A 72089-nucleotide genomic window follows, 5' to 3' on the forward strand; every position below is an offset into this window, starting at 1 on the left:
AAAATTCCAATCTTGGTGATGATGCACGTGAAAGAGTTTATGTTTGACATTATAAAGAAGTGGTATACTATCAGGTTAAATTGACTTACAATAATATGTAAACCTAATATGGTAACCCAGAGAATAGAGTATAATAACTTGCTATAACCAATTAAATTTCATTATAATGTTAAATTCCTAACTTGCTATAACCAGATATATCTCACTAAAGTCTCAAATTTTCTTACACTATATATTAGTGTACCTAACTGTTTACCTCGAAAAATGTGAGTAACAATTAAAGATAATTTGTGATTTTAAAGATATGTGATTTATTCTAATACCAGTGAATATACAAGTAATATTAAGTTTAAGTAAGAAGAATTGATGAACCAAACCAGTGTTGTTAGAGCAATAAGGACCTCGAGCTCGACTATCTCAGGGACCTCGAGGTGAGCTAAGAGTAATAAAGTATGAACAATAAAGTAAAGACAGTAAAGCTGAACAACAATTGTTGAGCACGATAAATAAGGAAAGCAGAGTAGAATGTTCTATTGCAGTGAATGGGATCCCCTTACAAATGATTGTGGTCCCTTTTATATAGGAGGGGAAAACCCTAATATGGTACATTTCCAATTATGATAAAGAATTCTATTGGTACAACTGTATAACAACCTAGTACGGAGTTGTACCATTTTGTACAAATCTTATCCTATAATTTATGCCCTGACCCACGTGTCGTTGAGAAATTTCCGCTTTTTCTTGAGTGCCCTTGAAATTGTACTGCCCTCGAGGCAGATCATGATGGGCCCCCGATTTGCTTCTCGAGGTTCGCTCATCCGGGCTTGGCTTGATTCTTACTTCGAGCTTCCAGAACTCGGACTCGGAGTGTAATCCAGTCTTCGAAATCGAGCTCTCCGATTTCTACCGTATATAGATAGTCCCCGCATTTCTTAGAATAAGATGGTAAGAAACGATTTGAACATCGATTTCCCCGAACCTCTCGTGATGACGTCATGCCCGTGACGTAGGTGCTTAAAGTGACCGGAAACGTCATGTCAGCATGCTTCCCCAAAACATCAAATACGTTTCAGCTTTTGTCCGCCGCCGGTCGCGTCGTCAGCTTTCTATAAATAAGAGGCTACTTGGCTGAACAAAAACTATACTTATTCCTTCTTCATCTACTTTTAGTCCTTTCCCTTCTTTACCTCTTCCTTTCATCACCTATTTCTATGGTTCAAATCTGTGACCATAAGGTCACATGGAAACAACTTTACCAATTACGCTAAGGCTTTCTGTTTTAATGCTTCGGCTCGAGACAACGAGAGAAGGGCTCCGAATCTTTCCCGTATCAGAAGATATGCGAACTTTACACTGCTGCTCGTCTCTCTTAACTCCAACCTGGTGTGGCGCTTCAGTCCTTTTACTTTCCATGGAATGAGGTGGCACTATCATATACTAACTTTTGCATCCCTCACCTGAACAGAGTTCTGAGGATGAACACTCTTGGGTTGTTGCTTGCATCTTGCAACCCCTGTTGGTTTTTTCCTTTTGCTTGTTCTTTCTTAATGTATTGTGGCCCAAAACTTTAACGAAATGCTCAATCCCGACGGCTGGAGATATAATTACATTTATTGGGGGCCTTCTGCCTTATACAAACGTTTCCAAGGTTCTTTGGCTTTTGTTTTTTGCTTCTCTGTTCCTGTGTAAGTATCCTTCGTGGGTTCCGTATTTATATTTTGTAATCATTTCTTAGAAGTATAAAAGGATCTCTTTGTCTTACTTTTTGGCTGGTGTTGAATATTATTCTATCTTTATTCGTAAAAGACTCGATTAGATGGTTTCAATAGCTAGCCCAAATATCGAGCTCAGGACATAATAAAACCCTTCGGTTTTAATTGATCAATATAATACTCCTCGAGGTTCTCGTTAATCCTCGAGCTAAGCTTAAACGTGAACTCGGAACATCGTGATTCCCAAGCCTGAGCTAGGTGAGATCAAGATCTCATAATGAAGTTAATCATTAGATCTTTTTTCCGTCCCCGAGTGAGAAATTTCTCCAACTCGGGTAGCCCTTGGGATTTGTGGTCGAGCGGGCATTTGCTCGAACTTGTAATAAGGATAGCCCTTAGGATCTTTCACAGTTCTCAAGCGAGAAATTCCTCGAACTCGGATAGCCCTTGGGCTTAGCAATCGAATGGATACTCTGTTCGAACTCAACTTATAGGCTGCCCTTCATGATTTTTGACGAATTAATCCTTGATGCCTTGGTCCTGATTCCAATATCGTGACATAAGCGGCTGAAGCGACTGAAAATTTGGTTTTTGTGCGATTCCCAAAATCATTAATTGGAGGCGGCTGACGGTCGGCCTTTTGTCTTCCCTAGCACGCTTAAATGACCTTAATAAATAGACAAATTTCACAACCTTACAAACTTTATTCTCATATTGCTCTCAAAGTCTCATTAGCTTTTTTCAATTTCCTTGAACTCTCCCTTCTATCCACTATCAACACTCTTCATTTTCTTGGATCTTCCGCATTGCAATGGCTAAAACCTCTAAATCGGTTTCCCAAAAAGAAAAAGCTTCTTCATCTTCCTGATCGACCAAGAGTAAATCGGTAGTGCCCCCTCGTATTGAGAAGTGCATCCCTCCGCCATGTCAAATAACATCCGATTTCAAAATCGAGAAACGTGTATCAACACCAGGCCGATGTGAGCCCATGTCTCGATATGTTTTTTTGGTGACCAAGGCCGAGCTCGGGCAAGTAAAGGAGGATTGCAACTAGGATAATAAAGAAATAGTGATTTCTTCCTCCGAGGAGGACATCACTTCATATAAAGCGGGGTACTTGAGTGTGTATACCTACCATTTACGTTGGGTCCTGCAATCCCGGCTCAGGACCCCATAGATCCAGTTATTCTTGACTTTTACCTACGATACCGAGTGACGCTTGGCCAGATCTACCCCTCCTTTTGGCAAATCGTTTACTTAATCAGGTTTTTTTGAGCCAAGTTGAGGGGATGTCTTTTACCCTCGATCATCTGATCAGACTGTACAGTCACCGACTTTATCGTGGTGGCTTGATAAAATTGCAACGCTGATCCCCAAAATATCTCTTCTGCAGTATCGACGAGGACATAAACCGGGGGTGGATGAGCCGGTTTGTTCGAATCAAGACCTCCGACCTGATTCATGTTGATTGGATGCCGTTCCCCGAGGAGTGGAACACGAAACGTAAGTACATAGCAGGTTTACATCCTGCTCTCTTTTCTTTTTCTCAGCTTCATCCTTTTTCTCGGTCTAACCCCTTTCCGATGGCGCAGCCAGTGCTTGTTTTCCTGGTGGGGTCCCGGACCTCGAAGGTTGGGTCTGAAAGCTGGCTTCCGCTTCCTCTTACTCGGAGCGTTGCTGGCGAGATTTGGCCAAAGGTCGATGGGAGGCCAAAAATCATGGTGAGCTCCCTTGTTTATTTTCTTGCACTTCTCTTTGTAGTTTATTTATTTTGGTTTTGTATAGGTCTTGGAGACGTCGTTGCCATGCGGCCGGCTTCGGATGATGACGAAGAAGTTCTGAAGTCTTATAAAGAAAGAGAAAAACAGATTCGTCCGCAAATCCCCCGAAGCCTAAGAAAAGCGTGGCTCGAAGATCCAAGGTCGATACAGCGGTCTTATCTCCGGAAATGGCACAACGCGTACGAGACCAGGAGGAAGAAAAAGAAGATGACGACTGCCTATTAGTAGCCCGTGAAAGAAGAAATGTCGGTGCTTCGATGTCCGTCGAGCCGGTGAATGTCGATGCGGCGCATTCTATAATCGAAGAAATCTCCGAGGGGAGTTCAAATAAAGCCCCCGAGCTATTGTGCAGAAAAAAGGCACCTCGCCTAGGAGGCCATCTGGAGGGTGAGGCCGAACGGACCAGTTCCGAGCCTCTTCAAAATAAAAAGAACGCCCAAAGTGTATCATTTGGGGTAATCAATGTAGAAGACTCACCTCTTGGCCCCGAGTTCTCCGATGGGTAAATCCGAGATGCTCAGAATATGAGGTCTTCTGAAGTGGAAGCAAGCCATGAAGGACATGACATATTTCGAGAATGCCTTGCAGGGCTTGAAGATGGTACCGGCCCAGATGCTTCTTTCATTTTCGATAAGGCTCGTATACTCTTCAAACAAGTGAGTTTCCCATTTGTTATGCATGCGCCTGCACTTTTGCTATTTCTGAATCCATTTTCCTCCTTTTTTATGAAGGCCGTGGTGCTCCACAAAAAGGCATTTTCCAAGTCTCGAACCAATCTTGCTCGATGTGAGGCTTAGCTTAAAAAGATCTCGAAAGAGAGGGACGATCTTAAAACCCTCTATGTTAAGAAAGAGGTGGAGATCAGCGATCTTCGAGTTGAATTGACACAGGCTTGCCAAGGACGGGTCGAGTACGTTGAGAAGGTTATATAGCCTTGAGGACCTGTTATGAACTTTCTTGTCTTGATGTCTAATACCTTTAATTTTGCACTTTAATCAAAAGGACGACTTGGTGGTGCAGCTTCAAGAGGAGCTTAAAATGAAAGAGACCGAGACCCTGGGGTGTAGACAAAGCATGGACAATCTCGCCTGTGAGAAAGAAACTCTTCGAGAAGAGCTGGTTTCCTTTGAACGTCAGTTCCAAAGTGTGAAAGAGGAGAGCCTAGCTCGAGGACGCGACATCGAGGATCTTAAGCTAAATTCGATGCTGAGTTGGCTAAGGCCAGATCTGACGCTGAGGCAATTATGTCTTTGTACCGCACCGATGCCGAAGCAGCTAATGCTCGGGCAAAGGATATCTCTACTGCAGCAGAAGTCAAGTTATCGAGTGCACTTGACCATGCTAGGGGTGCCGCGGCTCGCGGCTTCGATCTCTCAGCCGATATCGAAAAGGCGAAGACTTTGGAAGAAGAGGCTGCCGCCCTACTTTTAATGAGGATGATTCAGCCAGTGGCTCCGAGAGTGGAGGAGACGAGGGTGAAGTCTCCGAGGATGAGTCTTTCGAAGATGCGGCTCCCGAGGATGCAACTACCGAAGATGTGACTCCGAAGTAGTTTTAGGTTTCTTTATTTTGTTTTTCTGCACGTATCCCTTGTGAAAATATCCCCTTTATTATCTTTTGGAAATAGGAACTTTTTATCTCATTTTCGGCTTGTTCTGGATTTCATATTATTTTGATTTATGGAATACCTCTCTCGCATAACTTGAATGATTGGTCCTGGAATTGGCTTGGGTTTGGGATATAGTAAGCCCTTAGATGCTTATAGTAATCCTTGAGGCAAGTTTAAATCGATCCGACTCAAGCTCAGGATACCGTGACTCTTGAGTCCGGGTCGAGTGAGAACGGAATCTAGTATAATACATTTTTGTCCCTTAAGCCTTTCGATGTTGGCCCTTAGGATCTTATATATCGGCCCTTAGGCTCTTAAAGTTGGCCCCTGGGCTCTTATACATCGGCCCTTAGGCTCTTTAAGTTGGCCCTTGGGCTCTTAGAATGGCTATATAATTTTTCCCTCATTTCGTCTTAAAAGACTTAGTGAAAATTTAATTATGCCTTAGCATGTGTTTTTTGCACCCTTAGGTTTTTCGAAGGTTCGACATATCGGAACCTGTTGGCCCAAGAACAGGTGAAGTTTTGAAGATTGACAAAAGAACTCAGTCATGGACCAGGTCCATCTTGTGAAGCACAGTCATGATCAATCTATGCATGTGAGATGCACGTGAAGGAGATAAGTCCTACTGAACAAGCAGCAATATCTCCTGATCTGATTGAAAAGGTTGCATATTAGATAAGGGGAGAAATTCTCCCTATATGAAGAGGACACAATCTAGGATGAAGATAGTGTTAAAGTGTGAGATCATCATGAACTCTTCTACGATAGAAGAACATCATTTAATAGGTTCTTCTAACCTATTAAATGTCAGTGTTATTCTCTTTTACAGGTAATGCACATAAGCAGAAGTTAAACTAAATTGAGAGCAAAAGATCAAGGCGATTTCTCAAGCAAGTTATGTGTGATTTGAGTGTGCACTCCTGAAGCTACTTGAACAAGATAGAAGAACCAGTTACATTGTGTCTATCTTTTATTCTAGTTCAATTGTAGTAGGTGGTTTAAAGTTGTACCTTTCAGCTTCCATAGAAGCAATTGTATTAGGTACCTAGAGTGTTCAAGTTAGAGTTAACTTGAAGTTATCGCAACAGTTGAGGCTGTGTGCCACAACGGGATTAGAGTTAATCCTTAGGTTTACAAAGAGTTTTTGTAAATGCTGTTTTGGCTCAGTGATTTTAGTGGAAGTTTGGGAAAACCATACTGAGTAGTAGGTCGTGGTTTTTTTCACCTTTTTAGCCAGGTGTTTTCCACGTAAAAATATCTGTGTTCTTTACTTTCAGTATTTATTATTCCGCAAACAGTAGTAGTTGGAGCACCTAGAAGAACCAGGTTCTTCTATAGTTCAGTTAAGCGAAAATTGGGTACCACACAAATCACCACCCTCTTGTGTGGTATTGACGCTTAAAATATCAATTGCTATCAGAGCAGGTTATCCTTGAAGAGGCTAACACCTTAGGAAAAGATCAAAATGAGTGCACCACCTGGAAACTGGGAAGGGCAATCCACTGCTAGGCCTCCCTCTTTAATAGTCAGTACTATTCTTGGTGGAAGAACATGATGAGAGATCATATCATAGGAGAAGACTATGAACTCTGGGACATAGTGACTGATGGTCCCCTGGCAACTACAAAGAAGAATGATGAAGGAGTGGATGTGCCAAAGACAAGAGCTGACTGCACTGCTGAAGATTTGAAGAAATGGGAGAAGAATGCCAAGGCCAAGAAATGGCTTGTGTGTGGACTGGGTCCAGACGAGTACAGCAGGATTCAAAGCTGTACTACTGCAAAGGAAATATGGGACACTTTACAAATGGATCATGAAGGAACTCCTCAAGTAAAGAGATCAAGAGGAACACTGCTATATTCTCAATATGAGAATTTCAGTATGAAGGAAGAAGAATCTATTCAGGAGATGTACACAAGGTTCACAACACTAACAAATGAACTTAAATCTCTTGGGAGAATTATCCTTGAAGAAGACAAGGTTGAGAAGATTTTGACAAGGGTTCTGCCAGTCTCTTGGGAAAGTAAAATTATTGCTATCCAGGAATCAAAGAACATTGCCACTCTTAAGTTGGATGAGCTGATTGGAAATCTCACTGCCTATGAACTGAGAAGGCAAACCATGAAAATGGATGCACCCAAGAAGGAAAGAAGTCTGGCTCTCAGAATAGCTGAAGGTTCAGATCTGGAGGATGATTAAATGGCCATGATCACAAGAGATTTCAAAAAGTACCTGATAAGAGGAAAGAGTTCTTCAAGAGGTACAACCTTCAACAAACCAAGGGTTCCTGAGAAACAGACCAACGAGGGTTGCTACAAATGTGGTAAGACTGATCACATGATCAAGAACTGTCCTCAATGGGAAATTGAGTGGAAGAAAGAAAGGGCTGAAGGAAGGAACAGGTTCAACCCAAAAGGAACAAAGGATCAACAAAGGCTATGGTTGCTGCTTGGGGAGAAAGATCAGATGAGGACTCAGAAGATGAAGCTGGAGATGAACAAGCACTTATGGCCATCGGAGATTCATACGATGAACAAGAGGTAAGTGTCCTTCATCTCAAAGACAAGATTAAATTCCTGTCTAAAGAAAGATTGTCTGAGCTATTGCTAGACTTCATGATGAGTTCGAGATAATTAACAATGAGAAGGGAGATCTGTCTAGGGAATGTGTGATCCTAAAAGCCAAGTGCAAAAATCTAGAATCTAGGGCTAATGAGAGTGATAGTAAAAATACTGAGTTGAAGAACCGGGTTCTTTAACTTGACACCAGTGTCCTAGAACTTAGGCCCGAGAACTTAAAACTAAAACTAGGAACAGGTAAGAAGAAAGCTGATAACACTTATCTCACCCTAGAAGAAAACTTAAGAAAAATGAAGGATGAGTTGTACAGGAAGGATGAGCAGATAAGAGTCTTAAAAGAAGATCTAGGGAAGGTAAAACATGAACTAGACATAACTTGCAAATGGAACAAGGCTTCTGATGCACTTTCCTGGCTACAAGAACATCATAGTAGCAATAAAAGAGGACTTGGCTATGGGACTCAAGCACCTAAGTGGGATCCTAAAAGAAAGTACCTCACTCTTCCTGAGAACAAAATCTGCACACACTGTGGGAAGACTGGCCATTACAAAAATGAATATAATGCAAAAGAAAAGGCTAGTCAAAAGAACAAAGCTTTGTTCAAAAGAAAATAGGCTGCCTGGGTGGCTAAAAGGAATTTGATTTACCCCTTTGCCTATAGAAAGGGACCCAAACTAGTTGGGTTCCTAAGAGTAACCCTTGATTTCTTTTTGCAGGTCCAAGTGAATGGAAGTAGCCAAATCTGGTACATGGATAGTGGCTTCTCAAAACATATGACTGGAACTAAGAATCAGTTCCTTTCACTTGAGGACTTAAAGGGAGGTAATGTCTCCTTTGGTAATGGGAAGAAAGGTGAGATTATTGGGGTTGGAAAGGTAGGTAAGACAGACTCACACTCCATTGAGAATGTCTACTTGATAGATGGCTTGAAATACAGCCTGATCAGTGTGTCACAACTGTGTGACAGAGGTAACCTTGTAGCATTCACCTCTACCAAATACTTTGTGATTAACCTTACCACTAACAAGATTGTTTTGCAGCAAAAAAGAGATAACAATATTTACATTGTAGATTTGTCTACTCTTTCAGAAAATGAACTCACCTTCCTAAGTGTGTTAGATAATGATCCCCTCCTGTGGCACAAAAGAATTGGTCATGCTAGTCTGAATCAGCTAAACAAATTTGTCTTCAAGGACTTGGTGATAGCGCTACCTAACATCAAGTTCAAGGAAGACAAAGTTTGTGAGGCCTATGCAAGGGGGAAGCAGGTAAGGTCATCCTTCAAAAGCAAGAAAATGGTAAGCACAACCAAGACGTTGGAACTGGTCCATATGGATCTCTGTGGTCCAATGAGAACCTTGAGTAGAGGTGGAAAGAAATATGTAATGGTACTTGTTGATGATTATTCTAGATTTACCTGGGTACCATTTTTAACATCTAAAGATGAAGCATTTGACATGTTTACTGCTTTTTTTAGAAAAACTCCGAAATAACTAGGTAATCAACTTACATCCATTAGGTCTAATCATGGAACTGAATTTGAAAATGCTAAGTTTGCTGAATTCTGTGATGAGCATGGTATAGATCATAACTTCTCTGCCCCTAGGACTCCTCAACAAAATGGAGTAGTCGAAAGAAAGAACAGGACTCTTGAAGACATGGCTAGGACTATGCTTCTTTCTAGTAAACTGCCCCACAGCTTCTGGGCAGAGGCTGTAAACACTGCATGTTACATTATCAAAAGATGCATGACTAGACCTCTTGTAGAGAAGACTCCCTATGAGTTACTTAAAGGGAGAAAACCAAATATATCCCATCTTAGGGCATTTTGATGCAAGTGCTTTGTGCACAATAATGGAAAAGACTCCCTAGGTAAGTTTGATCCCAGAAGTGATGAGGGAGTATTCTTCACATAGCAAAGCATATAAAGTGTTCAATAAAAGAACTTTGTGTGTAGAAGAAAGTGTGCATGTAGTGTTTGATGAAACTAACATTCTTTCTGAGAGACATGAACATGAAGATAAAGCCATTGGACTGGTAAAGGATTTGACTGAAGTCTCAGCACAAGTTAAAGTGGCACCAAAAGAAGAAATAGGTGATGGAACAGGTTCTTCCATCTAGGGCAACCCGACAGGGGGAACTGATCAAAGAGGAATTGAAACTAATCCCCCAAAAAAACCTATTCATGACCCTGTTCCTCAGCAACAGAACATGGGAGAAACATCTAGCAGAAATCAGTTGGTTGTGAAACCTCACAAGTATCAAAGTTCTCATCCTATTGAGAACATAATCATTGATCCAACATTTGGAGTGAAAACGAGATCACAATTAAAGAACCTGTGTGCTTTTGATGTTTTCTTATGTCTTATTGAACCTAAAACTGTTGTTGAGGCTTTGCAGGATGCAGATTGGGTGAATGCAATGCAAGATAAACTCAATCAGTTTGAGAGAAGTCAAGTTTGGCATCTTGTTCCAAGACCCAAGGACAGATTAGTTATTGGCACAAAATGGGTCTTCAGAAACAAACTTGATGAAGATGGAACAGTTACAAGAAACAAGGCAAGACTGGTGGTCCAAGGTTACAGCCAAGAGGAGGGTATAGATTATGATGAGACTTTTGCTCCAGTTGCAAGACTAGAGGCAATAAGACTCCTCATAGCCTTTGCAGCACACATGGAATTCACTCTCCATCAAATGGATGTCAAAAGTGCCTTCCTGAATGGTTACCTGAAAGAAGAAGTGTTTGTGAAACAACCTCCAGGGTTTGAGAGCAAGGAATGTCCTGAGCATGTGTACAAATTAGACAAGGCTCTCTATGGACTCAAGCAGGCTCCTAGAGCATGGTATGAACGACTGTCCAAATTTCTGCTTGAACATGGCTACAAAAGAGGTAAATTGATAGTACACTATTCTTAAGGGAAAAAGGTAAGGATCTCCTTGTGGTACAAATATATGTTGATGACATAATCTTTGGGGCCACCACTGATAAACTAAGTAAGGATTTTGCAAAATTAATGGAGAGTGAGTTTGAAATGAGTATGACGGGTGAGCTTAACTTTTTCTTAGGCTTACAGATCAAACAAACCCCAAATGGAACCATGATCCATCAGCAGAAGTATGCAAAAGAGCTGATCAAAAAGTTTAAAATGGATGAATCAAAGGAAATAGACACCCCCATTGCAACTGCCACTAAATTAGACATTGATGAACCTGGTTCATCAGTTGATCAGAAGTTGTACAGGGGTATGATTGGTTCACTCTTGTATCTTACTGCAAGCAGACCTGACATCGTTTTCAGTGTAGGGCTTTGTGCTCGCTTTCAGGCTAATCCAAAGGAGTCTCACTTGACTGCTGTCAAGAGAATACTAAGATATCTGAAAGGCACCACTGATCTGTGTCTTTGGTATCCCAAAGGTAGTAATTTCAATCTAGTAGGATATGCTGATGCTGATTATGCAGGTTTCCTTGTGGATAGGAAAAGCACCTCAGGTATGGCTCACTTTCTTGGTTCATGTCTTATATCATGGGCCACTAAAAAGCAAAATTCAGTGGCCTTATCCACTGCTGAGGCTGAGTATGTTGCTGCTGCCTCTTGTTGTGCTCAATTGCTATGGATTAAACAGCAGCTGGTAGATTTTGGTATTGAAGTTGGTTGCGTTCCTATATTTTATGATAACACTAGTGCTATAAGTATGACAAAGAACCCTGTTCATCATAAGAGGACTAAGCACATAGATGTTAGACACCACTTCTTGAGAGATAACTATGAGAAAGGATTGATCTCCATATAATTATGTGCTACTGATAAACAAATTGCTGACATCTTCACTAAAGCACTGAGTAGAGAAAACTTTGAGAGGAACAGGTTGGAATTAGGAATGATTAAGATCACCTAATAGGTCCAGCTCAGAATGCACAATGAAAAAAAATATGAAAATGAAAAAAAAATTGGCTAGGAGTTCTGAACTTGTGTAAATATCTAGATTGATTCTTACTCAGCTTTATACTTTAATTAGTATACTCCTGTGACATGTGTTAATATGTCTAACTGATCTCTTAATAAATTTTCTCTATTATGGCATTTGAAGCATGTTCAAGAGAGTTCTAAATGAAGAACCTGGTTCATCAGTATGGATTCATATGAAAGCTAAGGTATGTTTTCTATACTCTGCACAATTAGAGAGATTAATATTTCAATCATGAGCAGAAGTCCTATAATTGTTCAATTCCTAGAAAATTCTATTCGTTAGCATTGAACTTGTTCCGTTTGCCTAGAACTCTAAACCGAAAATTTTGCCTAAAATCTAGGGAAGATAAACCGATCATTCCAAATCAGAAATTTCAGGTTGATTAGACCTCTAATTGACCATTGTTAAAAAGTTGTCGTTACCTATTAAATGTGTATTTCTCTTTAAATACACATCACCTCCCCTGCCATCTTAATAATTTCAAACCGTCAAAAATTCTTCTTCACCCTCACTTGCCTTCTTCTTCAGAACTCTATTTCCCAAATTCTCTCAAGAAACCAACGATCATGTCTAACCCACAAGACAATCCTGGAACTCTTCCACCACCATCTCCCTCAAATTCATCCTCAACTACTCCACCCAGTGCATCTCCAAAACCTAGACTACGAAGGGTGAAAATTCTTGCTCGAAAGACTGTAGCGTCTGTGCTCTGAGGAAGGCATTAAATGAGAGGTTGAAAGCAAGCCTAGCTCAAAACTCCGACTCCAGTTCTGATTCTGGATCCTATCAATCCGCTACTGAGGGGGATGGACATGGGTCTTCTGATTCTGAAAAGACTCAAGAATCCCCTTCTAAGGTAGGTTCATCTGTGACTGAAAACCTAGAGACTAGGTTTGTTCTGGTTGGACCCAATAGGGATGTTGAATTGCCTGAGAAACGAAGGAGTGGAGGTAAAAAGAATTTTGAAAAAGAAAAAGAGAGAGAGAGTGCATATGGTGAAGAGGGAGGAATCAGGAAAGGAGTAGTGCCTACTATCTGTGGGGTTGAACAAAAAGGGGTAGAAGAGAGTGGCATGAAGTCAGGGGGAAGTGGTTCTGGGGAAACTGCTGAGGGGTTGGTCCATCTGAGCACACAAAGAGATGAACCTGTTTCATCTGCTGAAGAAACCCTAGCAGTCCTGCTGAAAAAGGTTAGGGCAAGCTATGACCCAAAGAAACGCAGAACTCCCACAACAAAAGCCCCAAATGTTCCTAAGCCTTCCAAGAAAAGAAAGGCTTCATCCTCAACACCTACTGCCTCTTCATTGCCAAAGGGTAGAGTCACAAGAAGCAGGGTGAAACAGTGTGAAGCTGAGCTACAAAGGGCTTTAGCTGAAAGTAAGAAAAAGAAAATGGATAAAGGAAAGGGAAATATTGTAGAATCCTCAAGGACTGTTGAGGAAGAGGAGATGGAACCGGTCTATCAAGAAAGGGGTACATCAGTGGAGGTTCCTACACCCAAGCCCAAAAAGCCCAAGACTTCTTCCAAGAAGTCTTCCTCTGTGTCTGAGGTTGTTGAACCTACACTAGCCAAGAGGAAAAGATCTGCAGTGAAAAACAACCAATCAAAAATTTCTGAAGATGATGACTGGAGTGGAGAAGAAGAAGAAAATGAATCTGAGAAGGAACAGGACAAACTTGCCATGTTTGGCAAAAGAATGATTTTAAAGGGTAGACTGCTGAAAGACCTGGTGGAACCAGGAATGATGAGATTGATGGATGCTTTAGCTGCTCAGGGATGGAAGGACATGGTCCTTCAGATGGATAGTAAGCTAGCCAGAAATGAGCTAATTGAATTTATGGCAAATGTTGTGGTTAAGGAGGGCATTGTTAATAGCCCGGTGAAAGGAGTCCAAGTGTAGTTTGATGCAAAGAAACTGGGAGAGGTCCTGTACATACCCTCTGAAGGGTTTGATGACTATACAAGGCAAAGGTGACCATGCCTGGACTCCCTCCCTACTGCTCTTGAGATCACTAGGAGGTTTTGTGATTCATAAGATGTGAATGAAGGCAGGGTTGTGCAGAAAAGCGAAATGAGGCCTGAGCACAAGGTCTTGTTTGAATTTGTCAGCAAGTGCTTATTGCCCAGACAGGAGAGAAGGCACACTGCTAATTACATGGATCTAGTTCTTATAGAGTACCTGGAGAGAGGAAAGCAAATCAACTGGCCTGCCTTCATTATCAAGCTGCTAGACAGGGTCATAAATGGCTCCAAGGCTCATGCTACTCCATATGGCTTTATACTAACCACAGTTCTGGAGAGGCTAAATGTGCCTCTGAAGAAATGGGAAATGGAATCGAACAAGGAACACTTTGGCATCAATACTCTTCTTGCTTGTGACTATACAGTCAATGCCATCCCAAATGAACTTGGTTTATCCCGGAAGACACCCATCAACAGCAAAGTTAGGGCTCTGGTTCAGGAATGTGCAACCAAGGATGCTGAAATAGCTAGGCTCAACGCTCGTGTGGTTGAAGTGGAAACCGAGAGGGATGGTCTCAGAACTGAGCTTGCCAAAGAAAAGGAGAAGAATGATGGAATTCTTCAGAACATGCTGACTCTTCTCCATACTCAAACCCAACCCTCCAGTTCCTCCAAGCCTTAGGACTCCTAGCTTTTGTCTCCTAAACTTGTTTAGTACCCCAGTGACCTAGATTAGGGATTTTTCTATCTTTCTATTTTTGCTCATGATTTGAATGTTTTTCTTTCCTTTTGTGGATTGTAGGTGGCAACATATGTCTATCAATGATAACTACCATCTTGCTCTAGTTCAATGATTAATTTGTCCTTGATAGTTAAATATGTTTGCTTGATTACTGATGATTGCACCATGATTGCACTTGCAGTTGCCCCAGTGGCCATGAATACTTACTAAAATCTGGGAATCACACTAAGTATGCAACTTTTCGATGATGCCAAAAGGGGGAAGAGATGTGCTTTACACATTCTAAAAAATAAGTGATATTTATAACCTAACTAACCCGGTCCTTGATGATAAGTGAATTTTCTAAAGTTAGTATGGATGGTTAAGCTGAGTTCTTACAGGTTCCAAATAAGTAAAACGCATAGAAGTTTGTCATCATCAAAAAGGGGGAATTTGTTGGCCCAAGAACAGGTGAAGTTTTGAAGATTGACAAAAGAACTCAGTCATGGACCAGGTCCATCTTGTGAAGCACAGTCATGATGAATCTATACATATGAGAGGAACGTGAAGGAGATAAGTCCTACTGATCAAGCAGCAATATCTCATGTCTGATCGAAAAGGTTGCATATTAGATAAGGAGAGAAAGTCTCCTTATATGAAGAGAACACAATATAGGATGAAGATAGTGTTAGAGTTTGAGATCATCATGAACTCTTCTACGATAGAAGAGCAGCAATTGAGTCCCAATCGAACTCTGATCACTAACCTATTAAATGTCAGTGTTGTTCTCTTTTACAGGTAATTCACATACGCAGAAGTTAAACTAAATTGAGAGCAAAAGAGCAAGGCGATTTTGTAAGCAATTTATGTGTGATTTGAGTGTGCACTCCTGAAGCTACTTGAACGAGATAGAAGAACCAGTTACATTGTGTCTATCTTTTCTTCTAGTTCAATTATAGTAGGTGATTTAAAATTGTACCCCTTCAGCTTTCATAGAAGCAATTGTATTAGGTACCTAGAGTGTTCAAGTTATAGCTAACTTGAAGTTATCGCAACAGTTGAGGCTGTGTGCCACAACCGGATTAGAGTTAATCCTTAGGTTTACAAAGATTTTTGTAAATGTTGTTTTGGCTCAGTGATTGTAGTGGAAGTTTGGGAAAATCCTACTGAGTAGTAGGTCGTGGTTTTTTCACCTTTTGAGCCAGGTGTTTTCCACGTAAAATATCTGTGTTCTTTATTTTCAGTATTTATTATTCCGCAAACAGTAGTAGTTGGAGCATCTAGAAGAACCAGGTTCTTCTATAGTTCAGTTAAGAAAAATTGGTTACCACACAAATTAACCCCCCCCCCCCCTCTTGTGTGATATTGACGCTTAAAACATCACATTTGACTTTCCTTTTGCACTTCGCATCTTTTTAAACCACATAGTCCTTATTGACATCTAGTTACCAACATAGAACCACCGTAAAGTACCTCTCTAATTTTTTCAAGACTCCCCCCCCCCCCACACAACACACACACACACACACACATATATATATATATATATATATATATATATATATATATATATATATATATATATATATATATATATATATTTTCTTTTGGAGCTTGAGTATCTACATATAAACAACTTCGAGGTATTTGCTTCTACACACAATGTACAACCTTACCGATTTCTAAATTAATACCAACACCCCCAACTTAGGCTTTTAGCCTCATTCTCAATATTTACGGACGGACGGGTTCAAAAGAGGGAATTATTTCACAAAAGGGTAAAGGTTTGTAATGAGGTAGCCAAAGAAAAGGTCAAAGGCTCAAATGGGGTAAACTAGTGATAGTATTTATGCAATGGTAGGCTGGATAGGCTAAAGAGACTTTTTCATAGATCTCAAAGAATGCCTAAGGTCATCCCTCCAACCAAACATAATTAACGTTTGCATTAAAACACCAACCGAGCAAGTTCTAGATGATAAAAGTAAACATAAGAATTATTTTTAACAAAAACTACCACACATAACACATGAACTAATCAATATGGATCAATTTCACTTCTTAATAAGAGCAATTAGAACAATATCATGCCAACTAGTGGGCAAAGAGTCACCAAATGAGCCAAAAGGTTATCACAAAATTATTCTTCCCCATGCAACTTATTTTTTCAATTTATAGCCAAAATTCGGAGGGGTATTCTTAATTCAAACTTCACATACAAGAGACTAATTTTACTAGTACCAAACAATCCAAAAGTCTCCACATAACAAAATAAGACTAATTCCCTTAAGAAAGTCGTCACGCCATCCATCATAGAAAAAAGTCACCCGGTTCAACAAAAAAATATTTCTCGGGAAACAACCGTAGCATAAAGAAAACACAAAATTTTTTAAAAAGTATATTACTACTAAAGAGATAAAAATAATATAAATTAAAAACTACTAAAGAAAATAAAATAAACACTAAAGGAATGAAAATAAAATAACTAAAAACTACTAAAGAAAATAAATAAAAAAATAAAAAAAATAGAATAACTAAAGCGACTAATCCACAATTATATCACCAATCACAAACTACGCCCGGCAAAGGCACATGATAAACAATAGTAAAACAAGCCCGGCAAGGGCACACAATATCCGTACAAAAGCATAATTCCGGCAAGGGCACAAGTTAAGTATCAATGTACACATAAAGTATACTCCCTAATGCCACCCCCAAATAAAACATTGCAGTGTCCTCACTGCACAATATCAAAATAAAATAAGAGTAGGTTGAGGATCTCCTAGAGTTCTGCATCAGACTAGCAGACTGCGGGAAAAGTTTAATCACTGCCGTGTAGAGCTCTCGGCCTCATCATCATCGGTATCATCAGCATAATCACCAGCAGCATTCGACAAGAAGGAATACTCTTCAGTATCGTCTTTGTCCTCGACCAGTATCTTCCTGTTCGGCTGCCCCCATTTGAAGATGGCCTTGATGCCTCTCCACATCTTTATCATGAACTTGCCCTTCTTCTTATTTATCTCTTTCTCATTTTTGATGTCCGCCTGAAGATCTACATATGCTTTGGCCATATTGCCATAGGCTGCCTCGAGCATGCCAACAGAAGCTGCCAACTTCTCGTGAGACAATGCCTGCGTTTTCTAGACCTCCATGTAGGTCTTCATTTCTTCCCTGGTAAATTACTCGGGCATAGGCTGGGAGTGTGAGGGCCCACTAGGGAGCTATGACACTAAGTCACAAATGGATGCAAGCTGGGAATTTAGCATCCCAAATGGTCCCTCGGCTTGAGTAGCTTATGAGGAGGACCCCTCACCTACAGCAATCTCCATTTTCCTCTTCTCGTTCTTTAGCACACTGTCTTCTCCTGTCACTCTCAATGGATGAAAGGGCTTGTCTGCCGGTATCAACTGATCTCCATCCTATTCCTCAACCTGCGCACGCCGGGACAACTCTGTAATCAATGATGGAAATATCAATGTCGAGCCACCTTGAAGTACATACTCTTTCAGCTCCTGAACGATGTAATGACCAACATTTACTGGAATGTCATCAAGGATGCAAGAAGTTATCAGGGCCGTAGTATATGGGACATCTGACATGTTCCCACAAGGAGACACTCTACTCGCAATTATATACAACCACATTTTTGCTTCAGCAGTGAAATCACCACATTTGATACTTTTTTTCTTTTTAGCCCAAGTCATTGTTTGACCTGTAGGACAAAGCTTTGAGAATAGCCAATCACCATTGTCGCATGTATCTCTTTCTCGCATCGGCTCGAGCAGATAATGTTGAAGCCCATAGACCTCATTTATCTCATCAATTCCAAATTTCACAATCTTTCCCCTTATTGTAAGTTCATGGTTTTGGAAATGTGTACGCTTTAAGTTGGCTTAAAATTCCCTAACCCATTCCTCATTTGCCTTGCATGGAGTGGGGATGAAGCAGGTCCAGCCGCTTGAAACTAGCCGGCCATGGAAATCCATAAAGAGCTCCAGCACTTTGTCATCGGCAATTCCTTTCTTAAGTTTGACCTTCTTTGTGTGGAGATCATCATAATATCGATGTTGGCACTCGGAAGACAAGAATTTGTTGGTACCATAGTTCAAATCCTCAGCCACTTCTTCAATTTCGTGATCAAGCGCCGCATTTTCGTTCATGTTCGGCTCCATTTTACGCTCAAAGTACCTTGAAAATTAAACCAAGTTAGGCAAGCATTAGATTTATATTAAGCAATAAAATAATGCAATTAAGCCAAAGAATCAAGCCAAACAGTCCCAGCAAACAATAATTGCAGAGCCACTATTTTTTGCAAAAATGCCCAATCACCACACCTGCAGGAAAAGCCTCGCAGGTGTGGTTCTGCTTCTGCGGAAATTCTGTCGCTTCAGCGAACTTTCACAGCTTACCAGAAATCGTACCTGCGAAGAAGGCATCACAGCTGAGAAGCCGTATCTGCGTCAATTGTTGTTGCTTCAACAGTTTTCATCAGGGGTTTCACAAACCCAGCTACTGCCGACTCTTTTCAATTCCAAACATGATTTTGGCACATAATTTATACTAAAGAATTCTAAATTAGTGCACTACATGAACATACGACTTGACTCCACGTGATTTTAAGGCACATAGCAGCAAACATTATTTCAGACAATTTGTCGAACACATGACAGGCATAGAGTTATTTTTGATTTTTTTAAGCAATTGGGTACTCAGACTTCCCCAATTCTTTTCAAAAATAACAGCACACACAGCTACACTCAACCAATTTCTCTCACCCCTAAAGCTTACAATGATCGAGAAGGGAAAACAAGGGCCATGGGAAAATGGCCATGGAATCTCATAAATGAGAGATAGGCAGTTATGTGAGAGATAGGCCATGGAAACTCAGAGAAGAAGAAGAAGACGAAGAAGAAGAAGAAGAAGAAGAACAAGAAGAAGAAGAAGAACAAGAAGAACAAGAAGAACAAGAAGAAGAAGAAGAACAAGAAGAAGAAGAAGAAGAAGAAGAAGAAGAAGAAGAAGAAGAAGAAGAAAATAAAAGTAGAAGAAAGAAGTAGAAGAGAGACTGAAGATGGTACTGGGTATCTTGTGTGAGGGCAGTAAAAATCGAGAGCAATGGAAAGTTTGAGCAACAGTTATGTGAGAGATAGAGGAGTTAGAGTTTGGAGGAAAACAGTTAGAGTGTTACCTGTAAGAGAGGCCTTTTTCTTTAAACTTACCCAACAGGTCGCTTCTGCGGGACTTTTACCGCTTCCGCATAAACGCTTTTGCGCGTAGCTGCCGCTTCTGTGATAGTTTTTCATCTGCGGAAAAAACACACTTCTACATAGCCACTTCTGCGTGAATATTTCCGCAGACGCGGTTGCACCAGATTTCTCAATGACACAACTGGGCAGCTACTATTTTTGTGCACTCCAACACCTCAAGCTCCTCAATTCAACTCCAAAAAATTTAAAACATTGCAGATTAGTCTAAAATAATATAGCGAACTATTCTAAAAAGGAAAATTTGAAAAATGACTAAAATTTTTGAAAATGATGGGTTGCCTCCCACCAAGTGCTGCATTTAACGTCGTGGCACGACGCGAATCAACTTTACCACTTTTCTCTCCACTTAGAATATATGAACTGGTCACCTAACTTGGAATCAAGCTTGTGACCACGAGTGGTGGGGGGTGGTAAGTGGATGATCAAGCCAAATTCCATTTGCTTTATTTTGTATTTCTTGGCTTTCATGTGAGGAATGTTATTTTACCTTCTTGTACCTTCAAATTGTAAGATGTATAGCCCTTGCCTCTCCTCTTCTCAATCCCTCATTGACTCGTGCAGTTCAATTCTCATATCACCACACAATTCCAATTTTGAGAAATACTTGGAATGTGACATTGTAATTTTTTTCGGATTTTGACATTCTCTTGGTCCCCCGAACTAGAATCAACTTCAAAAATATTTTCAATTACACCGGTTGACTTTAATTCTATATTTTTCTTGGCATCACTAACAAGCATGGAGTCGGTTGAAGGATGTTCAATTCTTGATTCCTCAAAATAAAACTCACTTTCCTCGAAGTTCAAGTTGGTGGGCATAGTGAGCCTCAATCAGTATTTTTATTTGATCTTCCAAGGTGCGGATATTCTCATCAATTTGAGTAAGTACTTGTTTCAAGTCCTCGAGTTCCAAGTTGTGATTCTCCTCATTTTCAAGAATGGCCTCCAACATGAGCATCATCCTCTCATTTTGAGCATTTGAGAGTTCTTCTTGGTTTTGATCCACTTCCAAAGAAGGATTTTCGACTTCAACCTTTATGGAAGGTTCTTGGCTATCATTCACTTCCGAGGCTTTTTGGACCTCTAAAGCTTCAAGCATTTCTCCCCTTTTTAAGTTCAACCGTTCAAGCGCCAAATCATTTTGGAGACTATTTTTCAAAAACTCATCCAAGGCATTTTGCTTTTTGTTTCCTCCTTCAAGTAGGCATTCCACCATGAGCTTGAACTCTCCATTTTGACCATGCATAACTTCTTCCACTTCCATATCCCTATACTTGTCATCACAAAAAGTAGAATCATCATAGCAGGGGTTCGGGGAAGGGAAGGACAAATAAGTACAATTATCCCAATGGCCATTTTGACCACCACACTTATCACAAATACTCTATTTATGAGTTTGAGATTGTGTGCACAATCCACCCCCGGGAGAATTTAAACAATTTTGCCAAGAGAGTGGCCCTCCACAATAAGGATAAGGGTCATCAAAGTATGAACAACTACAATCCGACCAATTTTCATTATGCGATGCCATTTTTCAAAACTAAGAAAATAAACAAGAAACAAATAAGAAAATAAACTAAGATAAGAAAAATAACTACACAAATATTCACAAGTTTGGACTAAAGCACGTACACTTACTTCTCAAACAACCTAAATACGCCAAATTGTTCCCCGGCAACGGCGCCAATCTTGATGGCGTCCAAATCCACTTCTAAAAAGTAAATGGACACGGTCGCATGTAATATAATATTTCCAACTATGAGTCGGGGTCGAATCCCACAAAGAACAATATGTAGGTGATTAGAAGTGTAAGAAAATTATCGCTTATTATGCTAAGCCAAACACTTAGGATATTTTTGAGAAAATGTTTATAACTAATTGCGAAAATATAAACTAACCTAGAAAGCAAGTAAAATTATGGATGGCCACAAGCATGGATGCATTGGGAATAACACTCAAGTAACGATCCAATGTATTTGACGATTTTACAAATATGAGCAAGTTTATGTTAATTAGCCTCGGGTAATAATTCTTTATTAGCTTCTTCCGAAGGCTAATAAGACTTCCTTATTGAATTATCCCTAAAATAATTAAGAGATAAAGCACACCAGAATATGGCTACAAGTAGTTCAATCCTATCCGCAGGTAAAATCTATAAAGTGAGGGTTAACGCCTCGAGTTCTTGTTAACTAATCTTTTCCAACACCAAATTATCTTTTCCAAAATTAATTAGAAGTAAATGGGTGAGTCCCACAGTTAGTTAATCCCTTTGGAAACATTAAAGAACAAGAATAATTAAAGAAACAATAAGTTACTTCATAATAAATAAAAATCGTTCAATGCATAAGCACAACAAGATATTTAAGCCCCACTTTAAATATGAATATTCCCATAAACAAGATTCAAGTATTGAAAAAAATACTAAACACTTAGATATTCAATACAAAGTAAGAAATGAATAAATGAACTTAAATGGCCAAAAAAATCTCAACCAAAAGCTTCAAATCTTCAAGCCCCAAGTGTGTGTGCAAGAACCCTAGCTTCTAAACTTGTCTTCTCTAGTCAAGAGATGTCAAAGATAATTCCAAGATTGGTCAAAGATATCTTACAAATGAGCTAGGTCATATATTTGTGGGTTTGGAATGGAGAAAATCTGAATTGCCCAAGTTGCCCAGGTCTGATGCCTGTTGGACGCACCTGCGGAATAGATCATCGCAGGTGCAACTCCGCAAAAGAGGACTTTCATTCGTAGAAGCGGCCATTGGTGGAAATTACAATTCCGCAGAAGCGGACCACGAGGCGCAAAAACGCACACGCAGGTGCGGACCCTTTGGGCAGAAGCGCAGATGACCAAATCGCACATGCGATCCCAGCAAAGGTTGCCCAGTTTCGCAGATGCGGCCTTCTTCTCGCAGATGTGAGATCTCATAAGCGCACAGGGTTCCGCAGATGCGAAATCACTGAAGGAATTTGTATTTCTTTAACTCTTTTCTACTCAATTCCACTTCAATTGACTTCAACTCTCTTCATGATATCATTTACCTGATAATCTAGCAATACACACCATGAACAACCTCATATTATAATTAATGGATACAAAAACGAAGCAAAGAGACTAAAATAAATGGTAAAATCACCACTCATTAGGTACCCTAGTATACCTTTAAATATTAGGTGGCGACTCTCCTTCATCAACAACAGAGAAACTACAAATTGAATCTTGTCTTGACTAGTGTAAAATAGGGTGCAAAAATTGTTATTGGTGTACCTAACGGATTGGGTTAGGTGTCATCACGTCGTGTTGGATTTTGGATCGTAAAGAGACTCCAAAAGCCCTTAGATTTACACATGAGAGAGAGAGAGAATTCGATGTTGGAGATTTCACTTTGTGTTTTGACGTAGTGCGGTTAGGAAAAAAGGTTGTAGAGGGAAAGAAACCAAGTTCCTTTGAAAAGATTATGGAGGGCCTAGTTCTTTGGATATCGAGTTTTTGGATACTCATGAATGTGATAATCGAGAAGAGGAGACTAGTGAAACATTGAACCAGGAAAATAGGGTTGGTAGTGCTAGTTGTGGTAGGATGGGAATGAGGATGAAGTATGGGTTGAGAAAGACTGCAGCTTTGCCCTCAAGTGTTGGCAAAGTTGTTGATGCTGAGGAAAGGAAAAGTTTTTCTTTCTTAAACTTCATGTGGAGTCAATTATCGTCCCATAAAATTGAACGAAAGGAGTAATATTTAGTACTCCCTCCATTTTAACTTTATATAGCTTACTTTTTGTTTTAATTTGTACCAAAAAGAATGTCTCTTTCTTTATTTAGTAACTTTTAACTCCAACTTTCCATATGGTAAATTCCAGACTACAAGATTCAAGGACATTTGAAACATTATACATATCTTTACTTTAAGGTCACAAGATTTAAAAAATTTTCTCACTTTCTTACGCTTCATGTGTAGTCAAACTAAGACACTTAAATTGAAACGAAAAGAATATAATATAGTATTATATGACTTTACATGATACAAGAAATTTCGCCGCCTTTCAATAAATTAAGATCAAACAAGGTAAAGTACAGACAATTCCCCATTTTTCTCCTCTTGGTCATTCTTGCATCACTTTCCAACTTTTTTGCGTCTATAAATATTCACAAAGCTGTTCAAGCCAAATCCACCCAAGCTCTCCTTTCTTTTTGCTCATTTCTTCTGCAAAGCAATATATATCCCAGCCATGACGAGCTCTCCCCAGTCTTTGCATAGGGTGAATTATGCAGCGCCACGAAGCTTTGGGATATTACTAAAAGCAAACCTAAAAGAGACCCTTTTCCCAGATGATCCATTCCATGAAATCAAGAACGAGCCAATTTCACGCAGATTTTTAAAGGGGGCTCAATATTTTGTTCCAATATTTGAATGGCTGCCAAAGTACAGTTTCAAGCTCTTCAAGTATGATCTTCTTGCTGGAATAACTATTGCTAGCCTTGCCATTCCTCAAGGGATAAGCTATGCCAAACTCGCTAACATTCCTCCAATCATTGGACTCTGTAAGCTAGCTACTTATAAGAGTATTGTATTGTTTTTTCCTATATATATATATATATATATATATATATATATATATATATATATATATATATATATATATATATATTGACACTTCGTACCAAAAGATGTACGTGTTCATGGCTTTCTTGGCTTTTGATTCGAAGTAGGTACAACTAACAATATTTTGATTAAAAGATGTATGAGTTGCATGCATGCAGATTCGAGCTTTGTTCCTCCTCTTATTTATGCGGTTTTTGGAAGTTCAAAACACCTTGCTGTGGGGACGGTGGCTGCTTGCTCATTGCTTATTGCTGCAATTATTGAAGAAAAAGTGAACGCTAACGATAATATGCCGCTGTATCTTAGTTTGGTGTTCACGGCCACTCTTTTCTCTGGTTTGGTTCAGACTGCTCTGGGTTTGCTAAGGTATATCGACCGAAGTAGTTCTTTGATACATTAGAACTAGTTCTTTGATTAATTAGCACTAGTAGAAATATATAAGTAGAATTTATTTGGTTTGTGCAGACTTGGGATTTTGGTAGATTTTCTATCACATTCAACCATAACTGGATTTATGGGAGGTACAGCAATAATTATTTGCTTGCAGCAACTGAAGGGCATGCTTGGTTTGAAGCATTTCACTACCCATACTGATGTGGTTTCTGTCTTACGTGCTATCTTCCACAACAGAAAAGAGGTTGTATCTATTAGATTAATTAAGTGAATAGCCATGCATTGGCATACTTCAAATACCTTAGCTTGGACACTCACATATCATTTAGAAATATTATTTTATAGATCCATATATATAATTGGGCAATTTAATTTCTGTTATTGATTTTTTTGTGTACTCGAACAGTGGAAGTGGGAGAGTGCAGTTGTTGGAATAATCTTCCTTACTTTCCTGCAATTCACTAGATTTGTGGTGAGTGTTTCCTATTGGTATGTGAAAATAAGTGTTCTCGCAGATCATGTATACAAGAAAAAAAAAATATTTCTTTGCAGAAAAACAAGAAACCAAAGCTATTTTGGGTTTCAGCCATAGCTCCAATGGTCACTGTAATTGTCGGCTGCCTTTTTGCTTACTTCGCCCATGCTGAGAAACATGGCATCCAAATCGTAAGCCTTTAATTTCCTTCTCCCCCAACCCCAAAATGAATTTATATTAAGTGCTGTAGAACATATAGAAAAGCTGACAAATATGGGCCGACAAGGAAAGGAAGAATAGAAGAGAGAATCGCGGAGATATACAAAATTTGAGGAAGATTGAAGGTGATTTGAATTAGCTAGTGTGCCGTAAAATATTTTAGTAGAAATCGAGTTAAAAACTTCCTTTATGACACATGTATCTCACACAAATATATACAAAGATATACAGGGAATACCAATAAGTCTGGGCGGATGTAGTGTATACTCGATTGAACTCATAACTTTCTACGCGGAGTAAAAATTTATATGTAAAATTCATTAAAGTTTCAAAAATAGTAGATATGAACCCAATAACTTTATAAATATAATGGGTTTAAAATTAAAAAATTTATAAGTTGAACCCATAGGGTTTAAATCCTGGATCCGCTTTATAAGTATTTTTGCTTCGGTTTGTCAAACGAAATAGTTTGAGAACAGGAAGAGACGCATAAGGAGAGACAAAAATTAAAGAATTTGCAACTGTTAGAGTCAAGTTTGGAAAAGATTGCTTTTGAATTCTCTTTATGGGTTGTTGGAGAATTACTATTGAGGTGTGTATGGCAACGTTTCACTAATTTATCATTGAGACAAACCCTTTTTACAACACTTATCTAAGTGGACATCCACCTAACTAGCGAGGAAGAGCCAATTTTGACATTTCGAGAATTAGACTTAAAGTATGCAAGTTATGTCCACCGACGGATATGGACAAGATCACTAATAATCTTGTAGAAAACGCAACACTAACTTTTTCTTTTCTGTGGTCACAGCACTAAGTCCGTATTTTAATTTGTCTCGTCTAATGTAACAGTAGGTCTTTTTGTCTCATATTTTGGACTGAATATATACAGGTTGGACATTTGAGTAAAGGAATAAATCCTTCTTCCATTCATCTTTTAAATTTCGATCCCAAGTATATATCAGCACCTATAAAAGCAGGAGTCATCGCAGCAATGATATCTCTAGCTGTAAGTACACCCTTTATCCATACATACGAGCTTCGTTTATGACAAAGAATTTCAGATTTGTCAATCATAAAAAACGTACGTGTTTACTAAGTTCATATGGAATATTTTCTAGGAGGGAATAGCCATCGGACGGAGTTTCGCCATCATCAGAAATGAACAAATTGATGGCAACAAGGAAATGATTGCCATTGGCCTCATGAACATTTTTGGATCTTTCACTTCATGCTACTTGACCACTGGTAATTAGTAGTGGCAAAATGATTAATACAAAATAGTTAATTATTCATATTATTCACTAAAAATTGGCCTAGATAATGAACTTTTTAAAAACAGCTCAAATATAGATAAGAACCATATTATCCATTTAGAAAATGGATAACTATTGGGTTTAATTTTTACATTTATAAAACTTTAAATTTGGGGTTCCTCAAGTTTGTCACACTAAGAGCCCGTTTGGATATAAGAATTTTTCATTTTTTTAAATCGGTATTTGGCCATAAAATTTCAAATTTTCATTTGAAGATGAATTTTGGAACTTTTCGAATGTTTGAAAGACTCTTTATTTTTCAAAATTTTCACTCAAATCACTCACAAAAATTCAAAAATAACCCAAAATTTTATTTATGTCCAAACACAACTCTAATTTTCAAATACCATTTCCACTTGAAAAAAGTTTCACTTTTTTCTTTGGAATTTTATAATTCTTATGTCCAAACGCCACTAAGAATTCTCCCAAAAGTGATCATATTCAAGAAGCATTAAATATACTCATATTATCCACTGATTAACCCATTTTTATCCACATTAAATATGGGTCGGATCAGATAATTTATCCGGTTTTACAGTATTCATTTTCGACCCGACCCGACCGTTTGCCACCCCTACTGGTAATTCACTAAAATCAAGAGTAAAATTTACCAAGATATAGGGTGTGTTTGGTATGGATCAATTTTCTTATGTTTGGTTGGCTTAAATATTTTAGAGAATATTTTTCGCATGAACTTATTTTCCTCCAATTGGATAAAAATGACTTCCATACCAAAAAAAAGGGGCAAAAAAAGTTTTCAAAACTCTTTTTCAACCTTCCCTACCTTATTACCCACCCCACTCTCAATTTTTTTTTTTATCGGATGTCTCCGAAGGGACCCACCCTCAAGAAAAATATTTTTCTTCGTACCAATCACACCACAGTTGTCAGGACCAGTCTCGTGATGGAAACTGTACCTACTGGATAAGAAAACTAATTAGATTATTAGCATCCCTGGATTTACGACGGGCTTGATTCAACTGAATCTCTTGCTTTCCTCCCATATATATATATATATATATACCCCCTCTATTTTACTTTGCGCGAACCTATTATTATTTGAGGAGTCAAATAAAATTTTCTTTGATCACGGTTTTTGTAAAACTTTTTAAATATTTTCAATTATTAACTATGACATATAATAATTTTTATGTAGTTTTTAATTATGTAAATTTCATTTCAAAATTTTTGAAACTCTTATATTCGTATTTATATCGAAAATTAGTCAATTTGACCCTCGTACTCCGAAAAAATTTCACATAAACTAAATGAGGAGAGTAATATATGTAATAAGATCTCTCATCCTAACCCATTTATTTTAGATTCTAGATTCATCTCCGTCATACAATATACTTAATGAACATGCTTCTAGGAAAATTAGGGGTGTTCATGGTTCGGTTTGGGTCGGTTTTTTCCTAAAAAGAAATCAAATCAAGTAAGTCGATTTTTCAAATATTTGAACCAAACCAAACCAATTAAATCGGTTTTTTATGAATTCTAGTTTTGTCGGCTTTTGTCGGTTTTTCGGTTATTTATCAGTTTTTTCTTAAATATGAGACATACACTACCAAACGCATATTCCGGCGACTACATTTTTAACGTAACACTATCAAGTCAATTGCTCTTTAAAAAATCTATCATTTACCAAGATATATTAATGATAATTGAATCAAATAGTGATGAATAATTTAAGTACTCAATAAAAAATTGATTATTTTTAACATAAAATTAATTCTTGCACATAGCAAAAGAAGACTATCAATCAAACTAGAATGTAAAGGTAAAGAATTAGATTATTATAATAACAAAAAACTAGACTAAAATACAAATGACTAATATGTACCATAAAATTTAAAAACTTTATATAAAACATACATACATACATACATATATATATATATATATATATATATGTATATATATATATATATACATACTACATACCATAAAATTTTAGAAACTTTATATATATATATATATATATATAGGTGTAATAATAAATTTAAATAGATACTTTTATAGTCGGTTTGGTTCGGTTTTTTCGGTTATTTTTTTGTTTAAAATCAAACCAAACCAAATTTGATCAGTTTTTAAAATTTAAAACCTAAACCAAACCTAAAAAGTATCGGTTTTTTTAGTCGGTTTGGTTCGGTTTGTTTTTTATGAACACTCCCAGAGAAATGTATAAAATAAAATTAAAACATGTAGTAGTACATAACTAATTAATAATGATGGATGTTGTATTTTCAGGGCCATTTTCAAAAACTGCAGTTAACTTCAACGCTGGATGCAAGACTGCAATGTCAAACGTGGTAATGTCAATATGCATGATGCTAACCCTTCTGTTCTTGGCTCCTCTGTTTAGTTACACACCCCTCGTCTCTCTCTCCGCCATCATCATGTCTGCAATGCTTGGCTTAATTGACTATGACAAGGCATATCACCTCTTCAAGACAGACAAGTTTGATTTCTGTATTTGTATGGCTGCCTTTTTTGGTGTTTCCTTCATAAGCATGGACATTGGCCTAATGTTATCCGTAAGCACTACACTTTTCAATAAAATATCAATTAATAACAAAAGTTTGCTATTAGAGATCATGATTTTTTTTCCGGGGCTTTTCCAGGTTGGACTTGCCTTAATCAGAGCACTTCTATATATAGCAAGGCCAGCTACTTGCAAGCTTGGACTCATATCAGAAACTGGATTGTATCGCGATGTGGAGCAGTATCCTGATGCAAATGGAATTGCGGGGTTTCTGATTCTGAAGCTTGGTTCTCCTATATACTTTGCAAATTGCAATTACATCAGAGAAAGGTTTTTAATTTGTTGTATTTTCTCTCATACACATCAAACAAGCTGTGCTTCTAGTAATAGTCTTTCTTTGATGGATTGCGCAGGATTCTTAGATGGATCAGAGATGAGCGTTCTCTTACCATTTCTAAAGGAAATGAAATTGAATTCTTATTACTTGAATTAGGAGGTACTCCTATAAATTAGCAAGGAGGAGAAATTTGGATGTTTCCTTCTTTTTCTATTATAATAATGCAATGGTAATGTAATTGAATCACAACCTTATGCCAACAGGTATTACATCCATTGACATAACGGGTGTTGAAACTTTATTAGAAATTCGAAGGTGCGTAGAAGCAAAAGGGATCAAGGTAAAATCAAACTATCATTTACTTTTTGGGCAGGGTATAGGAAGTCCATAAGTTTCTAAATACTTACATTTCAATTCTTTAATTTGTAGATGATCTTGGTGAATCCGAGGTTGGGAGTCTTGGAAAAGTTGATGGTGACAGAGTCAATAGACACCGTTACAAAAGAATCTGTCTTCTTAACCATTGAAGACGCTATTGATGCTTGCAGATTTTCACTCAAATGTTCAGATCAAATGAAAACAGAAAACCTTGCAATAGTTTAGCATTTTGGTTGTGTTGAAAAAGCGCAAGCAAATTTCTCCAAAGTTTAATATACAAGTTGCTTTTTCCAGACGATTGATTTGTAATCTCTTTTCATCAGGACGAAAATTTGTCAAGCTATTGATGAAATTATAGAGTTCTAAGTCGTTTGGGAACAAATTAAACGAGCTTAAGGATATATATTAGCCACATGCTGCTTATCATTTGTAGTTGTGATGATATCTACTCATAGACAAACCAGTAAAAAACCTTCATATGGATAATAGTTTCCTCTCGGTAATGTTGCACATTAAAAGGTATTGTTGACACCCTTTTTTGAAAGTACAAGAGGGGGTGAATTGTAATCGATTAAGAATCTTGGTTGATTAAGTGTAAATTTAGTCGACTAGACTTTGCACAGTGAATGATTTCAGTAGGAACGAACTAAATGAACAGAAAAGTAAAGAAGACACACCTGTTTTTATACTGGTTCAGTACCAGTGTGGTACCTGCGTCCAATTCCCATGTGTCACAAGAGTTCTCTTAGATCTTTGATAAATGTTTACAGTAGTGATGGTTTTAGTACGTTCACCATCAACGATGTACAACAACAGTGATTTTCGCAATGTTGACACAACTCTCGTTTTGTGTTCTAACTCTTCCTATCTTTTGTGATACTTGTACACTCAAGAATACATTATTTGTACTAAGAACTAGAAAGGCTTAGAAACAAATTATGTAGTTGCGTAATGATCTTCTTGAGTTTGCCAGTCTTCTTATGGGAGAGTTTGAGTAGCCGTTGTAGATCTATCTTTGATTGAGGCACAGAATCCTCTAAGAGATTTGACCCAAGAAGTGCCTCCGAATCCTGCACAAGAGATGGGCTGGATTCGTTTATGTCGTTCCCCTTTCATATCCACATTCAAGGGAGTGATTTGTGGCTTGATTTGGTTGATCAATCTTCAGTATCTTCAGATTCTAAATTAGTCCTTAAAATACGGCCTGATATTCTTTAGCAGCTGCACTTGATATGTTTCCTTCTTGAAAGCCTCGATGTCCTTGATTTATCCTTGACTTCCTTTAGCGCCTGGACTTTATTTTGTTTCCTTTTTGATGGCTTTGACTTCCTTTGATTTAGCATCGTTCTTGTTTGATCTCGTTTCCTTTCTGATGTCCTTACCAAAAGGACTTCCTTTGAAGTAGTGCTACCTCCTAATTTCCTGCAATCAAATGGATACAATTAATTTTGCACTATTGTCATCATTGAAACTTAGGTGTAACAATTTCCCCCTTTTGATGGTCACGACAAAAAAAAAGAGTAAACAAAGTATACTTCCCTTTCATAGCTTAAGATGCATGCTCCCCTTGAGTTGTTACTTTGATTTACTCATCACCGTTCCCCCTGAGTTGTTGCTCTGGTTTACTCAATCACGTTTTCTCCCCCCTCTACATCAATAAAAAAGGTTTAAAAAAAACACAATTGCAGACAGAGCATACATATAAAGTAGATAATAGCCAGAGTAGTTAGGGTAGCAAAGGTTATGCCTTCGGTAGAGGTACAGAGTGATGGTTCTTACAGTCCAACGCAAAAATAGTTCACAAAATAAAAACAAGAAAGAAAATTATTTTTAACACACACAGACTGCCTTAGTTTCTCCCTAGAAAGTACTTTAGGGTATTGATCACTTTGGTGCAGAAAGAGTCATAGGAGGTTTTAACTTCTTTGGTGATTTTGTCCATCTTTTCTGTCATGGACTTGAATGCCCTGATTCCTTACCTCCTCGTGGCTCCCATGTTCATCCTAAGCTTGGCCACATCTGTACATGTTTCATTGGTGACTTCTCTAATCTTGCCCACCTGTTCTTTCATTGCAATGAGCGGGATTTTTAGCCCATCTAGACTTTGCTGAATATGCTATAGGTTGTTAGTGGCAGTCGACTAAGTCTCTGTTGGTTCAGTAGGTGTTTCAACCTGTACTGGAGCACTTTGAATTTTGGCAAGCCTGACCCATCCATCGTCACTTAAGGTGTAACCCATCATAGCAAAGGTTGTCTTATCATAGGTACTAGTAATGTGCTTGGGCGAGAAAGGTGCCAAGTCAACCTTCATGACTTCAAGAATATGTGAGATGAGCAAACCATAGGGTAAACAAGCAGCAGAAGAGGATATATCCCTGATACTTTCAAGCATATACTGAAGAATCCATACAAACTAGTCAAGCCTTTTATTGTTCACAGGACAATAGAGAATAAAAATATCTCCAGTAGTGGAAGTGCTGAGGGACCCAGTTCTAGAAAGTAAGGTGGTGGCTATCATGTGGGCTAAAACGCGGTGTTCAAACTTGAGATCTTTAGGACCAATGTCAGGAGTGTCATCAGACAGAAAAGCTTTTGCCTCTTCTAAGGAAACTTCAAATTCTTTAGGCCATGAATTTTGCACAAAAACATCATAACTATGAAACTTAGCAGAAAATATCTTCTCAAATTGATGGGAATCAAGAACAATCCGAGTTCTTAAAACCATGGACTCCAAGTCATCTTTGTGATTAACAAACAGATTTGCATAAAACATCCTCACAGGCTCTTCAAACACAGAATTTCCAATAGTATCAAACAGTGGAGAAAGACGTTGAAAGTCAAAAATAGCAATCACATCCAATGCAAATTTTTCATTATAGAGAGACTTACAGAGTGTCCATAAGCCATAGATTTAGACTTATATGACTCAAACCTTGATTTCTCACTTGGTTCATAGTAGTTTAGTTTGTCCTCTGGCCCAAAATCTATGTTCTCCGCTTTCCCTTTCTTGCATGCAGGCTTTTTGGGGGTTTGTTCCATAGGCCTTTTTCTGTCTAATAGGAAGATCCTCCAATGATTCACTGCTTTCATTGTCGTTTTTTAGGAAGTTTGAGTCGAGGGATGATTCAAGGTCTACGATTTCTTCGGGTTGTGGGTGTTCTGAAATCATCTACTTCGTCTTGTGGCAGTGGAACGTGAGAGGTTTCTTATCACGACCCGGATTTCCCACCCTCGGGGATCGTGATGGCGCCTACTCGTGGAATCTAGGCAAGCCACATTCATATATTCCCAACTCCTTTATTTTAATCCCTTATTATTAAACTTATCAACAAGTGTTAGTTAATTAAACCACAACGGAAAACATAGAATTAATGCGGAAGACTTAAGTTAAATAAACTAAATTATAATGCGGAAACCATCATATATCTCTACCCAAGAACTGGTGTCACATCACTCACAGACAACTAAGAGTACTAAATACAACAGTTTGAAGAAATTTAACATTATTTGTCTCGGATACATGAGATAACAAAATGAAGAGTAAGATAGAGGAGACGCCGGGCCTGCGGACGCCTGCAAGGCTACCTCGGGTCTCGGTGGACTGAAGGCTGGCTCCCGATCTAATGTTGCGGCTCAAATGCTGCTCCGGTATCTGCATATGTGCAGAGTGTAGCATCAGCACAACCGACCCCATGTGCTGGTAAGTGTCTAGCCTAACCCCGGCGAGGTAGTAACGAGGCTAGGACCAGACTCAAAATAAACCTGTGCATATATATATATATATATATATATATATATATATATATATATATATATATATAAGTACAATGGAGAAACAGCAAGAATAAACAATTTAAGCGGAGGAAGGGAACATGCATCAGGGGCAACGGATAGAAATAAATATCTTGAATAATAGAGCGTACATCTACAGTTTAGCTTCTAACACAAAATGAAGAGATAAGACAACTTTCATAATCAACTCATCTTGTTGCAAGCGTGTAACCCGATCCCATTTCTCAGTATCCCGTGGTAGGCGTACCACCTGCTCCCATTTCATCATACTTGTGGTAGGCGTACCACCCGCTCCCATTTCAATATCACTTGTGGTAGGCGTACCACCCGCTCCCTTTTCATTATCACTTGTGGTAGGCGTACTACCCGCTCCCTTTTCATTATCACTTGTGGTAGGCGTACCACCTGCTCCCATTACTTTCCAATACATTACACAATACAATCCCGACAAGGGAACAACACAAATAATGACTCCTCGGAAAGGGGAAAACTATAACAACAAGTCTAACATCCCGGCAAGGGAGAGTCAGCTATAACCAGTCCCATTTAACTTCTACTTGGCACAACTAATACCAATATTCAGTCACAACTTTCATAGGATCAATCAAGAATACACAATTATCAATTTAAGACCCACGGTCATGCTTGACACCAGCGCATGGATACTCGTCACCATGCCCATACATCGTACTCCACAAAAAAAAAAACAAGTAGCAATTATGACTCAACTCCTAATCCCTCAAGCTAAGGTTAGACCGAACACTTACCTCGATGCTTTGAACTCCACTCAAACCTCAACTATAGCTTTGCCCCGTGGTTCCACCTCCAATCCATTCGAATCTAGTCACAAGTCACCTAATTACTTTAATAAACACTAAATGAATCAATTTGAATGGATAAAAATAAATTTCCCAAAGTTTTTCCCAAAAATTCCAAAATTGCCCCCGGGCCCACGTGGTCAAAACCCGAGGTTCGAACCAAAACCGGGTTACCCATTCCCCCGCGATCCCAAATATATCTTTTGTTCTGAAATCGGACCTCAAATTGAGGTCCAAATTCCCAATTTTAGAAAAACCTAGGTCCTACCCAAACCCCCCAATTTCACCCATGAAAATCATTGATTTTAAGTGGAAAACATGTTAAATGATGTTAATGATTGAAATAATTGAGTAAAAATCGACTTACAAATGATTTGGAATGAAACTTGTTCTTGAAAAATCGCCTAAGGAGTTTGGGTTTTGAAAGAATGGTGAAAAAATGGTTCAAATTTGACTAAGTATAAAATTTGCTGGGCCTCAGATATGGGAATTGCGAACTGGGGTTCGCAATATGGGAAATGCGAAGTCATGTTCGTATTTGCAAACACTGAGCAAAAACAAGGGCATCGCATTTGCGACACTTATGTCGCTTTTGCGATAGTCCAGACTCCGCATTTGCGAGCCTGAAGGTCGCATTTGCGAACCAATTGTTCGCATTTGCAACCCAGCTACAATCTTCCCTTCCTCTCCTTTGCGATGCTAGGCTCGCATTTGCGAGGTCTGCTTCGCAAATGCGAAAATTGCAGGACTGAATGCACCAGATTTTCTCTAAGTTCAAAATGCACTCCGACACCTATCCAAACTCACCCGAGCCCTCAAGGCTCCAAACCAAACATACATACCACCCCAAAATCATCCTACGGACTTATCCGTGCGATCAAATCGCCAAAACAACATCATATACATCGAATCAAGCCTCAAAACTCATGATTTCTTCCAAATTTTCATAAAACATCAAATTTCCATTTTAAGTCCGAAACACGTCAAACGACGTCCGTTTTCAACCAAACATTACAAAAAGTGCTTAAATCATATATAAGACTTGTACCGGGAGCCGAAACCAGAATACGGGCCTGATACCATAGTCTTCTAATCAAATTTCATTTCCAATTTCCTTAATTAATTCCAGAAAACAATTTCACACAAAAATTCATTTCTCGGGCTTGGGACCTCGGAATTCGATGCCGGGCATACGTCCAAGTCCCATATTTTCCTACGGACCCTCCGGGATCGTCAAATCACGGGTCCGGGTCCGTTTACCCAAAATGTTGACCGAAGTCAAATTTATTCATTTTAATATCAAAATTTAGCATTTTTCTCACATAATTCATATTTAAGCTTTCCGGCTACGCACCCGGACTGCGCACGCAAATTGAGGCAATCCTAAATGAGGTTTTTAAGGCCTCGAAAGTACAAAATGGGTAAGAAAATAGGTGATGACCCTTTGGGTCGTCACATTTCTCTTTGCCATGGTAGAGGAATTTTGTGAGAAGAAATGAAGAATGATAAAGGAAAGGGGGTACTTACCTAGGATTTTGGAAGGTTGAAGGGTTGCATCAGTTTAAGGAAAAGTCAGGTTCGAAAGGAAGTGACACTTCTGAGGAGTTGCTTCGGCGGCACCAATGGAAGTGTAATAATGACACTCGCATGAAAACTAATACACTCATTAATTAAGCAAACTTAAGTAAGGAAGTAAAATATTTTATAGAGATATGAAAGATTTTTTTTACATAATAGACGTAATACCAATCTTTTCGCGCAATAGACAAAATCTTTCTTCCAAAAGAGATTTTGTAAAAATGTCAGCAACTTGAGACTTAGTGCTAATGAATTCTAACAGGATATCACCTTTTGCAACATGATCAAAGATAAAATGATGCTTTATTTCTATATGTTTTGCCCTAGAGTAATGCACAGAATTTTTGACAAACATTTAGCACTAGTATTATCACAGAATATAGGAGTAGAGGTAAGGGATAAATGTTAATCAAGAATTTGATACATGATCCAAAGAACTTGTGTACAACAACTTCCAACAGGTAAATATTCTGCTTCAGTAGTTGACAACGCAACACAATATTGTTTCTTGCTATGCCAGGAAATTAGTGCATTTCCCAACAATTGACATGTGCCACTAGTACTTTTCCTGTCAATCATATCACCTGCAAAATCTGCATCTGAAAAACCTTTTAAAACAAAATTGTTAGAGTAAGCATACCATAATCCTAATTCAGTGGTCCCAATAAGATATCTAATAATGTGTTTAACTGCAATAAGATGGGATTCTTTCGGAGCCGACTAAAACCTTGTACATTTACATACACTGAACATTATATCCGGTCGACTAATAGTGAGATATAATAAAGATCTGATCATTTCTTTATACATTGTTTCATCCACACTTTTTCATTATTGTCTTCTTCAAGCGTAGTTGTTGGACTCATTGGAGTTCCAGTGGACTTTTACATTCTCCATATCAAACTTCTTTATATGTTCCTTGGTGTACTTGGTTTGGCTGATAAAAATCCCTTTGGGAGATTGTTTGATTTGTAGTCCAATAAAGAAAGTTAGCTCTCCCATCATGCTTATTTCCAATTCTCCTTTCATAATGTAAGCTACGAAAGATGCAACTATCACACAACAAACGACAAGCTTATTTTATATTAAAATGGGTAGCATCTCCCTTATAATCTTTACTTCTTCGAGATAACACCAACAACACAAAAACACAGCAATAACAACGTATACACATCATTTTCTACCCTTATATCCATCACAAAATACCACAAAACAACCCAACACACCCCAATCACTTCATACACAAAACGACAACCATAGTAGTGTCAAACAACCCAAAAATATTACGACGAACGACCAGCCCACCATCCCACCATTATGTGGTATTTCTCCATACACTTTCTCCTCCCAACTCCATAAAATAGTCGCAAAATATACAAACCAAAAACAACACGAATCAACCCATAAAATAGTCCACTACAAGCTGAATAACTCGAACTCACGACATCCGAACACCGTCCCGTGAGTTCTTACAATTATAGAACGAATTTCTCTACTTTTCCAGCAGAAAAAATAGATGAAAGAGGTTAGTATATTTACTTTATTTGGTGAAGATATCAGCTCCTAACTAGGTTCTTCAACCTTTAGGTTTTTCTTCAACTAGAACCTAAAAAGAAGAGAAAACCATTTAGGGTTTTGTGTTGAATTTTTGGGAGAGGTTTGCAAAGGTTTATCTCTGATTTTTGGCTCAATAATGAGTGAAATATATGAAGTAAATTAGATCTTAAAAGGGCTCTTTGGCTGACCCCAACCAGCCCCCTTTTTTACATATTTGGTCCTTTCATTTAAGCAAGTAGGTGACCCACCAACTTGTCACCTATGTAGTCTATGCGGTCTCACAACCATAAAAACATCTATCTACTCCGATGTTGTATTGCCAAACGACTTTATGCATTGAAAACTACACTTGTAGATCTTCAATTTAGTAGGTGGATCATCCTGTAATTCCAAGCATATTGGGAGAAAAGATCAACAACATTTGACCTAATTTTCAGCACATTTGTGGATGTAACTTGTGATGACCTTTACCAACTTTTGTCCCACAACTCACTTGACTTTAAAACATAACACACAACTATCATACGACTAAAATAAACCATAACATAACCTCCTTATCATGTTAAGAGCCTTTGTCTTGTTGAGTTTTTTTAAGCTAAAATAAGCTTAAAAGAAGGTGAATGGGAAATGGAGGAAAAATAAAATATTTGAGTTTCCCTCCTTGATAAAGGGACATTGTCCCATATTGGAAGATGAAAGATTTATGATGGGTATATATACAATTTCTCTTGTTCAAGATATTAAGAGTTAAGAAGAAGGCAAGCCTCACGTGGTCGTCGTCGTCGTCGTCGCTCGCTCGGCTCGGCTTCAGCTTCGGATTCAAATTTGGATTTGGTCAAATGATCGATTGATTGATTAATTTTTTGGACTAAATTTATTTGTTAATAGTAAATATTAATGTAATATTATTAAATATCTGGTTTTTGTAAACGGAAATTTAATATGAAATACAAATTATCTATTTCCTCAACGTCCGTTTTGGATAACGGAAAAAATAAGTTCCCTTCCCGTCCATTTTTCGTTTTTGTAATGAAAAAATAAGGTTTTGAATTCCCATTTTATTATTGCATAAATAGCCATTTACATTATGGCCATTTTGCGTAAACGGTCATGATAGCCCTTCTGAAGAGTTGTACCTCTTCAATTTGAACTCAACATATTGGCTATATATATTAGCTCATTCTCTCAGATTTTTTGCATACAAATTTCTGAATACTCCTACTTTCTTCTGCATTTTTTAACAGCAAAGAAAGCAACTTAAGTGTGATTTGCTACCGATCATTGTGTTCGCTGAAGTACTAGGATTTGAAGTACCACTACACCAGTGTGTAATTCGTTCTATCCTGGAAGGAAATAATCCACAACCTTGGGTACTAGGAGGGGATTAAATTCCTTAAGGAAACACTGTGAATTCAGTGGGCTTGGATTAAACTCTATTTCTCTTTTTCATTTCTGTTTAAATGTTATTTTATATTCTCCATAATTATTTTACAAATGCAGTATAATAACAGCTTAAGGAACTTAATTTTTCTGTATTTGTGTTATACTCACTTTTCTGAAGACTAAAACCTTTGTGGTTTTCTACTCCATTGGAGATTAAAATCTACGTGATTTTAACATTTGTTTGTGTCATTCTACAGAAATGATGATGACAACGGGAACCCGACTGTTCCTATGGTGATTGCCAATGCATCGACAAGCCGAACAACATCTCATTGGCATCGGCAGAAAAATCCAGAAAATTTTTCGGGATTGATTTCAAGCGGTGGCAGCAAAAGATATTCTTCTATTTGACAACTTTAAGTCTACAGAAGTTCATAAAGGAAGATGTTCTTGTTATGCCTGACGAAACTCTAGAGAATGAACACTTTCTCGTGATTGAGGCATGGAAGCATTCTGATTTTCTATGCAAGAATTATATTCTTAGCGGACTAGTGGACGATCTGTATAACGTCTACAGTAATATGGAGACGTCAAAAGAACTATGGATTGCGCTTGAAAGGAAATACAAAACTGAAGATGCCGGGTTGAAGAATCTGTTGCTCTAAATTTTTGGACGACAAAATGGTAAATAGCAAGTATGTTATTATCCAAGTCCGGGAATTGCAAGTAATTATTCAGGATCTCCTTGCTGAAGGTATAAGTCGAATTAATACTAATGTTGAAAGTATTAATTATACTATTTTTACTAATAGAATTTTCATTGAAGGTCTTGTCATCAATGAAGCATTCCAAGTAGCAGCGATGATTGAGAAGTTGCATCCTTTGTGGAAGGACTTCAAAAACTACTTGAAACAGAAACGCAAGGAGATGTCGCTTGAAGATCTCATTGTTCGGTTGAGAAGCGGAGAGGACAACAAAGCTGCTGAAAAGAGAGGCCGTGGAAACTCAACAATAATGGGAGCAAACATTGTTGAGGATACTCCTCAAAATAATAGAAAGAGGAAGAAGGCTTCTGGACCGAAAAGCAACCCAAGCAAGAAGCGGCTCAACGAAAATTGCTACAACTGTGGGAATGATGGACATAAATCTACCGATTGTCGTGCTCCGAAGAAAGACAAGAAAAAGGGTCAAGCAAACATGGTTGAAAAGCACGAAGATGTTGATGACCTGTGTGCTATGCTTTCTGAATGCAACCTGGTGGGAAATCCTAAGGAGTGGTGGATTGATTCTGGATCCACTCGCCATGTTTGTGCCGTTAGAGAAGCGTTTGCTATATATGCTCCCATGGACCCAAAGACTTTATATGGGAATTCTGCAACGGCCAAAGTTGAAAGATGTGTGAAGATATTTTTGAAAATGATTTCTAGCAAGGTGGTGACTCTGAACAACGTCCTTCATGTTCCCTACATTAGGAAGAACTTAGTCTCTGCTGGACTTCTCGCTAAGAACGGGTTTAAATGTGTTTTTATATCTAATAAGGTTGTAATAAGTAAGAATGAAATGTTTGTAAGAAAAGGTTACCTCACTGAGAGCTTTTTCAAGCTGAATGTAATGGTCGTTGAGAATAATAAAATTTTAGCTTCTTCTTACTTGCTTGAGTCAAATGATTTATGGCATATACATTTGGATCATGTCAATTATAAAACCTTGCGGAGAATGATTAACTTGGAATTATTTCCTAAGTTTGAATGCGACAAATCAAAATGTCAAATATGTGTGGAATCTAAGTATGTTAAACATCCTTATAAGTCAGTTGAAAGGAATTCAAATCCTTTAGACTTAATTCATACAGATATTTTCGACATGAAGTCAATACCATCTCACGGGGGAAAGAAATATTTCATAACTTTTATTGACGACAAGACTCGATATTGCTGTGTTTACTTACTCAATAGTAAAGATGAAGCAATAGACGCATTCAGGCAATACAAAAATGAAGTTGAAATGCAACTTAACAATAAAATCAAAATGATAAGAAGTGATAGGGGTGGTGAATATGAATCTCCTTTTGAAGAAATATGTTTAGAATATGGAATTATTCATCAAACAACGGCCCCTTACACGCCCCAATCCAATGGAATTGCAGAAAGAAAAAATCGTTCATTAAAGGAGATGATGAACGCATTGTTGATAAGTTCTGGTTTGCCACAGAACTTGTGGGGGGAAGCCGTTCTTACGGCTAACCGGATACTAAATCGAGTACCCCATGGCAAAACACAATCCATTCCATATGAAAAATGGTAAGGAAGGAAGCCCGACTTGAATTATTTTAAAGTGTGGGGGTGTTTAGCAAAAGTGCAAGTTCCTAAATCCAAAAGGGTAAAAATAGGACCGAAAACCATTGATTGTGTTTTCATACGATATGCGACCAATAGTAAAGCATATCGATTTCTGGTTCATAAATTAGAAAATCCTGACATTAATAATAATATGGTATAATCAGATAATGCTGAGTTCTTTGAAAATATATATCCGTATAAAAAGGAATGTGAGTCGATTGGTGAAGGATCAAAACGACCTCGGGAAGAAACAAAAGAAAGTATATTTAATCAGGACGATCCAAGACGTAGTAAACGTCAAAGAATGTCTACTTCATTTTGACCATATTTTGTGACTTTCTTATTGGATAATGAGCCTCGAACATTTAAAGAAGCTATGTCTTCTTCGGAATCATTATTTTGGAAAGAGACAGTCAATAGTAAAATAGAATCCATATTGAACAACCATACATGAGAATTGGTTGATCTTCCTCCTGAAAATAAACTGTTGGGTTCTAAATGGATTTTTAAGAGGAAAATGAAAGATGATGGCACTATTAATAAATATAAGGCAAGAATTGTGGGCAAAGGGTATAGACAACAAGAAGGTCTTGACTATTTTGATACCTACTCTCCAGTTACAAGAATTACGTCCATACGAATGTTAGTAGCATTAGCTATAGTTTATGGTCTTGAAATTCATCAAATGGACGTTAAGGCGGCCTTCTTAAATGGAGATTTGGAGGAAGAAATCTACAGGGAACAACCTAAAGGGTTTGTGGTTCCAGGTAAAGAGAAGAAGGTATGTAGACTTGTTAAGTCCCTTTACGGACTAAAACAAACATCCAAACAATCGCATGCGAAATTTGACCAAACAATATTGTCAAATGGTTTTAAGATAAATGAATGTGATAAATGTGTGTACATTAAAAATGTTCCAAATCACATAGTCGTTGTTTGCTTAATGTGGATGATATGCTGACAATGAGTAATGACATTGCCAACATAAATGCGACTAAGCGTATGCTAACTAGCAAGTTTGATATGAAGGACTTGGGAGTTGCTGATTTAATTCTGGGAATTAAGATCCATAAGACTCCTCAAGATCTGGCGCTGTCACAATCTCATTATATTAATACAGTACTTGGAAAATTCAAGCACTTAGGGTTTAAAGTTGCAAAGACTCCAATTGACGTGAATCTTGCATTAGCAAAGAACAAAGGCCAAAGCATATCACAATTGGATTATGCTCGTGTGTTGGGATGCTTAATGTATATCATGAATTTTACACGATATAGCTTGTGCTATAAGTAAATTGAGTCGATACACGAGTGTCGACGCCCCCTTTTCCTCGCGAAATCGGGTTTACGACATTTGGGAAGACAACTCTATTCCCATTTGGGAATTGGGTTTTTTGGATTTGAAGAGTCGCCACCTAATGATTAAGTACACTAGGACACTAAGGATTTTGAATTGGAAAACCAGAGTTCGGGTAAGGGCTAGAAATAATCTTGAGGGGAAGGTGTTAGGCACCCCTCAAGATCCACTAGTGTGGTTCCCGGCCATGCTATGTTGTGACTTTAAATGCAGACAAATAATTCTATACACAAAGGTCGCAAATAGGAATGTGACAAGCATGTTGAGATTAAGACCTAAGTGGTATCACACTTTGTTTAAGAAAACGTCCAAGTACAGAAATTTAAATAAAAGAAATGAAAATTTAGAAGACAAGAATAGTGCAGTAAATTAAAGAAGAGTTTTGGGTGGCTGAAACAAAGACAGAATTTTATTGATAACAAAGTTACATAAAGGAAAGGGGTCCTAGGTTTGTAAAACACATGGATCATCCACACAACACTGGTAGCCAATCGTACGCATGGTGTTATCGTGTGATCATCATCTCCATGTCTACCCTCCCCACCCCATTAAGGTATTAAGCGCGGAATGGTATCGTTACCTACTGCGTGCTATTACCCGTCCCACCTATCAGTCCCGGAGGCATTTGAGACTACTAATCCTAAAAGGGGAGGGAGTTAGGCTTTTCGAAGTTTAAAAAAGGTTAAAAAGCTAGGGCGACAATCAAAACACGTAAACAATTAGAGGGGAACTGGTAGCAATTAAGGGCTCAAATAGGCCTCCTCATTTAAAAGAAAAAACTTATTTAGCACGACTGACAAATACTGGTTAGGTCTTTAATTAAAATTAATGCAGGAAAAGTTGATTTACCACATATTTCCCAGATAGGGAGTCCAGATTAGTCCTGCTTAGAAGTAGTTGTTGAAAACTGACAGTTGGTTAATTACTTAACTATTTGCCTGTGCGTTAAACGGGACTTATAGGCATGATATCTACTAATTCAGGAACGGAGGAATAAACCGATTGCAATAAGAATTTCTGGTCGTAAGCTCTGCAAGTGTTTGAAATTACCACTGATTTTAGATTTAAGAGCGGGTGGGCGATTCAGATTTAGTTGATAGCTCCTATGGGCATGCTTTCTAGGTGCTACTGATTTTACCGATGTTTATTGTCATGCAGAGATCCTATAGGCAGGTCATCTATATGTAATTGGTTATCTTAAATCCTATAAGCAGATTTGCCTAGTGACAGGTGCATATGCAAAATGGAGGAAGTCCTATAGGCATATTATCTATATGATATGCAGAATTTCAGCAACGATTTATGCGCATGGTATCTATGTGAGATGCAAAATTTGAAAGTAAATATCCTATCAACATGATTTCTATGTGAGATGCAGAATTAGAAGGTAAATATCCTAAAACATGATTTCTATGTGAGATGCAGAATTAGAAAGTAAATATCCTAAAACATGATTTCTATGTGAGATGCAGAATTAGAAGGTAAATATCCTAAAACATGGTTTCTATGTGAGATGCAGAATTAGAAAGTAAATATCCTAAAACATGATTTCTACTCTTTGGCAAGCATACAATCCCATCCCTTTTCACTATACACCCCAGTAGTTATTACAGAATTTATTACAGACCAAATGAATCGAGGAAGTAATAAAATTACATCAGTGATTACATCTATATCTAATAAGCCTAACCCAGACTCAGAGTCTAATAATATGAGATAAACCAACTTCCAGGATCAGATTTTCAAAGCCTTTCTCTTATTTGGGATGTGTCAAAGTTCCAAGGAACTTCAAGAATTCCAGGCAATGCTTACACCCCAAATATCATTGCAGAATCAGATTATAGTGCAGTGTGGAAGGGCCAGCCATGAAATGTCCAAGTTTAGAGGGAACTCAAGGTCCCAAGGCAAGGATCATAGGAGGGGGGCAGAACATAGAGACTAGGAGTAAGTGTAAGTGCAATGAAAGGGAATTAGGGGGGAGCCAGGGCAGGCTGATGGTCATGCCTAGCAACTGGGATGTTGGCACACCCCTGACCAGCTTGTCAGCCTTAGAATTGGGGAGTTAAGACCTTATTGAAGGCCATGTTTAGCCCTGGGCAGCAATTGGGATGCTGCCAGGCCATACCTTAACTCAGCACATATAGCGGAATGGGGGTATGGGAGCAATTGTTTATACTAGCAGCAAGAAATAAAGAAAGAACAGGCAAGGCATATGGATACTTTAAAATTAACGTTGCAGAGAATTGAAGGCAGGCATGGATACAGGGACTGTAAATAAACACATTAGAGAGATGCTGAAATTAATCTTAGAGCATACCAGTTCAAAGAAGCAAGTAAGGAGAAACAGTAGACTTATGAGAGCCAAAGTGCAGTCAAGATGCAAGAGTATAGGTTTAGAAGAGAGTTGTGATTTCTGTATGCTTAATCGTGTGTGTGTGTTTAGAATTGTGTCCTGTATTTATAGTGAAGAAAAGAAGCAGAAATAGGTAAGAAAAATAGTTTGAAAATCAATCACACAAAGGGACTCTGATTTCAAACGGCAAGGTAAATAAGGAAAGGGGTTAATTAAACACTTTTCAGAGTAATGCAAGAAGGGTAAATACATAATAGTTATTTAAGGAAAGGGTTTTGACAGTACACGGTCATGCAAATTAAGGAAAGTAAATCATTTGACAGCCAAGCAATCAAGAGTGAAAATTTTGTATGAATGAACCAAGTCAGAAAAAGGTAAAGAGAGGCTTTACTTAAGAAGAATCGGTAGTAATCAATTAACCCCTTAAAAAGGGTTCTGATTTGAACATAAGTTGGAAAACCTTTCGAAGAAAAATTTTAACACGCATATAAAAGGGATTGTCATGCTAATCAGAAAAGTCTTAGTGTAGAAGAATTCATACACAAAAGGATGCAAACTCAGTACATGGATTCCAAAGTGAGTTTGAGAGAGTCCAGGGCTCAAATAGAACCCTAGTCCAAACACACAAAACCAAACTCGCCAAAACCCCCAAATCCTAGGATTTTCGACTTGAATGGAATGCAAAGAAGAGAAAACACGCAGGTATAGTAGAATGTTCAATGCAAACAGGGTAAGGGAATTAATTCGAAACACGATGAGAGTAGAAGAAACAGTGGAGGAAAATATGCTTAAGCAGGCATAGTAAGAACACTTAATGAACATGGTAGGAAAATACAGTAGGTGAAGCATAATCAAGTCATAGTGGAAGGCAAGTAGCAGAACATAGCGTGTGAAAACATAGCATAGAAACATAGTATAGAAACACGGTAGAAGGAAGAACAAATTATGGAAAACATGAAAAAAAGGGAAACATAAGAACATAGCAGAGACAAACATACACAAGAAAGGGAGAAGAAAAGTCGAAAAACATTTAAGCATTTTTCAGAAACCCTAAGAAAGAAATGACTTTGAAAGTAAAAATTTTAAAGAAAAGTTGGGGAAACCTCATAAAAACTCAAAGTAAAGCATGAATAAACACAGATCTGAAGAGAGTCGGAGAAAAACCTCGACAACTAGGGTTTCAGATGAACCCTAGAATGAGAAAGGCTTCAAAAATGTCCGATCTAAGTCTGGTAAGACCGGGAACAGGCTCACGAGGCCAAGATGTGCCGGAGCCAGGCCGGAGATGGCCGAAAACCTCAATTCGGCAGAGGTATGGGTGGAGACCTTTGAGGTCTAGCCTCAAACATTCGAATAACAAGCACACACGAGCGATAAGGGGTGAGTATGAGGGTTTCATGGCCTGAGAAGCCTTGGAAATCGGCGAGAATTGTAGGGATTAGGGTTAGCTTGGGGGCGGCGACTAAGGTTTGCAGAGAGAATGGGAGAGAAAGGGGATTCAAGGGCGGCGGGTTAGGAGAAATGAATTAGGGTTGGGGGAGGGGTTTGGTAAATTAAAAAGGAAAGGGTGTGTTTGGGCCGTTGATCTTTTAGATCAATGGCTGTGATTTAAAAGGGGGGTCCGGTCGGGTAATTTAATAGGGTCAGGGGTTGGGTTGATTTTAGGAATTGGGCCAGTTGAAATTGGGTTTAAATTGGGGGCTGTAATGTGGCTATAATTGAAATGCAGATGGGCTATATATTAAATAGCCAATTTTCCCTTTTAATTTAATTAATGTAGTTAAAATAATTTTAAAAACAAAATTTAAAAGCACTGAATTAATTAATAATATATAAATGTTAATCTAAAAATACTGGGAGCAATTTTATAATTGTAAAATGCTATTAATCACAATATAGGCTATAATTGCAATTTTATGCAATTTTAGTTTAGAAATATCAAATAAATTTATAAAAAAAATGCAAAAATTACCTTAATTATATTGTGATGTAAATATGAGGATGGAAATAAATTACTCACCAGAATGATAGTTTTGGGAATAATTATTGGATTTTGTACTGCTAAAACAAATAATAAAATGATTTTAAAAAGCTTTAAAAATTAGAAAAAAATTTCAAAATTCTTGGGCATACTTATAAGCATGTACATGCTGTTTTGAGAATATTTTGAGTATAAAAATAGATAGGGAAAAATTGGGTATCAACAGTGATAGAACAACAAAATAGTCAAAGCATAGTTAAAAAATAAGTGAAAGTAATTAAGGGTCATGCAATGACAGTTCTAAACATCAAACTGCTCCGACACATGATTTACAACAAGAGTCACCCTGAGGCAGCACATCTCATAAGCAATAACCTCAAGTCACAAATCGAGAATCTTATAAACATGGCACCTCATGTCCACATTATCAATCACTCTCGCACGACGGAGACCTCGTGTCACAATATAAGTCATAACCACACGGACAACTCACCTATTGCACGGACAACTCACGTGCCAGTATCACAATCCCCCTGGTCTGGTCCCAGACTTAATATCACAATACACCTAGTGTGTTCACAGGCTCAATATCAATCCGCGCGGCGTGGACACAGGCTAGCAGTTCAAACCATGTCACAGACAAAGAAGATACACAAGAATTCATGAACATGATCAATGAACATCAAGTTTCATCCTCATGGACTGGTATAAATAATATGTTACAATGTATGCATGTGAGAGTACACTATCACAACATAAATCATCAAATAATAAGGGAAAGTAGATGGGTTTTCAACGTATCACATGAATTTAGCTATCCCAAATAAAAATTGTGAGCACGTGATTTTTGCCCCACATGAAGTATTCCTGCAAAATCCCAAAGAATTGGATTTTTCTTTAATTGTTTGTTATTTTAGGAAATATTGTAGAATTTTTCTAATTATTTGCATTTTTCTGTGCATCTTTAGTTTTATTTAATTCATGAAAATACAAAAATACATTGCATTTGCATTTAGGATTTATTTTTATATTTTTAGGTTAATTAGTAAATTAGTTATTTTACAAAAATAGAAAAGATCACAGAAAATAGTTCATTTTGCATTTTTACTCTTTAATTTTGAATTTTATAGTTTTTCTTTAAATGTTGAGTAATTAATATAATTTGGCAGGTTAATTTAGTTGTAAAATTAATTTAGGTTTTTATTTTTTATTTGAAAAGAAAAAGAAATTTGAAATTGAAAGAGAAAAGAAAAGGAAATAAAGAAGTCTGGTTTTGGGCCATTTGAATTAGATTTTCCCCAGCCCAAACGATTTCCTTCCCTAAACCCGCTCAAAATCACGTCCCTAACCCGGTCCGCCTTTCTTATTAACCAAACAACACCATTTGGAGTTCCCCACCTAAATTCAATCCCAGCCTTCCATCTGATTGCATCCAACGGCTCAAAATATTTTCCCCATTCCCTTAAAAATGTCCGAACAACCTAGTCCAAACACTCAGTTCACGTCATCTCCCTCATCAGACCTCTAACCCTAATCCGCCGCCCCAAATCCCTCACCCTCTCCGGTGGCGGCGCTACCTTGAACCACCACCAAATTCACACCCCAAGATCGTCACAACCTTCCCTTTCCCAATCAACCACTAATATCCCCAAAATCATCATCAAGCAGAGCCAATTTCGGATCTAAAAAAGGCAGAAGAGGGAAAACAAAAATCTCCTGAATTTTTTCAAGCTTCGATGTTGGTTTAGGGTAGAAATTGTTGTTTTTCGTCGGTTCTAAATAAGAACCCATGATAAACACCAAATTCGGCTCGAAATCGGAATGTCGGAGGTCCATTCAAGCCATTCTTTTTCGCTTGTTATTATAGGTATCTCAATTCTCTCTTCGTCTTAGTTTTGTTCTTCTCCCCGTCTTCCTCTCTTTCTGTTTCATCTTTTCTTTTCCTTATTATTTTTCAGTTTTTGTTTGAATCACGTGCTGTTTGCATGAGTAGAATTAAGAGCAATTTTAGTGGTGTTTGTTTTGGTTCTTATTGTTTAGTTTTAATTAGTTCCCTTTTTTTCTTTTTGTTTTGGGTTTCATTTTGAGGAGTTTGTTTGCTGTGTTTTTTAGTGATGTTTGAATGCTTTACATGGCTGTTTGTGGTAGTTTAATGGAGGATTTGGTATTGCTTCAATTGGATCATAGGTGATACGGAAGATGGCTGATTTTAAGGAAAAGTTGGAGGTTTTCATGAGTTTTTCATGGCTGAAGTTGGATGCTTTTACACGACGAGCATCAAGATTCAGATCGGAGTCTGCAACAAGAACTAGCCAAGACTCAAGATCAAGTTTCAGAAGATTTATAGATAGGAATCTTGTAACTCGTAGTTGATAAGCTTAGCTAGTTAGCTTTTTATTTTTCATTTTGGTGTAATAAGGAGTTCAGCAAGCAGTAGCAGCAACAACAACAGTGAAATCAGAGCTTACCGGTAGTCCCAGCTACCAAAACTTCCAAAACTACACTGGCCTGATTCCTTTATAGCCAAGGATATGTAGGCAACCTTTGAAGCAAGGTTCGGTCAGGCTCTTTTCAAAAAATGCTTCTCATGGAGTTTCAGATGGGAAAAAATCCCTCATAATTGCTCAATTTATCTTTGCCCGAAAATCCTTCATGTTTCCGAGCAAAAAGGGGCAGCATTGAGCACGTGATTTTTTCCCCACATGAAGTACTCCTGCAGAATCCTAAAGAATTGGATTTTTTTTTCAATTGTTTGCTATTTTAGGAAATATTGTAGAATTTTTTTAATTATTTGCATTTTCTGTGCATGTTTAGTTATATTTAATTCATGAAAAATACAAAAATATATTGCATTTGCATTTAGGATTTATTTTTACATTTTTAGGTTAATTAGTAAATTAGTTGTTTTACAAAAATAGAAAAGATCACAGAAAATAGTTCATTTTGTATTTTTACTCTTTAATTTTGAATTTTATAATTTTTCTTTAAAAATAGGATTTAATTAATTATTGTAAATACTATGTTGAGTAATTAATACTATGTTGAGGTACAACTCTTTCATTTGAGCCATTTTCATGATGTGCGTATGTTCGGACTGTTGCTTATTGGTGCGTGTATTGTGCAAGTTGCGGCTTAGGCCTGTATTGATGTGTAATGTCACCAGAGTAGTGTTGGATTAGAGAAGATCGTTGGGGTCAATAATAAATACGAACGGATTCGATTTCAGCATGTTGGAAGAATATCGAGTTTCAGCTCAGAAAATTTGCTATGGTGTTTTCCAAGGAAAAAGTTTCATGATTGGTTGATCTGGGAAATGGTTATGGCTTACCGCGTGTTTTAGGGATCATTGGCAGTATATGAAAGTGTTGGGATGAGACTTTAGTTGATAAGAGTTTTTCTATCGGTATTCGGCCGCTGTGTGCAGCTGTTGTGAATAGAAGTTATCGCTACCAGCATTTGAGTTACGTGGTTTATCATGGAATTGCATCCTAGTTTGCAGGTATGGTTTGTTACAGCTGGTTCGGGCTTATTCAGAATATAGATGTGAGATTCTAATCTTGTGAATGATGAACGAAGTGGAAACGTGGTTTTAAGGCTTATGGGCTAGGTTGGAATGTGAAAAATGTAGTTTCATTGTGTTATTGGACCTATATGAGATAGGGTGACGTGGGATCACCCCGGGTATATGCATGGTACTGTTATTCAGCGATTGGTTGGCTTTTAGAACAACTCTGGGCACGTACGAGGACGAACGTATGTTTAAGTGGGGGAGGATGTAACGACCCGACCGGTCGTTTTGAGCTTTTGCACTTTACTCGCCAGTTCTCGAGCATGTCTTGCCCCGTGTGCTGTATAATGACTTATTTTAATCGTTGGTTTTGGTTTTTCAGGGTAATCAGAATGAATTTGGAAGAACAGTTTTCATTTGAAGCATGAAATTTGAAAGGTTTGACCAAGTTTTGACTTTTTAGTATTCGATCTGGGATTTGGATTTCTATGATTTGGTTAGCTCCGTTAGGTGATTTAGGAATTAGGAGCGTGATCGGAATGCATTTTGGAAGTTCGTGGAAGGTTTAGGCTTGAATTGGCGAAATTGAGATTTTGGCGATTTCCGATTGGTAGGCAAGATTTTGATATAAGGGTCGGAATTGAATTCCGAGAGTGGCAGTAGCTTCGTTGTGTCATTTGTGATGTGTGTGCAAAATTTCAGGTTATCCGGACGTGGTTTGGTTGGGTTTTTGGTCAAAAGCGGAATTCGGAAGATTTTAGAAGCTTACGCTTGAATATGAGGAATTTTGGTGGATTTGATGTTGTTTGTAATGTTTTGATGATTGGAACAAGTTTGAATAAGGTTTTTGGATATGTTGGTGCCTTTGGTTGAGGTCCCTGGGGCCTCGCGTGAGTTTTGGGTGGTCAATCGGACCATTTTTGAAGTTAGAAGCTGCTGAAGTTTTTGCTGTTGCTGGTGTTTTCGCACCTGCAGTTTGGGGATCGCAGGTGCGGCGCCGCACGTACGGGAGAGGGGCCGCAAAAGCAGATTTTTGAGAGATTTCCAGGAACTGCAGATGCGGTGTGGGACCGCACCTACGGAGTCGCAAGTGCGGAAGGCTGATCGCAGAAGCGACTTGGGCTTTTAAGTGAAAGACCATAGAAGCGGCGGTTTGGCCGCATATGCGGTACCGTAGAAGCGGTTAAGGGATTGGAGATGCGAAAATCCTTGGTCAGAAGGTATATATTGTCTTCTTCGCGAGATTTTGCCAAGTTCATCATTTTTGAAGACGGGAAAGAGGCTAAGGCATAGGATTCCAAGGGGAATCAAAGGATATCAGTTGGGTAAGTTCCCTAAGCTTATTTATTTGGGTTTAAGATCATTTTTCCATTGTTTAATCATGGTTTTAGTGGAAATTAAGGAAGAAAAATTGGGGATTAGGGCTTGAGTTTAAGAGGCCTTTAAATGGGGATTTGAGGGGTCATTTGGACTCCGATTTCGGTGTTCTTGATATGTATAGATTCGTGAGAGCATGAGGATTCCATTGATGTTAATTTTATCGAATTTCGAGACGTGGGCTCGGGTTTGAGCAATTCCGGGATTTTGATGTTAAATTGGATATTTTCGAGTGGGTTTCGTTCTCTTAGCATATTTTAATAATTATGTACTGATTGTGGCTAGATTTGGAGCATTTGGAGGTCGATTTGTGCGGGCGAGGCATCGCGGGCTAGAGTATGGACCGGATCGAGGTAAGTGATGATTGTAATTACTGTCCTGAGGGTTTGAAACCTCGTATTACATATCGTTGTGTTATTTTGAGGTGACGCACACGCTAGATGACGAGCGTGGAGTTGTGCACCTTTGGGTTTTGTGACTTGGTCCGTCCCGTATGATTGTTAAGTCGCTTATTTGATTTGAAATCTTATGATATTCCATGTTCTAGAGATTGATATTATATTTTGGGTTGTATGCCATGTTTGGGGCCTTGTGCCGACCTGTTGAGACCCTTAAGGGCATTTTTACTATTTTTCCTCACTCTATTTGTTTTGAAAGCATATTCGCAGTTATGTTTTTGCCTGGTTATTATTTAAAACTGGTTTTATCACTATATTTCCTAAAAATGTGATAATTGTTTTGGTTGGGTTCCCTATTTTACTGATGGTCCGAGTGATCGTGAGTTGTTGACTGAGACAGGCCGAGGGTCTGATTGTGAGGTTGATGAATGAAATAGATTGAGAGTCTGATTGTGAGGTTAATGACTGAGAGCGGCCGAGGGCCTGGTTGTGAGGATTTCATACTTATGGATCGGGCTGCACGCCGCAGCAATATATATATATATATATGNTTTTTATAATATATATATATATATATATATATATATATATATATATATATATATATATATATATATATATATATATATGGATCGGGCTGCACACCGCAACAATATGTTGGATCGGGCTGCACGCCGCAGCGATATAGCGCTTGGGCTGTAGAAGCCCCTCCGGAGTCTGCACACCCCCAGTGAGCGCAGTCGACTATATATATGGATCGGGCTGCACGCCGCAGCGATGTATGGTTCGCGTTGTGCGCCACAGCGGTTACTATACGGTACCTATTGAGTGTGAGTGCTGAGTGTGAGCACTGATTGGTAAGAGTTGAGTCACGAGTGACTGAGAGGCTTGCCCGAGGGGCGATAGATTTATACATGCACATGAGTGATGCTCTGCCTGAGGGGCCTATTATGAACTTATTGATTTTCACTCCTCTTTAAAGTGAGTTTTTATCAAATATGTTGATTTACTTACGTCTTTCACTCAACTTTATAAAGAGCCTCTGTCGGAAATGTTGAACAAATGTTTTTTTAAACAACTTTCATTTAAACTGGGGTTTTTGAGATGTTCAGAATTTTAATCATTGATTTGGCTTTGTTATTTCCACTGAGATTTTCATGTTATGAGGTGTTTGAGATTCCTGTTTTGCCCGAGTGGCCGATTATGGCCTTCATCTCTTTTATTATATATGATATTGAACCCCTACTGAAATTGTTGGAAGGTATTTTCAAATGAATTTAACCAAAAGCTGGAATTTAAATTAGACGATTGACTCGTATTTTGTTTTGAAAGCCTGTTGTGCTTATTGAGTTTATCATAAAATGTGGATTCATCATTTTCTACTGCTCAGTCTTTATTTACTCTTATTACTTACTGGGGTGGAGTACTCACATTACTCCCTGCACCTTGTGTGCAGATTCAGGTATTTTCTGAGCTTGTTAGCAGTATTCATCGGAGTCAGCAAGGTAGCTGCCTGGCGATCGCGGCTTTGCTCTCTTCCTCTTTATTCTCCCTTATGCATTCTTGTGACTTTTTGACCATTTCGATCTTGATGTGGTTAGACAGTTGTAGTAGATGCTCATGACTAGTGACACCCTGATGTCGGGCTTGTATGTTATTTCCGCACTGTTCATTTAGACTTATATTATGAAACATTTGTTTAATTAAAGGCTTTGAAATGACTATTAATTATTAAAGGTTTAATATGTATTGATGTGTCGGCTGGCCTTGTCTTTAGGAGAGCCGCCATCATGACCAGGTCTGAGTTTAGGGTCGTGACAAGTTGGTATAGAATAGGTTACATCGGTCTCACGAGTTATGAGTAGGTTTAGTAGAGTCTCGCGGATTGGTACGGAGACGTTTGTATTTATCCTCGATAGGCTGCAGAACCTTTAGGAAAACTCCATATTCTTGAAATTCTTATCGTGCGTCCTTGATTCAGCTTGAAATATAACTCTTTGAACTCCTTCCACGCATTTGTATGCGCGAACGAGCGCTCAGTATTAGATGTGCATCGATGGCTTGTGATTCCCTGATCGAAGGGCGAGATGTGATCTCTGTGTGTTGATATTGGGCCAGTCTATAAAGACTTGAGGCCGGATTGTTACCTATAGCTTGAGCCCTGAGCGGTTGCTTGCGTGAGCACGTGTTTCTGGATCTATATGTGCTGTTGTGCCCCTATTAAGGGAAGTAATGACTGGTTAGTACGTGATGAGGGTGATGTGATTGCGAGATGTGATCATATGATTTGCAAGCGACGAGAAGGGTCTGCTGGAGGATATAGGATCTATTAGGTGTTTGATTTCCATTTTTATTGGATGTATTGCCCCGAGTTATGGGTGTGTGAAGAATCTTTTCATGTTTCCTAGTTGGGAGTGAAGTAAATTCCATGTTACAGTATGAGTTAAGACTCAGGAAGACTAAGTGACTACGCAATGGTTATGACGGTGGAAGGTATATATAAATTTTAGTTTAAGGCGAAGCAGGTGGGTTATCTCCTGCGAAGTGTTCTGGAGTGTGAGATCCTTATGTTGTCGGTTATAAGATCCCATTTACAAGTGAAATATATGTGTGAATTTAATTTGGGTCGCCTAAGAGAGTGGGTCTAATTTCTACTAGAGTAAATGCGAGATTTACAGAAGATATGAAGTACCAGATCTTTTGTGTTCCACGAGCTTATGAAGGGTTGAGTAAATCTCACTATGGTATTATGGCAGCAATAAAGTATATGCGTTATGAATTATGGTGTGTGCTTTGATTTATTGCTTCGAGCCAAGTGGGGGAGTCTGCTATTGAATAATTGATTGCACGGTTATATGCTATAATGGTTCCAGTTCTAGGCGTATTTGTGAGTCAGTTATGGCTCGAGTAAAGGAAATTTCAATAAAGGTTATGTTATGCTTTATGGGTGTTTGAGAATTGGGGAATTACTTGAGTTGTCGTTGGTAAGGAATGCTCGGTGCATGGGGCAGGATGTTGCTTGGTTATATTGGAATAAGGTTCATTCTGCAGGTCGGAGTGCTAATGAGGCACAAATTGTTCGGTTCTTTTGATCGGGCAGATTGCGGTTTGAGTAGAGTGGATGACTTGCGAGAATGGTTCTAATGTGTTCAAGATTCTACATATAACAATTGGGTATTGTAAAGTTGCATATGTGGTTAGAAATTGAGTTTTTATTGGAAGATGTCAAGGCTTGTGGTATTTTCTTTAAATTGTGGGATTCAATGTATCAGTATCAGGAAGGTAAAGGTAACTGATTTAGATTCGTAGGGAGTCTCTTCAGAGTAAAGTATTTTGAAGGTAGTGCTTTTAGGGATATTTAAGAGAGTATTCAGCGACTTATGAGTCTTAGACGGTATGGTTTTGTGCTTGGGTCTCGTGTGGTAAGATTGGGTTGAGGAAATGTGATGCTATAGCAAGAAGGAGTATCAAGTGAAGGTAAACCAGAAGGGAGCTCGGATAGATGGGATAGCTTGGTAGTAGGCTAGATCGGTATGGTAACGATATGATTAGTTTTTTGGGTGTTTACGAGGTAATGAGTTCTACAAGTGTTTCAAGGCAATGCTCTTGGGTGATGGTGGCCTGCGTAGTTGGTTGAGTTAGTAGGATTCAGACCCGACGGTTTAGTTTTGTACAAAAGGAATTAGGAGAGTTATTGACGGTTTCCACCACGGCTGGAGAGGTATGTTTTCCGCTGGTGTGAAGAGCATGGGATGTGTAATGATTTTATTCTAGGTGGGATCAATGGGAAGTTCTTGACAAATTGAGTACGTAGATGTTTGTGGCTCGGAAGGGAGATGAAGTTCTCATGTTATCCTAGGATGGTATAGTATATGCGGTATTGTTGTAGAGGATTGAGATTTGCATGTGCAAGGTTACGGTTCAGCCCTGAAAGGAATGTCATAAAACTCTTAGGCAGCGGGCAACTTCAGATAAATAGAGAAATGAGCTTCAGTTGATTAGGGAAATGATCTTCAGATGATTAAGGAAATGGTATTGCTAATTGGGGTGATTTGATGAGAGTATATGTTTCAGAAAAAGGGCAATGTGATTAAGTTGATGGTACTTCGGTAGTATTGTGGCACTTTCTTGTTGGATCGACTGCTGATATTCGAGTTTGCTTCGTGGCATAGAAGAATTGTAGTAGTACCTCTCGTGGATGATTGGGTATTTGAGGTGTAATCTATACTTGGACGGTGGAATTGGGATTGAATATGGTGATGCGTGTGCTATATGGAGTTAGAGACTAGGAGTTCTCATATACAGGTTAGCTCGTGGTTGTGGACGGCAAAGATGTGGGTATATAGTCATACGATACTATGTGCCATGATTAAGTTATTGTGAACCTTCAGAGGGTTATTTATCTATTGTGTGTGGCTAGGGTTGCTGTGTGGTTCACTGGTAGACCTATTTGGATGCGTGTTCTGCATCAAGACGGCTTTGTTGACTTCGAGTCGCTATTGGTAAGGGATGTATTGATTAGATCATTATTGAGCTTATCAGTGATCTGGGGAGATCTATGAGTTACCTTTCTGTGTTGCGAGGCGTTATGATTTGTTGGTTATAGGCACATAGGGTGTGGTTCTATAGGGTTTCATGGTGGAATTCGAGCGGGAAAAGTGATTGGATATTGCTTAGCGGGTGGCGCATCGGTTATGTCTTCGGGTTATGCGGTGTTATGTATTTGCATCACCGTGGTTATGATGATTTACTTTGTTTCTAGACATCAATTACGTGTGGTCGTCAATTTTGAGCAGAGTGACTTGAGGTGTTTCATGTGGAGCAATGTTAGGGTAGGGTCGCGCATTGCAGCGAAGTTATGTGGAGGTATGACCTTGCGGGTTAGATTCGTTTGTTCTATTCCTATGATGTGAGACGGGTTCTCAACCTTGTGTTCTGGTGGTACTGGTGAGCTTGAGGTACAACTCTTTCATTTGAGCCATTTTCATGATGTGAGTATGTTCGTACTGTTGCTTATTGGTGCGCGTATTGTGCAAGTTGCGGCTTAGGCCTGTATTGATGTGTCATGTCACCAGAGTAGTGTTGGATTAGAGGAGATCGTTGGGGTCATTAATAAATACGAACGGATTCGATTTCAGCATGTTTGAAGAATAATATTGAGTTTCGGCTCAGAAAATTTTCTATGGTGTTTGCCAAGGAAGAAGTTTCATGAATGGTTGATCTGGGAAATGGTTATGGCTTACCGCGTGTTTTAGGGATCATTGGCAGTATATGAAAGTGTTGGGATGAGACTTTAGTTGATAAGAGTTTTTCTATCGGTATTCGGCTGCTGTGTGCAGCTGTTGTGAATAGAAGTTATCGCTACCAGCGTTTGAGTTACGTGGTTTATCATGGAATTGCATCCGAGTTTGCAGCTATGGTTTGTTACAGCTGGTTCGGGCTTATTCTGAATATCGATGTGAGATTCTGATCTTGTGAATGATGAACGAAGTGGAAACGTGGTTTTAAGGCTTACGGGCTAGGTTGGAATGTGAAAAATGTAGTTTCATTGTGTTATCGGACCTATATAAGATAGGGTGACGTGGGATCACCCCGAGTATATGCATGGTACTATTATTCAGTGATTGGTTGGCTTTTAGTACAACTCTGGGCACGTTCGAGGACAAACGTATGTTTAAGTGGGGGAGGATGTAACGACCCGACCGGTCGTTTTGAGCTTTTGCACTTTTCTCGCCAGTTCTCGGGCATGGCTTGCCCCGTGTGCAGTATTATGACTTATGTAAATCGTTGGTTTTGGTTTTTCAGGGTAATCAAAATGAATTTGGAAGAACAGTTTTCAGTTGAAGCATGAAATTTGAAAGGTTTGACCAAGTTTTGACTTTTTAGTATTTGATCGCGGATTTGGATCTCTATGATTTGGTTAGCTCCATTAGGTGATTTGGGAATTAGGAGCGTGATCATAATGCATTTTGGAAGTCCGTGGAAGGTTTAGGCTTGAATTGGCGAAATTGAGATTTTGGCGATTTCCGATTGGTAGGCGAGATTTTGATATAAGGGTCAGAATGGAATTCCGAGAGTGGCAGTAGCTTCGTTGTGTCATTTGTGATGTGTGTGCAAAATTTCAAGTTATCCGAACGTGGTTCTGTTGGGTAAGCGGAATTCGGAAGTTTTTAGAAGCTTAGGCTTGAATCTGAGGTGTTTTGGTAGATTTGATGTTGTTTGTAGTGTTTTGATGATAGGAACAAGTTCGAATAAGGTTTTTGGATATGTTGGTGCCTTTGGTTCATGTCCCGGGGGCCTTGCGTGAGTTTCGGGTGGTCAATCGGACAATTTTTGAAGTTAGAAGCTGCTGAAGTTTTTGCTGTTGCTGGTGTTTTCGCACCTGCGGTTTGGGGACCGCAGGTGCGGCGCCGCACGTACGAGAGAGGAGCTGCAGAAGCGGATTTTTGAGATTTTCCTAGGAACCGCAGATGCGGTGTGGGACCGCACCTACGGAGTCGCAGGTGCGGAAGGCTGATCGCAGAAGCGACTTGGGCTTTTAAGTGAAAGACCATACAAGCAGCGGTTTGGCCGCATATGCGGTACCGCAGAAGCGGTTAAGGGATCGCAGATGCGAAAATCCCTGGTCAGAAGGTATATATTGTCTTCTTCGCGAGATTTTGCCAAGTTCATCATTTTTGAAGACGGAAAGAGGCTAAGGCATAGGATTCCAAGGGGAATCAAAGGATGTCAGTTGGGTAAGTTCCCTAAGCTTATTTGTTTGGGTTTAAGATCATTTTTCCATTGTTTGATCATGGTTTTAGTGGAAATTAAGGAAGAAAAATTGGGGATTAGGGCTTGAGTTTAAGAGGCCTTTAAATGGGGATTTGAGGGGTCATTTGGACTCCGATTTCGGTGTTCTTGATATGTATAGATTCGTGAGAGGATGATGATTCCATTGATGTTAATTTTATCGGATTTCGAGACGTGGGCCCGGGTTTGAGCAATTCCGGGATTTTGATGTTAAATTGGATATTTTCGAGTGGGTTTCGTTCTCTTAGCATATTTTAATAATTATGTACTGATTGTGGCTAGATTTGGAGCATTCAGAGGTCGATTCGTGCGGGCGAGGCATCGCGGGCTAGAGTTTAGACCGGATCGAGGTAAGTGATGATTGTAATTACTGTCCTGAGGGTTTGAAACCCCGGATTACACATCGTTGTGTTATTGTGAGGTGACGCACACGCTAGATGACGAGCGTGGAGTTGTGCACCCTTGGGGATTGTGACTTGGTCCGTCCCGTATGATTGTTAAGTCGCGTATTTGATTTGAAACCTTATGATATTCCATGTTCTAGAGATTGATATTTTTTTTTGGGCTGTATGCCATGTTTGTGGCCTTGTGCCGACCTGTTGAGACCCTTAAGGGCATTTTTACTATTTTTCCTCACTCTATTTGTTTTGAAAGCATATTCTCAGTTATGTTTCTACCTGGTTATTTTATCACTATATTTCCTAAAAATGTGAAAATTGTTTTGCCCGAGGGGCTGATTATGGCCTTCATCTCTTTTATTATAAATGATATTGAACCGCTACTGAAATTGTTGGAAGGTATTTTCAAATGAATTTAACCAAAAGCTGGAATTTAAATTAGACGATTGACTCGTATTCTGTTTTGAAAGCCTGTTGTGCTTATTGAGTTTATCATAAAATATGGATTCATCGTTTTCTACTGCTCAGTCTTTATTTACTCTTATTACTTACTGGGCTGGAGTACTCACATTACTCCCTGCACCTTGTGTGCAGATTCAGGTATTTTCTGAGCTTGTTGGCAGTATTCATCGGAGTCAGCAAGGTAGCTACCTGGCGATCGCGGCTTTTCTCTCTCCCTCTTTATTCTCCCTTATGCATTCTTGTGACTTTTCGACCATTTCGGTCTTGATGTGGTTAGACAGTTGTAGTAGATACTCATGATTAGTGACACCCCGATGTCGGGCATGTATGTTATTTTTGCACTGTTAATTTAGACTTATATTATGAAATATTTGTTTAATTAAAGGCTTTGAAATGGCTATTAATGATTAAAGGGTTAATATGTATTGATGTGTCGGCTGGCCTTGTCTTCAGGAGAGGCACCATCATGACCAGGTCTGAGTTTAGGGTCGTGACAAGTTGGTATAGAGCCTAGGTTACATAGGTCTCACGAGTTATGAGTAGGTTTAGTAGAGTCTCGCGGATTGGTACGGAGACGTTTGTATTTATCCTCGATAGGCTGCAGAACCTTTAGGAAAACTCCATATTCTTGAAATTCTTATCGTACGTCCTTGATTCAGCTTGAAATATAACTCTTTGAACTCCTTCCACGCATTCGTATGCGAGAACGAGCGCTCAGTATTAGATGTGCATCGATGGCTTGTGATTCCCTGATCGAGGGTCGAGATGTGATCTCTGTGTGTTGATATTGGGCCAGTCTATAAAGACTTGAGGCCGGATTATTACCTATAGCTTGAGCCCTGAGCGGTTGCTGAATAGAGATGATGATAGAGATCATACTGAGAAACAGAAGAATTCCGTACGGGTACAACTATTATTTGAACGAAGTGAAAAAAATGCGATCTTTGTTGTATAATAGAACAAACACTAATACCTTAATTGAATTGGTCAAGATCAAATCTGTTTATCAAAGTGCTTCTCCGATTGCTCAAGACATCTCTTTTCAACCGAGGAACAAAACAAGATCATTTCGTTCCATTTTTAGTAAAATAGTGAAGGATATTCCATTAGTAATGAAAAAAGGGGTGGAGGGGATCCGTATATGTTGTTCAGGTCGATTAGAAGGTCGTGAGCACGTGTTTCTGGATCTATATGTGCTGTTGTGCCCCTATTAAGGGAAGTAATGATTGGTTAGTACGTGATGAGGGTGATGTGACTGCGAGATGTGATCATATGATTTGGAAGCGACGAGAAGGGTCTGCTGGAGGATATATGATCTATTAGGTGTTTGATTTCCATTGTGATTGGATGTATAGCCCCGAGTTATGGGTGTGTGAAGAATCTTTTCATGTTTCCTAGTTGGGAGTGAAGTAAATTCCATGTTACAGTATGAGTTAAGACTCAAGAAGACTAAGTGACTGCGCAATGGTTATGACGGTGGAAGGTATATATAAATTTTAGTTTAAGGCGAAGCAGGTGGGTTATCTCCTGCGAAGTGTTCTAGAGTGTGTGATCCTTATGTTGTCGGTTAGAAGATCCCATTTACAAGTGAAATATATGTGTGAATTTAATTTGGGTCGCCCAAGAGAGTGGGTCTAATTTCTACGAGAGTAAATGCGTGATTTGCAGAAGATATGAAGTACCAGATGGTCTGTGTTCCACGAGCTTATGAAGGGTTGAGTAAACCTCACTATGGTATTATGGCAGCAATAAAGTATATGCGTTATGAATTATGGTGTGTGCTTTGATCTATGGCTTCGAGCCAAGTGGAGAAGTCTGCTATTGAATAGTTGATTGCACGGTTATGTGCTATAATGGTTCCAGTTCGAGGCGTATTTGTGAGTCAGTTATGGCTCGAGTAAAGGAAATTTCAATAAAGGTTATGTTATGCTTTATGAGTGTTTGAGAATTGGGGAATTACTTGAGTTGTCGTTGGTAGGGAATGCTCGGTGCATGGGGCGGGAAGTTGCTTGGTTATATTAGAATGAGGTTCATTCTGCGGGTCGGAGTGCTAATGAGACACAGGTTGTTCGGTTATTTTGATCGGGCTAATTGTGGTTTGAGTAGAGTGGATGACTTGCGAGAATGGTTCTAATGTGTTCAAGATTCTACATATAACAATAGGGTATTGAAAAGTTGCATATGTGGTTAGAAACTGAGTTTTCATTGGAAGATGTCAAGGCTTGTGGTATTTTTTATAAATTGTGGGATTCAATGTATCAGTATCAGGAAGGTAAAGGTAACGGATTTAGATTCGTAGGGAGTCTCTTCAGAGTAAAGTATTTTGAAGGTGGTGCTTTTAGGGATATTTAAGAGAGTATTCAGCGGCTTATGAGTCTTAGACGGTGTGGTTTTGTGCTTGGGTCTCGTGCGGTAAGATTTGGGTTGAGAAAATGTGATGCCATAGCAAGAAGGAGAACCAAGTGAAGGTAAACCGGAAGGGATCTCGGATAGATGGGATAGCTTGGTAGTAGGCTAGATCGGTATGGTAAGGATATGATTAGTTCTTTGGGTGTTTACGAGGTAATGAGTTCTACAAGTGTTTCACGGCAATGCTCTTGGGTGATGGTGGCCTGCGTAGTTGGTTGAGTTAGAAGGATTCATACCCGACGGTTTAGTTTTGTACAAAAGGAATCAGGAGAGTTATTGACGGTTTCCACCACGGCTGAAGAGGTATGTTTTCTGTTGGCGTGAAGAGCATGGGATGCGTAATGATTTAATTCTAGGTGGGATCAATGGGAAGTTCTTGACAAATTGAGTACGTAGATGTTTGTGGCTCGGAAGGGAGATGAAGTTCTCATGTTATCCTAGGATGGTATGGTACATGCGGTATGTTGTGGAGGATTGAGATTTGCGTGTGCAAGGTTATGGTTCAGCCCTAAAAGGAAGGTCATAAAACTCTTAGGCAGCGGGCAACTTCAAATAAATAGAGAAATGAGCTTCAGATGATTAGGGAAATGATCTTCAGATGATTAAGGAAATGGTATTGCTAATTGGAGTGATTTGATGAGAGTATATGTTTCAGAAAAAGGGCAATGTGATTAAGTTGATGGTACTTCGGTAGTATTATGGCACTTTCTTGTTGGATCGACTACTGATATCCGAGTTTGCTTGGTGGCACAGAAGAATTATAGTAGTACCTCTCGTGGATGATTGCGTATTTTAGGTGTGTTGTATACTCGGACGGTGGAATTGGGATCGGATATGGTGATGCGTGTGCTATATGGAGTTGGAGACTAGGAGTTCTCATATACAGGTTAGCTCATGGTTATGGACGACAAAGATGTGGGTATATAGTCATACGATAGTATGTCCCATGATTAAGTTATTGTGAACCTTCGGAGGGTTATTTATCTGTTGTGTGTGGCTAGGGTTGATGTGTGGTTCATTGGTAGACCTATTTGGATGCGTGTTCTGCATCGAGATGGCTTTGTTGACTTCGAGTCGCTATTGGTGAGGGATGTATTGATTAGATTGTTATTGAGCTTATCAGTGATCTGGGGAGATCTATGAGTTACCTTTCTGTGTTGCGAGGCGTTATGATTTGTTGGTTATAGGCACATAGGGTGTGGTTCTATGGGGTTTCATGGTGGAATTCGAGCGGGAAGAGTGATTGGATATTGCTTGGCGGGTGGCGCATCAGTTATGTCCTTCGGGTTGTGCGGTGTTATGTATTTGCATCACCGTGGTTATGATGATTTACTTTGGTTCTAGACATCAATTGCGTATGGTCGTCAATTTCGAGCAGAGTGACTTGAGGTGTTTCATGTGGAGCAATGTTTGGGTAGGGTCGCGCATTGCAGCGAAGTTATGTGGACGTATGACCTTGCGGGTTAGATTCGTTTGTTCTGTTCCTATGATGTGAGACGGGTTCTCAACCTTGTGTTCTGGTGGAATGGTGAGCTTGAGGTACAACTCTTTCATTTGAGCCATTTTCATGATGTGAGTATGTTCGGACTGTTGCTTATTGGTGCGCATATTGTGCAAGTTGCGACTTAGGCCTGTATTGATGTGTCATGTCACCAGAGTAGTGTTGGATTAGAGGAGATCATTGGGGTCATTAATAAATATGAACGGATTCGATTTCAGCATGTTAGAAGAATAATATCGAGTTTCGGCTCAGAAAATTTGCAATGGAGTTTGCCAAGGAAGAAGTTTCATGAATGGTTGATCTGGGAAATGGTTATGGCTTACCGCGTGTTTTAGGGATCATTGGCAGTATATGAAAGTGTTGGGATGAGACTTTAGTTGATAAGAGTTTTCCTATCAGTATTCGGCTGCTGTGTGCAGCTGCTGTGAATAAAAGTTATCACTACCAGCGTTTGAGTTACGTGGTTTATCATGGAATTGCATCCGAGTGTGCAGGTATGGTTTGTCACAGCTGGTTCGGGCTTATTCAGAATATAGATGTGAGATTCTGATCTTGTGAATGATGAACGAAGTGGAAACGTGGTTTTAAGGCTTATGGGCTAGGTTGGAATGTAAAAAATGCAGTTTCATTGTGTTATCAGACCTATATGAGATAGGGTGACGTGGGATCACCCCGGGTATATGCATGGTACTGTTATTCAGCTACTGGTTGGCTTTTAGAACAACTCTAGGCATGTTCGAAGACGAACGTATGTTTAAGTGAGGGAGGATGTAACGACCCGACCGGTCGTTTTGAGCTTTTGAACTTTACTCGTAGTTCTCGGGCATGGCTTGCCCCGTGTGCTGTATTCTGACTTATGTAAATCGTTGGTTTTGGTTTTTCAGGGTAATCAGAATGAATTTGAAAGAACAATTTTCAGTTGAAGCATGAAATTTAAAAGGTTTGACCAAGTTTTGACTTTTTAGTATTCGATCTCGGATTTGGATTTCTATGATTTGATTAGCTCGATTAGGTGATTTGGGAATTAGGAGCGTGATCGGAATGCATTTTGGAAGTCCGTGGAAGGTTTAGGCTTGAATTGGCGAAATTGAGATTTTGGCGATTTTCGATTGGTAGGCGAGATTTTGATATAAGGGTCGGAATGGAATTCCGAGAGTGGCAGTAGCTTTGTTGTGTCATTTGTGTTGTGTTGCAAAATTTCAGGTTATCCGGACGTGGTTTGGTTGGTTTTTCGGTGAAAAGCGGAATTCGGAAGTTTTTAGATGCTTAGGCTTGAATCTGAGGTGTTTTGGTGGATTTGATGTTGTTTGTAGTGTTTTGATGATTGGAACAAGTTTGAATAAGGTTTTTGGATATGTTGGTGCCTTTGGTTGAGGTCCCGGGGGTCTCGCGTGAGTTTCGGGTGGTCAATCGGACCATTTTTGAAGTTAGAAGCTGCTGATGTTTTTGCTGTTGCTGGTGTTTTCGCACCTGCAGTTTGGGGACCGCAGGTGCGGCGCCGCAAGTACGGGAGAGGAGCCGCAGAAGCGGATTTTTGAGAGATTTCCAGGAACCGCAGATGCGGTGTGGGATCGCACCTACGGAGTCGCAGGTGCGAAAGGCTGATCGCAGAAGCGACTTGGGCTTTTAAGTGAAAGACCACAGAAGTGGCGGTTTGGCCGCATATGCGGTACCGCAGAAGCGGTTAAGGGATCGCAGATGCGAAAATCCCAGGTCAGAAGGTATATATTGTCTTCTTTGCGAGATTTTGGCAAGTTCATCATTTTTTAAGACGGGAAAGAGGCTAAGGCATAGGATTCCAAGGGGAATCAAAGGATATCAGTAGGGTAAGTTCCCTAAGCTTATTTATTTGGGTTTAAGATCATTTTTCCATTGTTTAATTATGGTTTTAGTGGAAATTAAGGAAGAAAAATTGGGGATTAGGGCTTGAGTTTAAGATGCCTTTAAATGGGGATTTGAGGGGTCATTTGGACTCCGATTTCGGTGTTCTTGATATGTATAGATTCGTGAGAGGATGAGGATTCCATTGATGTTAATTTTATCGGATTTCGAGACGTGGGCTCGGGGGCCGGGTTTGAGCAATTTCGGGATTTTGATGTTAAATTGAATATTTTCGAGTGGGCTTCGTTCCCTTAGCATATTTTAATGATTATGTACTGATTGTGGCTAGATTTGGAGCATCCGGAGGTCGATTTGTGTGGGCGAGGCATCGTGGGCTAGATTTTTAACCGGATCGAGGTAAGTAATGATTGTAAATACTGTCCTGAGGGTTTGAAATCCCGGATTACACATCGTGGTGTTATTTTGAGGTGACGCACACGCTAGATGACGAGCGTGGAGTTGTGCACCTTTGGGGATTGTGAGTTGGTCCGTTCCGTACGATTGTTAAGTCGCGTATTTGATTTGAAACCTTATGATATTCCATGTTCTACAGATTGATATTATACTTTGGGCTGTATGCCATTTTTGGGGCCTTGTGCTGACCTGTTGAGAGCCTTAAGGGCATTTTTACTATTTTTCCTCACTCTATTTGTTTTGAAAGCATATCCTCAGTCATGTTTTTACCTGGTTATTGTTTAAAACTGGTTTTATCACTATTTTTCCTAAAAATGTGAAAACTGTTTGGGCTGGGTTCCCTATTTTAGTGATGGTCCGAGTGATCGTGAGTTGATGACTGAGATAGACCGAGTGTTTGATTGTGAGGTTGATGACTGAGATAGACTGAGAGTCTGATTGTGAGGTCAATGACTGAGAGAGGTCGAGGGCCTGCTTGTGAGGATTACATACTTATGGATCGGGCTGCACACCGTAGCAATTTATATATATATATATATATATATATATATATATATATATATATATATATATATATATATATATATATATATATATGGATCGGGTTGTACCCTGCAGCAATATGTTGGATCGAGCTGCACGCCGCAGCGATATAGCGCTTGGGCTGTAGGAGCCCTCCAGAGTCTGCCTACCCTTAGTGAGCGTAGTCGACTATATATATGGATCGGGCTGCATGCTGCAACGATGTATGGATCGGGCTGCGCTCCGCAGCGATTACTATTCGGTACCTATTGAGTGTGAGTGCTGAGTGTGAGCGCTTGAGTCACGAGTGACTGAGAGGCTTGCCCGAGGGGCGATAGATATATATATGCACATGAGTGATGCTCTGCATGAGGGGCCTGTTATGAACTTATTGATTTTCACTCCTCTTTAAAGTGAGTTTCTATCGAATATGTTGATTTACTTACTGCTTTCACTCAACTTTATACTGAGCCTCTGTCGGAAATGTTGAACAAATGTTTTTTCAAAACAACCTTCATTTAAACTGGGGTTTATGAGATGTTCAGAATTTAATCATTGATTTGGCTTTGTTATTTCCACTGAGATTTTCATGTTATGAGGTGTTTATGATTCCTGTTTTGCTCGAGGGGGCTGTTTACGAACTAAGTTTTTCCCGAGGGGCTGATTATGGCCTTCATCTCTTTTATTATAAATGATATCGAACCCCTACTGAAATTGTTGGAAGGTATTTAAAATGAATTTAACCAAAAGCTGGAATTTAAATTAGACGGTTGACTCGTATTCTATTTTGAAAGCCTGTTGTGCTTATTAAGTTTATCATAAATGTGGATTCATCGTTTCCTACTACTCAGTCTTTATTTACTCTTATTACTTACTGGGTTGGAGTACTCACATTACTCCCTGCACCTTGTGTGCAGATTCAGGTATTTTCTGAGCTTGGTGGCAGTTTTCATCGGAGTCAGCAAGGTAGCTGCCTGGCGATCCCGGCTTTGCTCTCTCCCTCTTTATTCTCCCTTATGCATTCTTGTGACTTTCCGACCATTTCGGTCATGATGTGGTTAGACAGTTGTAGTAGATGCTCATAACTAGTAACACCACGATGTCGGGCTTGTATGTTATTTCCCCACAGTTCATTTAGACTTATAGTATGAAACATTGGTTTAATTAAAGGCTTTGAAACGGCTATTAATGATTAAAGAATTAATATGTATTGATGTGTCGGCTGACCTTGTCTTCAGGAGAGGCGCCATCACGACCAGGTCTGAGTTTAGGGTCGTGACAACTAATATCCCCAAAATCATCATCAAGCAGTGCCAATTTTGGATCTAAAAAAGGCCGAAGAGGGAAAAAAATCTCCTTTTCAAGCTTCGATGTTGGTTTAGGGTAGAAATTGTTGTTTTTCGTCGGTTCTCAACAAGAAACCACGATGAACACCAATTTCGGTTCGGAATCGGAATGTCGGAGGTCCATTCAAGCCATTCTTTTTCGCCTTTTATTATAGGTATTTCAATTCTCTCTTCGTCTTCGTTTTGTTCTTCTCCCTGTCTTCCTCTCTTTCTGTTTCATCTTTTCTTTTCCTTATTATTTTTCAGTTTTTGTTTGAATCACGTGCTGTTTGCATGAGTAGAATTAAGAGCAATTTTAGTGGTGTTTGTTTTGGTTCTTATTGTTTAGTTTTAATTAGTTCCCTTTTTTTCTTTTTGTTTTGGGTTTCATTTCGAGAAGTTTTCTGGTTGTGCAAACCCCTCCAGCGTGAATTTTGGGTGGGTTTTGTTTTGATTTCTCGATTGAATTGGGTTCTGTAAATCAGAAGCCCAAAGAAAGGGGTTTGGTTCGGGTTTGGTTAGGTCAACTTGACCCATATTTGGTCGAAGGTAAATAGTAGAAGCTTAATGGGTAATTCGGGATTTTTAGTTTAGAGAATCTGGTGCAACTGATTTAGGAAGCCGCTAGGAAGGTGGGGTTGGGACTTGTTTAAAAAATAGATTTTACAATTAAGGACTAACTAGCAAAAACGAAAATTTGAAAAGGAGTAATGGGCAAAATCTGATCATTTTTTGTTGCCCTAAAGCTTCTCTATTAAAGGGTGTTCATTCTCAAGTCAGAGGTTTTAGAGACTGAAAAAGACTGAAAAATTTAGAAACGGCTGAGTTTTCTTTCAAACTCCAAATACTGAAAAATTGCTCAACATTTGCTTGGTTTTTTTGTTCTAATTCCCTTGGATAAGTCAGAATTTCTAAAAGTTCAATAGAATAGTGCATCTGGGTTTAGATGTTTGGAATTTGGTCAAGAGTTTGAGGCTGATCTGCTGATTCTGTACTGTTCCATTACTGACTTACTGCTGTTTCCTCTTAAACTTCAAGCTCATTTTTCCTTGTTTTTTATTGTTGTAACCAAGTATTTACTGAACCAAAATGAAAAGATCTGCTGTTGTTGTTTAAGTTGGAAGCTTATGGCATATATGTTTATCAAATGTTATTTTTGTGTTTTTGAACTCATTTAATTCTGTATTAGCTTAGTTCTATTTCATTTATGACTTGTTCATTTATGTTGTTAGATACATGTTATTAGATCAAACCTGATTTGTAAGATTGGACATTTGTTTAAATCTAGTAGTTTTGGGGTTTGTAAAGCTATTGAAGTGTGGTGTGCACATGTACGGCCTTTTGGGGGCTATGGCAGTAGAAAATTCAGTTTAAATTAGATGTGCGCTAGACTTATTCAAGTCTGCTGAAATCAGTTGTTTGTTTTGGAAAGCTTGTTTGAATTTGGTTATAATGATATGAATAAGTTTAGAATAAGAACATTCAATTATGGTTCATATTAGTAAATGTGTTCGTTTCTTTGGGAATCATGTTAGTGTTTTTGGTTACAAGTCATAGATTATGTTAGATTTCAAAAGTTGAAATAATTGCGGATGGTTTATTATAGTAATAGGATTATATAGAAAGGGGATTTGGACTTCAAGGTGCGTTTTGTATCTACTTTAAGTTGGCAAAAAATGTTAGCATTTGTTTTAATCTCCAGGTTTTTCTTATGAAATTGCAATTTGCTTCAAATCAATGGTAATGAATTTCGAATCTAGGTTGTTGTCATTAGCCCAGTTGTGCCAATTTTCCCTTTGTCGATTTTGCTCTTGATTTGGGTTTCACGTTGAGCCAGCTGCTTCACATGATTGTGATAAGCAGCTTTGCACATAACAATTGGGCCTGTCGCCAGTTTAGGCCGCATTTAACAACCAAATGCCTGGTTTTACTTATTGTCAATCCATTAGTTATTAAAATTTAGCTTAAAATAAATTAAAAATTCCCTTAGTCTTTTAATCAATTAACTAGGTCCTTTAATTAGTTTGAGGTGTGCCATATTAGCCAAACATAGAAATTATGGCCCTCAAAGACTAGATCAAATACTCTTTACATAGAAGTGAAATTGAGGTGTGCCATGTCGAATAAAATTCCAAAGCCCATGGCCCTCACTTAATTAATTTTAACTCTTTAGAAATCGATGTGTGCCATCAGTTGAATTTTTCATGGCCCTCGCAAACCTTGTTATTAACTTGAAAGCGTGTAGTTGCTTTAGGCGCGATATTTTAAATTAGTTTCCTTTGACCCAACTCCAATTCTCAACAACGTTAAATAAAATATGTCGTGGACCGCGGGTGCATTTTCATGTGGCGTGGTTAAGGATGTGTTTTAGATAACTTTGAATCTTCCTAAAATTAATTAAAAGCGGCTAATAAGTTAAAAATATACCATAGGCTAAAACATGTATTAAAATCAGATAATAGGCCAATTATAATAGTTTAAGCGACCGTGCTAGACCACGGAACCCGAGAATGCCTAACACCTTCTCCCGGGTTAACAAAATTCCTTACATAGAATTTCTGGTTCGCAGACTTCAAAAATGAAAGTCGAATTTCCTCGATTTGGGATTTAAAATAAACCGGTGACTTGGAACACCAATTAAACTATTCCAAGTGGCGACTCTAAATTGAATAAATAATCCCATTTCGAATAATGTCACTTTAATTGGAAAAATCCCCTTATATCCCCTATCGGGGTGGTAAAAAGGAGGTGTGACAGAAATAATTTCTCAAACGCCCAACTTGGAAAATTAAGGAAATAAAATCCTAAAACGTGATCTCAAACAAGGAATATGAAGTCAAGTAATCATCCACAATAAGAAACATGTAGTGTAGAGTTCTTACCATCAAAACAAGGCAATAAGAGCAATCTCGGGTCATATCCGGTCAAAACCAACAAATATACACCCGTGTACACACTCGTCACCTTATGTACATGTCGTTCACATAGTAAAAATAATTTAATTAGATCAAATCCTACGGGGAAGTTCCCCCACACAAGGTTAGGCATGATACTTACCTCAATAGCCCTCCATCAACACTCTAAAAATGCTTTTCCTCTAAAATTCACCCCTGCTCAGCTCAACCTAACCAAAAATAACTTAATATCATCAAACAATGAAAGAGAAACAAATTTTAATTAATTTACACAATTTCTTATAAGTCAACAAAAGTCAACCTCGGGCATTCCCGGTCAAAACCCTAATCAAAGGGTAGATCTTGACCACCCATAGTCCAGCGAGTCTAAGTATGTGTTTTATTTTCAAATCTGAGTCCAATTCAACTCTCAAATCTCAAATTTTTCTTTTTCAAAATATAGTAAAAAATCCCCAAAACTCATCTGCATATTTCATGATTTAGATGTTAAATCTCGTAAAAATTCATGTTATATAATCAAAGTCGAGTTAAAATCATTATGCAGTGATTTTTTATGAAAATCTCTCCTCAAAATCGCCTCTCACCGAGTCTAGGGCTTAAAAAGATATAAAATGAGACTAAGTCCCGAAATACACAACATTGAACCAACTACAAATGTTGCATTTGCAACCTGGGGTTCGCAAATGCGACACCCGCAAATGCAGAAAATAGATTGCTAAAGCGACCCCACCAAAGCTCAGCAAATGTTGCAAAAGCGACACAATGTTTTCAATTGCGAACCCTTACTCCTTTACAAAAGTGACTGCCGGATCACAAATATGTAAAGCCCCAACCCTGTTCCCTATCGCAAATGCAAACTCTCTAGCCTTCACCCCACTTGAAAATTAGGATAAATGTCTCGCAAATGCGGCTATTGCAAATGTGATCACCTACTCGCAATTGCGAGGACAACAGAGCAGCGAAAATGAACCTTGCTCAAAACTTCCCTGAACGCGTATGAAACTCACCTGAGCCCCCGAGGCTCCACACCAAACATCCATACAAGTGCATAAATATCATACGAACTTGCTCGTTGTCATGCCCCAAACTCCGGGAGTGCGGCCGCCGCTCAACCGAGTGAACCCTATCAAGCAAGCATGTTGAATACTTTCTACCCAGACTTTGTCATGATTAAAAAGAATACATAACTTTGTTAATTAACCAATAAGGCGATCATGTAGACAATA

At 38.7% G+C, this 72089-nt stretch overlaps 1 protein-coding gene across 1 annotated transcript; it reads left to right on the forward strand.

The window, feature by feature from the left end:
• Positions 1 to 23752: 23752 nt before the first annotated feature.
• LOC109236315 (probable sulfate transporter 3.5) lies at positions 23753 to 30230 on the forward strand. The gene is made up of 12 exons (XM_019402479.1): positions 23753 to 24140; positions 24360 to 24567; positions 24667 to 24838; positions 25001 to 25066; positions 25147 to 25260; positions 26181 to 26297; positions 26410 to 26536; positions 28855 to 29141; positions 29229 to 29419; positions 29503 to 29585; positions 29690 to 29766; positions 29856 to 30230. The coding sequence occupies exons 1-12, from the start codon at positions 23828 to 23830 to the stop codon at positions 30027 to 30029; spliced, it is 1929 nt and encodes a 642-aa protein (XP_019258024.1). The 5' UTR covers positions 23753 to 23827; the 3' UTR covers positions 30030 to 30230.
• The last annotated feature ends 41859 nt before the right edge of the window (positions 30231 to 72089 follow it).

Source organism: Nicotiana attenuata, unplaced genomic scaffold (assembly GCF_001879085.1).
Source record: "Nicotiana attenuata strain UT unplaced genomic scaffold, NIATTr2, whole genome shotgun sequence".
Classification (NCBI taxonomy): domain Eukaryota; kingdom Viridiplantae; phylum Streptophyta; class Magnoliopsida; order Solanales; family Solanaceae; genus Nicotiana; species Nicotiana attenuata.

Coding starts and splice junctions, on each gene's coding strand:
- LOC109236315 (XM_019402479.1), top strand. CDS start 23,828: ATGACGAGCTCTCCCCAGTCTTTGCATAGGGTGAATTATGCAGCGCCA. Junction 24,141..24,359: donor TCCTCCAATCATTGGACTCT/GTAAGCTAGCTA, acceptor GCATGCATGCAG/ATTCGAGCTTTGTTCCTCCT. Junction 24,568..24,666: donor ACTGCTCTGGGTTTGCTAAG/GTATATCGACCG, acceptor TGGTTTGTGCAG/ACTTGGGATTTTGGTAGATT.